Source organism: Rutidosis leptorrhynchoides, chromosome 7 (assembly GCF_046630445.1).
Source record: "Rutidosis leptorrhynchoides isolate AG116_Rl617_1_P2 chromosome 7, CSIRO_AGI_Rlap_v1, whole genome shotgun sequence".
Lineage (NCBI taxonomy): Eukaryota > Viridiplantae > Streptophyta > Magnoliopsida > Asterales > Asteraceae > Rutidosis > Rutidosis leptorrhynchoides.
The window spans coordinates 309588024-309660112 of NC_092339.1; the positions used below are offsets into that span (position 1 = coordinate 309588024).

The following is a 72089-nucleotide window of genomic DNA, read 5'->3' on the forward strand; positions in this document are numbered from 1 at the left end:
AAAAGTGCCAACGGACCGGACATATCGGTAAGGACTGCAAGGTCACCACCCTGAATGTGAAGGCGAACCACAATGGACCTAAAAAGTGCTACGAATGCGGAAAGACGGGCCATTTCAGAAATGCGTGCCCCAACAAAAGAAAAGACGGCGGACCACCGCGTGGTAGAGCTTTCAACGTTAATGCAAGGGATGCACGCGAGAATCCCGACTTGGTGACAGGTATATTCACTATCAACAATATTTTAGCTTCTGTCCCATTTGATACTGGTACCGATAGAAGTTATGTATGTAGACACTTTTGCGATAAGATTAATTGGTCGTTAGTCCCTTTAAAAGAGAGTATGCTTGTCGAGGTCGCCAATGGAAAACTTGAGAAAGTTGACCATATTAGTCGAGGAGCTATTATCTACATAGCTGGTGCAGATTTCGAAATTGATTTGATACCCATCAAATTGAGAAGTTTTGACGTGATCGTCGGTATGGATTGGTTGACCAAGATAAGGGCCGACATTATCTGTGGAGATAAAGCTCTTCGTATACCACAAGGAGATGGTGAGCCACTGATCATTTACGGAGAGAGATGTACCTCGAAGCTGAACCTCATTAGTTGCGTGAAAGTGCAAAAGATCATGAAGAAGGGACGTCTTGCTGTCCTAGCACATGTGAAAACGGTAGAAACTAAGGTTAAGAGTGTGAACGACGTTCGAATTGTGAACGAATTTTCCAATGTCTTCCCTGAAGAATTGCCTAGATTACCGCCGCCGAGAGCAGTAGAGTTTCAGATCGATTTAGTACCAGGATCTGCACCTGTAGCTCGCGCACCTTATCAACTCGCACCTTCCGAGATGCAAGAATAACAGAGCCAACTACAAGAGCTATTAGATCGAGGATTTATCCAACCAAGTTTCTCGCCTTGGGGCGCATCTGTGTTGTTTGTGAAGAAGAAGGATGGATCCTTCCGTATGTGTATCGACTACCGCGAACTCAACAAATTGACGATCAAAAATCGGTATCCTCTTCCTCGAATTGACGATCTTTTTGACCAACTACAAGGATCGAGCGTTTACTCGAAGATCGATTTGCGATCCGGTTATCATCAGTTGAGGGTAAAAGAAAGTGATGTAATGAAGACTGCATTCAGAACTCGTTATGGTCATTATGAGTTTCTCGTGATGCTATTCGGTTTAACCAATGTACCTGCCGTGTTCATGGACCTCATGAATCGTGTCTGCAAGCCGTACTTGGATAAGTTCATTATCGTTGATGTGCAGCGGGGTGTATACAAAATAGTATTATTTTTAGTGCGAAATACTATTAAATACGATACAATTTTACACAAGATATTTATTTATTTAGAGAATGGATATACTTAAACCTTGCTACAACACTTATAGGCAGTGTACCTAATCGTAAAGTAGTGTAGTTTTTAGTAAGTCCGGTTCGTTCCACAGGGAAATCTTTAAACAAAGCTTAACGCTATATTAGTTTACTTTTATAAAAATACAAATATATATATATAAGTAATATTATTATTATAAAGGGGGGTTTTTACCGTTTAATGACCGGTTTGTCGATTTTAAAACTTTAGTCGCAGTTAAAACCTAATGTAAAATATTAAATAAATAAAAGACTTAATTTAAAGCGTAAAATAAATAACGATAATGAAATTGCAATAAAAGTGCGATAAAATAAAATTGCAATAATTAAAAAGTACGATAATTAAAGGTGCGATTAAATAACAATAAATAAAAGAGCGATAATTAGAAGTGCAATTAAATATAAAATAAAGGAAATTAAATATGAAATAAAAGAATTATGCTTATTTAAACTTCCGTAATCATGATGTTTGACGTGTTGATTTTAGTTTTATGCCCATGGGTTAATTGTCCTTTGCCCTGGATTATTTAATATGTCCGTCTGGTTTTTGTCCATAACAGTCCATCAGTCATAAATATAAAATGCGAGTGTCCTCGTCAAATTATCCTTATACCCGAAGTTAAATATTCCAACTAATTGGGGATTCGAATTGTAACAAGGTTTTAATACTTTGTTTAATGAATACACCAGGTTATCGACTGCGTGTAAACCAAGGTTTTACTACTTTGTTAACAATTACACCAATTACCCTTGAATGTAATTCACCCCTGTTTCAACAAGTTTATTAACTATTAATCCATTTTCGTGTCCGGTTAAATGAACGATTATTCGTACATATAAATACCCCGCCCATCGTGTCCGATTGAGTGTATATGGTAATTTATCGGGACGCCCAATTGTAAATCTTTATATTAACATTAACAAACTATCATTTAGTTAAACAAATATAAAGCCCATTAATAGCCCATAGTCTAATTTCCACAAGTGTCGTTCTTTTGTCCAAACCCCAATTATGGTACAAAGCCCAATTACCCAATTTTAGTAATTAGCCCAACATCATGATTACTTCGTTTTAAATAAGCATAATAATAACTTAGCTACGAGACATTAATGTAAAAAGGTTGAACATAACTTACAATGATTAAAAATAGCGTAGCGTTACACAGACAGAATTTCGACTTACACCCTTACAATATTCGCTAACATACCCTTATTATTAGAATTATAATTAAAATTAAAATATAAATTATAAATATATATATATATTTTACGTATGAGGAGAAGAAGAAAAAGATGATGAAAATGATCAGATTTCGGTTTGCTTTATAGGGAGTTTCAAAACTGGGGTCTCCGCGACTCGCGGCCATTTTGGCCTTCAAACTCCGCGAGTCACGGAGTTTGTTTTTACAGCTCACCCCTTTGGAGTCTTTCTCTGCCGACGGTTTTTATTTATAAATATAATATATATATAATTAATATAATTAATTATATATTATATTATATTTATATACATAGTTAACTTGTAATTTTTAGTCCGTTGCGTCGAGCGTTAAGAGTTGACTCTGGTCCCGGTTCCGGATTTTCGAACGTCCTTGCGTACAATTTTATATTTTGTACTTTGCGTTTTGAATCTTGTACTCTTGTAATTTTGAGACGTTTCTTATCAATAATTGGAACCTCTTTGATTGTCTTTTGTTCTTTTGAGCTTTTTGGTCGTTTGCTTCTTCAATTCGTCGAATCTGTCTTTTGTCTTCACCTTTTATTATTTAAACGAATATCACTTGTAAATAGAACAATTGCAACTAAAAGCTTGTCTTTCTTGAGGAATAATGCTATGAAATATATGTTCGTTTTTAGCATTATCAAATATTTCCACACTTGAGCGTTGCTTGTCCTCAAGCAATATCGTCTTAAAATACAAAAATAACTTCTTTATTCTTCACACTTTGTACATCAGTGATTTTCTATATGACGGTATAAACAATGGTAGTAACGATATGGTTTAAAGTCCCACATGACTATAAAAATTTAGATCCATTAAGGAAATTGGATCTTTATGAAAACATTTGATCTTTTGAAAATTAAATCTAGTTTTTACCCTAGATAAGTTTTCCGGAATAACCCTTTACCGGTGTTTGCAAAATATTTTAGTGGGTTTGGTGGGTTTCAGATTTGAAAATTTTAGCTCAAAACTTATGGTTTTGTGTCACCCACTTGCTAACCTTGTATTTGGAAAGCAACACGTCCAGTTTACTTGTCCCGTATATTACCTTTCGGTAAACTACCGTCCGGTTGTAAAGGAAAGCGTTGAACAAGCAACTGTTAAGGCAATGTCCCCTGACATGCTTTTAATTATGGTCTATAACGTGTCGGACGCAATTACTATCCTTGGTAGGAGCAATAGTAAAGCTCACCCTTATGATTTTTCGGTATGGCACAAGGTCCTGTCTTTGACCACTATGCAACCACCGTTCTTACAGTTGACACCCGATTTAGTTCAGGTGACCTAATGAATTCCAGGTGAATTCCTAGGATTTTACGTTCAATGGTAATGAACGCATTGAAAATGGGTTTCAGAAAACAAATCGGTTTGTATTTTTGATCAAAATATTTTCTCGTTCAAGCTCGAGTTTAGATATCATCGAATTCCATGAGTTTGAATTCTCAATCTTTAAGGTCAATCTCAAGGATTGAGTAATATCAGACTTAAAAGCTGATTTTTAATCTTTAAGGAGATTATCCTTTCTGGGGATCTGATTCATTAGTCTTATCAAGCTAATTTGCACGGTGCCCCCCCATTGTACGAGATAAATCCTTCTCATGGTTAGGATAAATCTGACCACTTGGCGACCCTGTTTAATGCTGAGGTCCATGGATTTCCTGCTGATTTTAGTGATGACTTTTCTAGATTTTTCGTCAACCTACAGCTGGTCTGGACGACAACTTCATGACCTAAATCAAGAAGCGCGTTTCTTTTTCGGAAGACTTTACTTCCTTTTAATGATGGAATTGATTCATCGTGTAGATCCATCTCTTCTTTTCTTTCATCGGGTAAAACAGGTTAGTTTAGTCCAAAGCAAAAGTATTTTCAGTTATTTGTTACACATATATGTGACATATGTTTAAGATAACTTGGTAAATTTTCCCACACTTGGCTTTTATTTTCCTTTTTATCGTCCTCTATTCCATTTTAAATGAATTTTAACATTTTGGTTTGTTTCTCAATTTATGTCCTTTTTGAGGTAACAATAATTTCGGTGTTAAAACCTAGTTTTATCGTTCATAAATATGTATAAACATGATTTTTAGTTCATTTAATTGAAAATTTTGAAAAATTTTACTAGAATTGGGTAGTCAGTATATAAGACCAGGGCTGTTCTTTATTATCAGAGAGCACTAGATTCTAATACAACTACTGCTTTACTAGTATTTTTAATGGTAACCAAGTGTATAAAGTAAAAAATTTTAAAATCCGAAAGAATTTAACCCCTTCCCACACTTAAGATCTTGCAATGCCCTCATTTGCAAGAAATCAGTAACAATTTAAATTATTGAGGGTGATTTGTGTGAAAATGATTAAATTTTTACCAAAGTTTCCAAATATATTGGCGTTTGTTTGCTGAATGATAAATGGTGCACATCATTTGTTCATTCCGTCTTGTTGTTATTTCACATATATTTTGCATCTTGTCGTCAAAATTAGTTGCTTTTGCTGAACTTAATGCCAGTCTTTGAAAATGCGTTGTTTTACCCTGTTGTGTACATAAGATAAACTGCAAACATATATACATATTTTTGAAGTTTGGTATATTACCCCACATTCAAAAATTATTAAAATCTAAGAATAAAAGTTAGATAATTATAAAAATGATTACAATATTAACAAAAGTATTAAACATATCAATAATTACAAATTACAAAATAAATAAAACTAAGTATACTAGGGATGATACTGGTACCAATAGGGGTTCCAGGCATAACCATAGGTGCTATAGAATGCTTCGGCAGGGTCATACGTAGGATACGGTGGCTGCATCTCTATAGACCAGGGAGGGAAGATGGGTTTCGGTGTAGGAATATAGTTTCTACCTATATGTTGGCAATGAGCTATGATTTGGTTCTGATGAACTTGCCAATCTTCAAATGCTCTCTGTCTAGCATTTTCGTATTCCTGAGAAGCTATAAACCTTTGCATTTCTTGCATCTCATTCCCCCCTCCTACATTACCTTGCTGTTGGTTTCTCTCCACCTGTGGATGTCTACCATGGTATCGTACTGCGGCGTTATTTCGCCTCTTCAAAACTTTCGCACCATGGTATACATTTAAACCTATAGTATCGCGGGGTTCTGGTTCTTCTACTAATAATCCCCCCCGACTTATATCCACACCGAGATATTCACCAATCAAAGTAATAAAAATACCACCTCCTATTATGCTATGCGGTCGCATCCCCCGAACCATAGCTGATAAATAATAACCCACACAATACGGTATACTTACAGCGCTTTGTGGGTCTCGAATACACATATGGTAAAACAAATCCTGTTCATTTACTTTTTCCTTGTTCTTACCCCTTTGTGTAATCGAATTAGCTAAAAACCTATGTATCACTCTTAATTCGGCTCTATCTATATCCAAATAAGAGTAATTTCCCCCTTTGAAACGGTGATGGCTTGTCATTTGACTCCACACACCGTGTGTATCAAAATTTTCATCTATCTTTCTACCGTTTAGTATCAATCCTCTACAATCGGCAGACGCTAACTCCTCAGGCGTATATATACGTAAAGCCTGAGCCATGTCCAGTAAAGACATGTGGCGCATCGAACCGCCTAACAAAAATCTAATAAAAGAACGATCGGTTAAACTAGCTACCCGATCATTCAACTCTATACTACATAACAATTCTTCACACCATACTTTATATACAGGTCTACGCATGGTGAATAAACGTACCCAGTCATTAAAAGAAGAATTACCATACCTCTGTACAAGTAATTCCCTAATTGGCCCGGCCAATTCCACAGCTTCTAAGGGTCCCCATTCTATGACCCTCGGTACCTCAACAACCTTAGAATGAAGAGTATGCAAACCCCTTTGATATTTTGGATAATCTCTCCAAAGTCTGTCAAATCTCAGGTTCGGGTGCAACTCTTCCAAGTGCATATCGGAAAAGGTCATGACTGGATGAGGTATATCCTGCTTGTAGTAGTTATCCACCTCCTGTTGTTCCACATTCTCAGCAGGAGCATTACGGGCTTGGGATGAAGATTGACCCCTTTCAGTCTGCAAAACACATCAAACACAAATTTTGTGCATACAAATATGCATTAGTGTCAGCAAAATCATCATTCAAAATAATTACAATGACATTATCAATTTATATCAAACTTAAGCTTATTTTCATATTTTCATCAAATCTACACTTTTTTAAATAAGCATATACGAAAATGTTCGCCAAGTTCATAATCATTCAACTCAAATAACATGTCAAAATAATCATTACTAGCAATTAAACAAGTCTCAAATGGCATTATCTTTCAAAAATCAAGTTCATGAATTTTTAGACTTGAAAAAGTCCACTTTAATTCTTAAAATCATGTTTAGGCTCAAAGTTTGGATCATTTAACTACCTAGACATGTTACACTACTCAATTTAGCAACAATTCATGACAAAAATCGGCCATAACCTGTTTATATCAAAAAGCCCCAAATTTGCTCAAGAACACAAACCCTAGATTATTCAAAATTTGAAGTTTAAGGCTTCTAATCATGTTAAACAGCATCAATCTAGGTTATACAAGCATAATACATAAACAATTTAAGCCTAATTACACTAAAAATCATCAAAATCAAATTGGAAAAAAAATGACTCAAGAACACTAAATTTCAGATTAAATGGTGTTTAGGTGTAGAAATTTACCGTTTTTCTTGAGTAATTCCTAGATAGCATCCTTCTCAACATGATTTTAGTAAAAGATTTGGTGATTAACGGTTAAAAATTGTGATTTTGGGGGTGTTTTTGGGTGTTTTTTCGAGCAGTTTTTCGCTGTGTTTTTGAGTTTTGGGGAGTGAAACTGAAACTGATCGTTCAGCTCTTTTTATTTTTTTTCTGATTTTCGACCCCTCCGCGACTCGCGGTGAATTACACTTCAAACTCCGCGAGTCGCGGAGTTTGATATATATATATATATATATATATATATATATTTTTTATAATCATTAACTTATAAAACAATTAAGTTCTTAATTTTAAAATTTTGTTTCCCTTGTTATTTAGGACGAGGTCGTTTCGGATCGATGTCCTAGTCCGTCCTTCGACAAAATTTTAAAATTTGTCTTTTTGTAGCGATTGTTTTAAAAGCTAAGATTTTTGGGGTTTTTTAATGTTTTTGGCATACTTTAATTCAATGAGATTAAAAATAATAATAATAAAAGTTCTCGTCCCTCTCTCGGGTAAAGCAATTTCGGTTCAAAGACCTAGTCTTCAACTTACGACGAATTTTAAAAATCATATTTTTAACTTAATGAGATAAAGTAAATTTTTGTTTTTAAATTCACACAACTTAAATATAAAATTCAAAATTAAAAATTAAAAATTCACACCAAACTTAATTTAAAAATTCATATTATAAATTCACACCAAACTTATATTAATTTTTCAAATATTTACAATTTTAAATATATTGTTTTTACAAAGTTTATAATATTAATTTAAGATTTAAATATTAATTTTAAAAACATGGTAAAAATAAAATTAAAAATCTTTTTGTCTTTTTATCCCACTTTAATCAATCAAATATTATCAAAAATATGCGCCCCTCTTTTCGGTAAAGTAATTTCGGTTCCAAGACCTAATTTAACTCATGGCGAATTTTTGAAATATTTTGGGTTGATTGATTAAAGATATTTATACCTTAAGAATAAACGTTAAATTTCGCAGTGATGTAATAAATTTTTGAATGATATCAATAATTTCGGTCGCCAAACCTAATTTTATTCAATACCAATTTAATACTTTTTAGCGAACAAATTAGCGTTTATTATCAAAAGGTTAAAAATAAAAATAAAAATAAAAATAAAAACTGTACAGACATACCTGTGAAATAGATTTCTTAGTTATATGATCTATCCCATTCATAAGATAGTCGGTTTAATTGGTTTTCCATGGCTACATAGGCGTAACCTCGAGCATTCAGTGTCTTTTCTTCTAAACATATGAACGGTCCGTCTCTGCATAAAGTAACAAATTCGGTATTTGAATAGGTTTGATTATTTGAACATTTACCTCCATGTGACCATTTTCCGCATTTGTGACATCTTTCTAGGTGTCGTGCTCTTCTTTTCGCTGCGGATTTTGATTTTCCTTTACCAAATTGTAACTTATTATCTTCGCATCTGGATTCTTTTCTAACTCCGTCCATTCTTTCTCTTATTACTGATACTAATTCGCTCGGTAGTATGTCATTATTACGTTTAGTGATCAAAGCGTGTAGCATTAGACCATGGTTTAGTTCACAGGCAGTCTTCATTTTGTAAAAACCTAAAAAAAATAAAAATTCAGAATGGGGGGAGAAGACTAGTTCTTTAGGGTCTGCTAGGGAAAGACCATTCGGGTTCCATTTTCGAGAACTACACGAAAACAGACAATCTAACTCTAACAGAAATACATATTATCCTTTAAAGACTTGATTCTCCCCACACTTAGTTAGCTGTGGTGTCGAAATTGTGATTAACTTCGTTGTCGACTTCCATCGGACCATGTATGTAATGTTTAACTCTGTGACCATTAACTTTAAATTCAATCCCATTTGAATTTATCAATTCTATCGTTCCGTATGGGAAAACTCTTTTGACTATGAATGGTCCAGACCATCTTGATTTCAATTTTCCAGGAAATAGCTTGAATCGTGAATTGAAAAGAAGAACTCTGTCTCCTTCTTTAAATTCTTTTGAACTTCTGATTCTTTTATCATGCCATTTCTTCGTTCTTTCTTTATAGATTAACGAATTTTCGTATGCTTCATGTCTTAATTCTTCTAATTCGTTTAGTTGACTTAATCGTAGACGTCCGGCTTCATGTAAATCAAGATTACATGTCTTCAAAGCCCAAAATGCTTTGTGTTCAATTTCTACTGGAAGATGACATGCTTTTCCATAAACAAGTCTAAAAGGTGTGGTTCCAATTGGAGTTTTGTAGGCTGTTCTAAAAGCCCAGAGTGCATCCTCCAATTTAATGGACCATTCCTTCGGATTTGATCCTACGGTTTTCTCTAGAATACGTTTTAAAGCTCGGTTGGTATTTTCAACTTGTCCACTTGTTTGTGGATGATATGCGGTGGAGATTTTATGAGTTACTCCATATCTTTTAAGAACTTTCTCAAGTTGATTATTACAGAAATGAGTACCCCGATCACTTATTAAAGCTTTCGGTGTTCCAAACCTTGCAAAAAGACGTTTTAAAAAGTTGACTACAACTCGTGCATCGTTAGTTGGGAGAGCTTGTGCTTCCGCCCATTTAGATACATAATCAATGGCTACGAGTATATATAGATTATTATGAGATTTTGGAAATGGACCCATAAAGTCAATACCCTAAATGTCAAATACTTCACATACTTGGATGATATTTTGTGGCATTTCATCACGTTGATTTATTTTTTCGGCCCTTTGACATGCATCACAGGATTTGCAAAGAAGGTGTGCGTCTTTGTAAATTGTAGGCCAATAGAATCCAGCTTCATAAACTTTTCTTGCTGTTAGTTGAGGCCCATAATGCCCTCCTGTTGGTCCTGTGTGACAATGGTTTAAAATTTTACTAGCTTCATCTCCAAATACACATCGGCGTATTATTCCATCGGGACAACTTTTAAACAGATGTGGATCTTCCCAGAAATAGTGTTTTATATCACTGAAGAATTTCTTTCGTCTTTGGTACGATAATCCTTTTTCAAGGAATCCACAAACTAAGTAGTTTGCATAGTCTGCAAACCATGGGATTTCTTTATAATCTATCTTCAATAGATATTCATCAGGAAAGTTGTCTTGTATGGCCGATTCATTTAGAACTTCTAATTCGGGATTTTCAAGACGAGAAAGATGATCAGCGGCGAGATTTTCTGCTCCTCTTTTATCTCGGATTTCAATATCAAACTCTTGTAAGAGTAAGATCCAACGGATTAATCTTGGTTTAGCATCTTGTTTTGAAAATAGGTATCTAAGAGCAGAATGGTCGGTATAGACCACCGTTTTTGCTAGAACGAGATATGATCGAAATTTGTCAAAAGCAAAGACAATAGCAAAGAGTTCTTTTTCAGTAGTTGTATAGTTCGTTTGTGCTCCTTGTAATGTCTTACTAGCATAATATATAGGTTGAAATCGTTTTTCAATCCTTTGTCCTAAAACGGCTCCCATTGCAAAATCACTTGCATCGCACATTAGTTCAAATGGTAGATTCCAATTTGGTGTTATCATGATCGGAGCATTAGTGAGTTTCTCTTTAAGAATATTAAAAGATTTGATACACTCATCTGAAAAGATGAATGGAGCATCCTTTTCTAGGAGTTTATTCATAGGAGTGGCAATTTTAGAAAAATCTTTTATGAAACGTCGGTAAAAACCGGCATGCCCTAGAAAACTCCTAACTCCTCTAACATTGGTGGGATGTGGAAGTTTAGCAATTACATCTACTTTAGCTCTATCCACTTCAATTCCTTCTTTTGAAATTTTATGTCCAAGAACGATGCCTTCTTTAACCATGAAATGGCATTTCTCCCAATTAAGTACTAGATTTGATTTTTCGCATCTAATTAGCATTCGTTCCAGATTAACTAGACATGATTTAAATGTATCACCGAAGACTGAAAAGTCATCCATGAATACTTCCATGCATTCTTCTATCATGTCGTGAAAAATCGCCATCATACACCTTTGAAAGGTTGCAGGGGCGTTACAAAGTCCAAATGGCATGCGTTTGTAAGCAAAAGTACCATAAGGGCACGTGAATGTGGTTTTCTCTTGATCTTCGGGTGCTATTGGAATTTGAAAATATCCGGAAAATCCATCTAGAAAACAATAGTAACTATTTCCGGCTAATCTTTCCAACATTTGATCTATGAAAGGTAAGGGAAAGTGATCTTTTCTGGTGGCGTCATTTAATTTTCTATAATCAATACATACACGCCATCCTGTTACAGTCCTAGTAGGAATAAACTCATTTTTCTCATTTGTGATGACAGTCATGCCACCCTTCTTAGGCACGCATTGAACTGGGCTTACCCATGGACTATCAGAGATTGGATAAATTAAACCTGCATCTAGCAGTTTAATAATCTCTTTCTTAACTACATCTTGCATATTAGGATTTAGTCTTCGTTGGCGTTGCACATACGTTTTATGACCTTCTTCCATAAGGATTTTATGTGTGCAATACGAAGGACTTATTCCTTTAATATCATGAATCTTCCATGCAATGGCTGGTTTATGAGCTTTCAACACAGAAATGAGTTGTGATTTCTCATTTTCAGTAAGAGAAGACGATATTATTACAGGTAATTCAGATTCACCATGTAAATAAGCGTATTCCAAATGGTTTGGAAGTGGCTTTAACTCTAATTTCGGAGGTTCTTCTATCAATGATTTGTATCGATATCTGTCTTCTTCTTTTAGCATTTGAATTTCTTCTGTTGTTGGTTCATATCCATTAGCTATAAGTGTAGCTAACATTTCAGCTTCATCAATTGGTTCATTACCTTCTCCTAAAGAACATTCTCCTGTTCCTTGTAATTCTGGAAATTCTTCTAATAATTCTACATGTGCATCTATAGTTTGAATATAATAACATGTATCATCTGCAGATTGTGGTTGTTGCATTGCTCTATCAACTGAAAAGGTAACACTCTCATCCTCTATACTTAGGGTCAGTTTCTTACCGAACACGTCTATCATTGCTTTAGCCGTGTTTAAGAATGGTCTTCCTAATATGAGAGGAACTTGAGAATCTTCTTCCATGTCCAAAACAACAAAATCTACTGGAAATACTAAAGTACCAACTTTAACTAGCATGTTCTCCATTATCCCTCTAGGATATTTTATTGATCGATCGGCTAGTTGTATGCTTATTCTGGTTGGTTTCAATTCTCCAAGGTCTAGTTTAGCGTATAGTAAATACGGCATTAGATTTATACTAGCACCTAAGTCTGCCAATGCTTCTATTGAACTAAGACTACCCAGAAAACATGGAATTGTGAAACTTCCTGGATCAGATAATTTTTCTGGTATCTTATTCAACAGCACTGCTGAACAATTAGCATTCATAGTAACAGCCGAGAGTTCTTCCATTTTCTTTCTATTTGAAATTAGATCTTTCAAGAATTTAGCATATCTAGGCATTCCTGAAATCACATCAATGAAAGGAAGATTTACATTTATCTGTTTAAACATATCCAAGAATTTGGATTGCTCAGCTTCAAGTTTCTCTTTCTTCATTTTACTTGGGTAAGGAAGTGGTGGTTGATACGGTTTAACATAAGGTTTAGCCTTAACTGTGTTATCTTCATTAACCTTTTCAACTACCTGTTCTTTTTCCTTATCTTGATCAGGTTGTGGTTCTTGTGGAGTAGGAATGGCTTCATCAGAAGTTACAGGTATTTCAGGTGGTTTAAGTGTTGTACCACTTCTTGTGGTAATGGCTTTAGCTGTTTCATTCCGGGGGTTAGCATTTGTATCACTAGGTAGACTTCCCGGTTTTCTTTCACCTATTAACCTTGCTAGGTTACTCACTTCTTGTTCCAAATTTTGAATAGAAGCTTGTTGATTTCTAAATGCTTGAGCATTTTGTTCATTGGTTTGTTTCTGAGATGTGAAAAACTGCGTTTGAGTTTCAACTAGCTTCGTCATCATATCTTCTAAATTTGGCTTTTTATCATCGGTTTGTTGTGGTGGTTTGTTTTGAAAATTTGGTCTTTGCTGATTATAAGTATTATTGGATACTTGTTGATTGCTAGGACCATGTTGGTTGTTATATGGAATATTTCTGTTATAATTCTGGTTTTGATTGTAAATCGGTCTTGGCGGTTGATAATTATTCTGATAATTATTTCCAGGCCTTTGGTTTATGTATGAAATATTCTCTCTTTATTCCATTGTTAATTCAATACTGAGACAATCTTTTGTCAAATGTGGTCCTCCACACTGCTCACAACTAATTCGTATTGAGTGAATATCTTTAGTCATCTTTTCCATTCGTCTCTCCACAGCATCTATCTTTGCAGAAATGGAATCTAAGTCATGGCTAGAATCGGCTCTAGCTGCTTTAGATGATCTAACGATGTCTTTTTCTTGGTGCCACTCATGTGAGTGGGAAGCAGTATTATCAATAATTTTGTAAGCATCAGTTTCGGTTTTCTTCATAATAGAACCACCAGCTGCTATATCTATGTCTTTCCTTGTAGTGATGTCGCATCCTTGGTAGAATATTTGTACTATTTGACAGGTGCCTAAACCATGTTGCGGACATCCTCTTAACAACTTTCCATATCTAGTCCACGCCTCATATAGAGTTTCATTTGGTTTCTGTGTGAACGTAACAATTTCTGCTTGAAGTCTTACGGCTTTAGATGCAGGAAAGAATTGTTTAAGAAATTTGTCAACTAAAACGTCCCATGTATCGATCGCCCCTTCAGGTAACGATTCCAACCAATCTTTGGCTTCTCCCTTTAAAGTCCAGGGAAATAACATGAGATATATCTGTTCATCCTCCACTTCTCGGATTTTAAATAGTGTGCAGATCCTATTAAAGGGACGTAAATGTTCATTTGGATCTTCCTTCGGCGCACCACTAAATTGGCATTGATTAGTCACCATGTGTAGAATTTGTCCTTTGATTTCATAATCTGGCGCATTAATGTCTGGATGAGTAATTGCGTGACCTTGGCCAGTGCGATTAGCTCTCATTCGGTCTTCCATACTTAAAGGTTCCAGATTCTCCATAATTGAATTTGTTGAATCGGTATCACTAGATGATTCTGATTTAATGGTTCGTTCCTCAACAATCTCTGTTTGAATAATTGGTGGCTCCGGAGGAAAGTTTAATGGTTCAGGATCTACGAACCGTTCCTGAATATTTTCCGGATTCTCAATTGTGAGGTCGGGTTCAAAAAATGGATTATCGGAAATTTGAACTGAAGTACTTGGTCTACTGGATGACGATTCTAAAGAAAAATCAACGGCGGTTATATTTGCTAAATGTCTTGATCTAGTTACAGGTGGTGAACGTACAAAAGGTGGTGAACGTCTTGCTCGGTGCATTCACTGAATATCCTATTAGTTTTTAAAAGGAAAGAAAAATTATAATAAGTTATCCAACCAATAGACTTTTCTGATTTTGCCCACGTTTCGAATAGCCAAAAGATGCAGCAGAGGGGCAGGATTCGTTTGGTCTCAATATAATTGAGGACTGTTTGGCTCCAATAACCCGGTCCACGTACAAATCCAACTATTACTACGAACCAGAAAATTTTGATGTCTATTAATTTAACCACTTAAAATAAATTTTCGTAATTTTAAGAAATTTAGATAAGAAGTAGAATAAAAATCTATGTCCTAAAACTAGAAAAGCGAGAAATAAGAAAGAAAAAGAGTTCGTCGAAAAAAAATTGAAAAAGAAAAATGGTTGAAAAATAAAAGGTGACGGAAAAATAAAAGAAACTTATAAAAACTTAAAAATACTTGACTAACCTAACCTTATTACTACAACTAACTTAAAATTATAATCGCAAATTGAAATTACTAATTGGAATGATAATTGATACATAGGTAAAAGTCGTCTAAAAATATTAAAGCTTACAGGAAAAACTAAATCCCAAATGGAAATAACTTAAAAAGAAACTAAAACTTAAAAAGGCGTCGCAAAATTCTAGAGTACATAAATCTTAGTCTAAAGAAAAAGCACTTAAGGGGTTTTACGGCAAAGCCTAAAAATCTAGGAGTAAAAATGACTATGGCAAAAACTAAGTTTAAAATTAAATATGAGCTAAAAATACAAATATTATGCTACAACGATTAAAAAGAGACAAAATATATAAATATACAAAAAGTTGTAAAAATTACAATTTTTATAAAAATATTATTTTTATATTATTTAATTTTTTAAAACTATTAATTTTATAATTTAATTAAACTAATTTAACTAAAATATATAAATTAAATAAAAAGTAAAAGTAATTATAATAATAATAATTAGTTAGGGTTATAATAATAATAATTAATAATTAACCGTAATTAATGCTGAATTAGCGCTTCTGTCGGTGTGTCAGGTTATCTCCGCGATTTGCGGTATTTAATGCTTCAAACCCCGCGAGTCGCGGGGTTCAGAATTTCATATCTAAAACAGTTTAAAATTTACGCGTTTTTTTTTTTTTAATTTTCTGGTTTAATAAAAGTATTTATATAATAAAAACTTATATCTAAAAACTAAAATAGAAATATTTTATAATTTTATAAAAATCTTAAAACTAGAATTATATATATATATATATATATATATATATATATATATATATATATATATATATATATATATATATATATATATATATATATATATATATATATATATATATATTTATTATTAGCGTTGCGCTTCCGGCTTTTAAGAGAGTTCCCCGGCAGCGGCGCCAAAAATACTTGATGTGCAGCGGGGTGTATACAAAATAGTATTATTTTTAGTGCGAAATACTATTAAATACGATACAATTTTACACAAGATATTTATTTATTTAGGGAATGGATATACTTAAACCTTGCTACAACACTTATAGGCAGTGTACCTAATCGTAAAGTAGTGTAGTTTTTAGTAAGTCCGGTTCGTTCCACAGGGAAATCTTTAAACAAAGCTTAACGCTATATTAGTTTACTTTTATAAAAATACAAATATATATATATATATAAGTAATATTATTATTATAAAGGGGGGTTTTTACCGTTTAATGACCGGTTTGTCGATTTTAAAACTTTAGTCGCAGTTAAAACCTAATGTAAAATATTAAATAAATAAAAGACTTAATTTAAAGCGTAAAATAAATAACGATAATGAAATTGCAATAAAAGTGCGATAAAATAAAATTGCAATAATTAAAAAGTACGATAATTAAAGGTGCGATTAAATAACAATAAATAAAAGAGCGATAATTAGAAGTGCAATTAAATATAAAATAAAGGAAATTAAATATGAAATAAAAGAATTATGCTTATTTAAACTTCCGTAATCATGATGTTTGACGTGTTGATTTTAGTTTTATGCCCATGGGTTAATTGTCCTTTGTCCTGGATTATTTAATATGTCCGTCTGGTTTTTGTCCATAACAGTCCATCAGTCATAAATATAAAGTGCGAGTGTCCTCGTCAAATTATCCTTATACCCGAAGTCAAATATTCCAACTAATTGGGGATTCGAATTGTAACAAGGTTTTAATACTTTGTTTAATGAATACACCAGGTTATCGACTGCGTGTAAACCAAGGTTTTACTACTTTGTTAACAATTACACCAATTACCCTTGAATGTAATTCACCCATGTTTCAACAAGTTTATTAACTATTAATCCATTTCCGTGTCCGGTTAAATGAACGATTATTCGTACATATAAATACCCCGCCCATCGTGTCCGATTGAGTGTATATGGTAATTTATAGGGACGCCCAATTGTAAATCTTTATATTAACATTAACAAACTATCATTTAGTTAAACAAATATAAAGCCCATTAATAGCCCATAGTCTAATTTTCACAAGTGTCGTTCTTTTGTCCAAACCCCAATTATGGTACAAAGCCCAATTACCCAATTTTAGTAATTAGCCCAACATCATGATTACTTCGTTTTAAATAAGCATAATAATAACTTAGCTACGAGACATTAATGTAAAAAGGTTGAACATAACTTACAATGATTAAAAATAGCGTAGCGTTACACGGACAGAATTTCGACTTACACCCTTACAATATTCGCTAACATACCCTTATTATTAGAATTATAATTAAAATTAAAATATAAATTATAAATATATATATATATATTTTACGTATGAGGAGAAGAAGAAAAAGATGATGAAAATGATCAGATTTCGGTTTGCTTTATAGGGAGTTTCAAAACTGGGGTCTCCGCGACTCGCGGCCATTTTGGCCTTCAAACTCCGCGAGTCGCGGAGTTTGTTTTTACAGCTCACCCCTTTGGAGTCTTTCTCTGCCGACGGTTTTTATTTATAAATATAATATATATATAATTAATATAATTAATTATATATTATATTATATTTATATACATAGTTAACTTGTAATTTTTAGTCCGTTGCGTCGAGCGTTAAGAGTTGACTCTGGTCCCGGTTCCGGATTTTCGAACGTCCTTGCGTACAATTTTATATTTTGTACTTTGCGTTTTGAATCTTGTACTCTTGTAATTTTGAGACGTTTCTTATCAATAATTGGAACCTCTTTGATTGTCTTTTGTTCTTTTGAGCTTTTTGGTCGTTTGCGTCTTCAATTCGTCGAATCTGTCTTTTGTCTTCACCTTTTATTATTTAAACGAATATCACTTGTAAATAGAACAATTGCAACTAAAAGCTTGTCTTTCTTGAGGAATAATGCTATGAAATATATGTTCGTTTTTAGCATTATCAATCGTCTTCATAGATGATATCCTCATCTACTCCAAAAGCGAAGAAGAACATGAACAACACCTTCGACTAGTGCTCGAACTCTTGAGACAAGAATAACTTTACGCCAAATTCTCCAAGTGTGAATTTTGGTTGAAGGAAGTCCAATTTCTGGGTCATGTTGTGAGCGACCAGGGTATCAAAGTTGACCCCGCCAAGATTGAAGCTATCAGCAAGTGGGAAACCCCCACTACTCCGATGCATATCCGCCAATTTCTAGGTCTCGCCGGTTACTATCGAAGGTTTATTGAAGGTTTCTCTCTGATTGCGCGTCCTTTGACCGCGCTGACTCACAAAGGGAAGAAGTTCATTTGGGAACCCGCACACGAATCAGCATTTCAAACCTTGAAGAAGAAGTTGACCACCGCACCTATCTTATCTCTTCCTGAAGGCAGTGACAATTTAGTCGTTTATTGCGATGCTTCAAAAAGTGGTTTTGGTTGTGTACTGATGCAACGCACAAAGGTTATCGCTTATGCCTCCCGACAATTGAAGATTCACGAGCGGAACTACACTACTCACGATCTTGAACTTGGAGCCGTTGTCTTTGCGCTCAAATTGTGGAGACACTATTTGTATGGAACTAAGAGCACTATCATCACCGACCACAAAAGCCTCCAGCACATCTTTGATCAGAAGCAACTGAACATGAGACAGCGTCGATGGATCGAGACATTGAATGACTACGATTGTGAACTTCGCTATCATCCTGGCAAGGCCAATGTTGTAGCTGACGCTTTAAGCCGAAAGGAGAGGACGTCACCTCTTCGTGTTCGGGCACTGAACATCACCATACATTCGAATCTCAACAGCCAGATCAGATTAGCCCAAGATGAGGCTCTCAAAGAGGAGAATATATCTCACGAACATTTGAACATTCTTGTCTCTCGATTCGAGGTTAGGGAAACTGGACTCCGATGTTATGCCGGAAGAATTTGGGTACCTTGTTATGGAGATCTACGGAACCTTATACTAGATGAAGCCCACAAATCGAGATATTCGATTCATCCTGGATTGGGTAAAATGTACCATGATCTTAAAGAACAGTATTGGTGGATGAATGTTAAGAAGGACGTTGCTACTTATGTTGGTAAGTGTTTGACTTGCTCAAAAGTTAAGGCCGAGCATCAGAGGCCCTCTGGGTTACTTCAACAACCGGAAATCCCGCAATGGAAGTGGGAAAGGATAACAATGGATTTCATCACCAAGCTACCAAAGACGGTGGGCGGATACGATACCATCTGGGTTATCGTTGACCGTCTTACCAAATATGCACACTTCCTAGCCATGAAGGAAATGGATACGATGGAGAGACTCGCTCAACTATACATCAAAGAGGTTGTATCTCGTCATGGTGTACCTTTATCGATCATCTCAGATCGCGATCCCCGTTTTGCTTCTAGATTCTGGCGTTCTTTACAAGAAGCCATGGGAACCCGTCTCGAAATGAGTACTGCTTATCACCCACAGACCGACGGGCAAAGTGAACGAACGATTCAGACCTTGGAAGACATGTTGCGTGCATGTGTCATTGATTTCAAAAAGGCCTGGGAAAGGCATTTGCCACTAGCCGAATTTTCTTACAACAACAGTTATCACTCGAGTATTAATTTCGCACCTTTTGAAGCATTGTATGGCCGCAAGTGCCGATCTCCTATTTATTGGGCCGAGGTAGGCGAAAAGCAAATCACCGGACCCGAGGTAGTCCATGAAACAACGGATAAGATTGCTCAGATTCAAGCGAGACTTAAGACCGCCCGCGATCGTCAAAAGAGTTATCCCGATCTTAAACGTAAAGACTTTGAATTTAACGTCGGTGACCGTGTGATGTTGAAGGTTACACCTTGGAAAGGTGTGATTCGTTTTAGAAAGCGCAAAAAGTTGAACCCGCGATATATTGGTCCTTTTGAAATCTTGGAACTTGTTGGACCCGTTGCATACCGTTTGTATCTTCCAACACAATTGAGCTCAGTTCATCCTACCTTCCACGTGTCAAACTTGAAGAAGTGTCTTGCTGCACCGGAACTTGTCATACCATTGGAGGAACTTACTATTGACGACAAACTCCACTTCGTGGAAGAGCCTGTTGAAATTATGGACCATGAGGTCAAGACTTTGAAACGCAACAAGATTCCGATCGTCCGAGTACGATAAAATGCCAAACGAGGACCTGAGTTTACCTGGGAACGAGAGGATCAAATGATGCAGAAGTATCCTTACCTTTTCCCGACTCCTCCTTCTACCTCAGCTTAAAATTTTGGGACGAAATTTTCTTTAACAGGTGGGTAATGTAACGACCCTGGATTTTCCAACATTTACTTATTAATATTTATTATTAATGCTTGTGATTTAATGAATGTATTGTTTACATACATTTACTTGTTACCATACTTGACTTTAAATGCCCGAAACATCTTTGTGACACACGAAACTTTCACGAATAATATTTTAAATATTATTTACATTCATGATTAATTTTATTAATCATTTTAATTAACTAAGACTACTAGTTAATTACTTGGGCTTTAATGTATTATTTGTTACATACTTGGTCTTTTATTAATGAACTCATGATTAATGGACTTAAGAGCCCACCCTACTCACTTAATGGATTAATTAGCCCATTACTCTCATGTAAGTATTACATTTAGATGAAACTAGATAGATTAACTTAGTAAAGAATCTAGTTACTTGTTACTTGCACATCTTTCCCATGAAAACACTCCTTGTAACCAACTTTTGAGCCATAAACATGCAAGAACCTTGTGGACACTTTCCTTCCTCTTGATCCCCTTTGGAGCCGTTGGTTTTGGATGCTACAAGGGAGGGTTCAAACTTTTTTTTTTTTTTTTACTTACTCTCTTGCATTCTCTCATTTCTTTTCACACACTTCAAACTTGCATCTCATTTTCTCTCCTTTTTCTCTCAAGACTTGTGAGTAACAAAGTTTATTTCTCTCTTCTTTTCCCTTGTTTAAAACCGTGACATACATACATAATCATCATCATCTTTTATTCTTTGTTGTTGTTTAATTACTTGTAGTTGTCAGTTGTTGTTGTTTACTTACTTGTTGTTAAGAATCAAACTTGTTAGTTTATTCTTCATACCATCTTGTTATTCAAGAACATATAAGAAACTAAGGAGAATCAAGTTTATGTTTTGATTCTTCCATAATACTTGTTAAAAGATTAAAGTTCATGTGTTGTAAAAATCATTACTTGAATTCATGTTGTAAACTTAAAGTTTACATTCTTAAAGATCAAGACTTTGGCTTGAATCTTTAAAGTATGAACAACCATGACTTGTTTACTTGTAGATGTAATTTATTTCTTCATTTTGTTCATGTTTAATTTCGTGATTATGGTTTCAATGGTCAAGTATTACAAGTTAATCTTGAACTCATACTTTCATGAACTAAAGTTAACTTTAAAAGTTCAAGAACATGAAAGTATAATTTTCTAGTTATAACTTCAAATACTTATGAAAGATCTAAGTTCTATAGCTTATGGTCTACTTATTTTGTCATAAACAAAAGCTTGAAAGCTTACAAATACTTTACAAGATGAAAATCTAAGTTTTATAGCTTATGGTTTCATTAAAGTAAATATTCAAGTGTTATTACTTAGGATTTAACTTAATAACTTTAGATCTAGACTTTTGGGTCTTGGATCTTCAAGATCTAACTAAGAACTATGTTCTACAACTTAAGATCTTGATTAGTTAGTTTACTTTCAAGTTTGTAGTTCAATATTACTTTTATAGTTCATGTATGTGTCGGATCTAAGATTTTGATGTAACTTTGGTTTATCAAGCTACTTGCAACACTTAAATGAGTAGTGCTACATGTCTTAGACTTACACAAGTGTTATGATGGTCAAACATTGGTTAATATGATGCAAACACATCAACAAGTTGTACACTTGAAGCTATATGCATCAAGGATGAGAACCGTGATAAGCATCGAGCACCAAGAACCCACCAGAACCTACTATTTACTGTTTTCTGGAACAGACCCGAATACCTGGGCTACTGTAAAGTTGATTTTCAGTTACCTCTGTTCGAGTAGATAATTTTTCATTTAATACTCGTCTTAATCCGAGTTACGGTTTAGGATTTATGGCCTTCCGAGTGTCACTATGTCCTTTTAACGTTGTGCTGAAAATTCTGACCTACTCGGACTTAATCCATCACCACGGTCAAACGAATACGAGTTTGCTTCTGGAATTTTTACCACAACTAAAGGACTCATATACGGAGCCATGGCCACTGGTCTCACCTTATTTTAGTAGGTATAGAGGCCGTGGTGACTGATCGAAGTCAGCCTTTGTTTTAAACTCTTTTCTAGAATGAAACTTACTTTACACCTTTTGTTTGATGATGAATGATGATGACCTTTAAGACCTAATTTACATAATTTTAAACCTTTTGGGATGATTTAATGACTTAGTAATATTTGACTTAGGTTGAGAACTTTTCGGACCTACATACTTTGCTTACTTCCTAACTCAACTTTACTACTACTTTACACTGTGAGTTATAGCATCCCTTTTTACTTTAACTATTTTGAGAACTAAGAATACATGTGCATTTTATGTTTTACATACTAGGCACGAGTACTTAAACTTTATATATATGTGGGTTATACAACAGCATAAACATTCCCTTTAGCTCGGTAACGTTTAGTCATTGGTTTTTGAACCGGTGAACGCGAATCTTAGATATGGATCGATAGGGTTTGACATCCCCACTCAGGCTAGTAGTGCTAGCATTTAACGGGTGTTTAATACTTCGTATACATACGCACTTGCCAAGTGTACTTTCAGGGGGTTATAAACGTTAAGTTAGTTACCAAGTGCCCACGGTTAAACATATACTTTATCATACTATTTTGAAACGCTCTTTGTAGCACTGAAATCTCGTGGCCTACCTTACATTACTGTTATACTTAAACTATAGCTCACCAACCTTTGTGTTGACATTTTTAAGAATGTTTTTCTCAGGTGCTTAAGGTTGCTAGCTTCCGCTGTTATACTAGTCTTGCTGTAGAAACCCGCTGCTTTAGTGATGTCACTGCATGAACGTTTATCTTGCATTCATAAACATTATCACTTTTGAAACTATGATTTGTAACGACCTAAGGGTCACGCACTATTATCTTTGCTTCTATTCATAGAAGCATACTTTTGATGTAAAACATTCGACGTTAGTTATGACATCACCTTTTATCATGAATGAAAACTTGTTTTGAAAAAGCATATAGTGTTTGACCTTGTAATGATCTTGCTGTTGATGATTCGTACACGATGGTTTTGTACGGGGCATCACAGATTCGACGAATTGAAGACGCAAATGACCAAAACGCTAAAAAGTACAAAGTAAAATCCAAGAGGTTCAATTTATTGATGAGAAACATCTAAAAATTACAAGAGTACAAGACGCGAAATGCAAAGTACAAGATATTAAATAGTACGCAAGGACGTTCGAAAATTCGGAACCGGGACATGAACCAACTATCAACGCGCGACGCAACGGAGCTAAAATTACAAGTCAACAATGCACAAGAATATAATATAATATATAATTAATTATATAAAATTATATATATTATATTATATATTAAATAAATACGCGCAGCCCACGTTTAAAACTCAATGTGAGCTGGAACAGCTGGCCATGCGATCGCATGTCCAGAAGGCACAAAAGTCATGCACTCGCATGGTTCACTGTAGCTGGCCACATCTATAAATTGAAGCGTTTTTCGGACGAGTTATACACATATATCCATCAATTATCATCACTCTCTCATTATATTTATATTTTAATTATAATTTTAATTTAAGTTTAATAATAATAAGGTTATGGTAGCGAATGTTGTAAGTTTGTAAGTCGAAATTCTGTCCGTGTAACACTACGCGATTAATACTCATTGTAAGTTATGTTCAACCTTTTTAAATTAATGTCTCGTAGCTAAGTTATTATTATGCTTATTTAAGCCGAAGTAATCATAATGTTGGGCTAAATATTAAGATTGGGTAATTAGGTTTTGAACCATAATTGGGGTTTGGACAAAAGAACGACACTTGTGGAAATTAGATTATGGGCTAATAATGGGCTTTATATTAAGTAAACGATACCTTGTTAATTTAATATAAAGGTTACAATTTGACGTATCTATAAATAACCACATACGCTTAATCGGGTACGGTGGGCGGGATATTTATAAATACAAATTATTGTTCATTTGACCGGACACGGGGATAGATTAATAGTTAATGGACTCATTAAAACATGGGTGGATTACATTCAAGGGTAATTGGTATAATTGTTAACAAAGTAGTAAAACCTTGGATTACACGCAGTCGATAACCTGGTGTATTCATTAAACAAAGTATTAAGACCTTGTTACAGTTCGAATCCCCAATTAGTTGGAATATTTGACTTCGGGTATAAGGATAATTTGAAGAAGATTCTCGCACTTTATATTTATGACTGATGGACTATTATGGACAAAACCGTATGGACATATCGAATAATCCAGGACAAAGGACAATTAACCCATGGTAATAAATTAAAATCAACACGTCGAACATCATGACTACGCAAGTTTAAATAAGCATAATTCCTGTATTTTATATCTTATCGCACTTTTAATTGGTACTTTTTAATTATCGCAATTTTATTTATTGTCATTTTATTTATCGCACTTTAAATTATCGCACTTTTATTATCGTTATTTACTTTACGCTTTAAATTAAGTCAATTGTATATTTAATATTTTACATTAGGTTTTAATTGCGACTTAACACATAAAATTGACAAATCGGTCATTAAACGGTAAAACCCCCTTTTTATAATAATAATACTACTTATATATATATATATATATATATATATATATATATATATATATATATATATATATATATATATATATATATATATATATATATATATATATATATATATATATATAGTTTTTAAAAAATATAGCGTTAAACTTGGCTAGCTCCCTGCGGAACGAACCGAACTTACTAAAAACTACACTACTTTACGACTAGGTACACTGCCTATAGTGTTGTAGCAAGGTTTAGGTATATCCACTCTATAAATAAATAAATAACTTGTGTAAAATTGTATCATATTTAATAGTATTTGTAGTAAAAATATAACTATTTCATATACACCTCGCATAACATAAGTGTCTATGGCTCAAGTCTAACATGAATATGTGAATTATTTGCTCGATCTTGTTATTTTGAGTAATTAGCATGAACTTGAAAATGGGTGTGTTTAATCTTGAGTTTTGGTTGATTAAATGTTGTTGTTATGTTAAAGTTCATGTACTAAATGTGTTACTAGCATCATTAGCTACATTTTGGTATGTAGGTTGACTTGAAAAAGCCTCATTAACATGATTAAGGATTTTATGATTTTTGGTTAGGGTTTGGTAGCCTTAAATGTAAATTTTGATGCATTAAATGCTTTGTAATGTTGTTTGTAAGTATTTAGTAGTATTGTATGCAAAATTACCTACGAAACGGCGTATTATATGCGTGTGTTAAGTTTCCAAATCATTAATTGCATTTATGAGCTTGAAACATCAAATGGTGAGCATTAAATGATCATTCAACGAGAATTCGGTTATTGTAAATGATGAATTTGATTGATGAAATGTGTTTAGTTGTATTCCTCGTTAAATTACCTTTCCAACAATATAAGATACATGTTTTGAATGTTTACGGTTCATAAGTTATGTTTGTTTGAAGTTTGATTCGTGCATTAAGTGTTCAAACTACCCAAATTGTTGATCAGACACCCTGAGTGCCGCTCAAGGCCCCTGGAGTGCCTCTCAAGGCCCCTACATGCCTATTTGAGCTCTGGTTGGAGCTCGGCTCCGATTCCTGCTGACCAAAATCACTTTGCGTTCTCACATTTAATTCTAACTATGCTACGCACCTCCGATTAACATGAAACTTGGCCAACATGCTTATATATGACTTCTTATCATGGAACAAAAGTCGAAAACCCAACCGACCCCATTGACTTTGACTTTTACCAAGTTTGACTTTTAGTCAAACTTAACCAAATGCTTATGCAATCGTTCTAACTTGCTTTTATACTTATATCTTGCATGAAACTTGACAATTTGACTCACATGCTATATTAATCGAGTCGTAACGAGCCATAGGACTAATTAAACAACTTTGACCGACTTCATACTTTACCGATATTGATAAAACCTATTGTTTAGGTCGAGACTAGCATTCATTCTTGCACACGTTTACATTGTGAAATACATTTATATTTGTGCACTCAAGGTGAGATCATAGTCCCACTTTTACTCTTTTATACTTATACTTGGGATGAGAAAACATAAACTTTTCGTTTTACAAATTGAACACAGGTAGGATAACAAACATTCCACGAACGAGTTAGAACAAAAATTCTCAATTCAATTATCATTAGTTACACTTGTAGGGTGTAAGCAAGAACTTATGTTGTAAGGCCATACGGGTTTGACTAACCCTCATTCGGACGGTTCGCTACCATTAGCGGATGAAATATATTTTCAGTTATAGTGTAGTTCTAACACTATGATGCAAAGGTAATTATTCAGTTAAGCCTTGATAATTGGGTGCTCGACAAACAACAACATTTTTGGAATACCAACGATTTGGATAATCGACTTATACTAAATCTTGTGGTTCAATACAATATACTTAATAAACCTATGATTTCACCAACGTTTTCGTTGACAGATTTTCTATGTTTTTCTCAGGTCCTTGAATGCTAAGTGATACATGTTTCCGCACACTATTTTGATACTTGCTTAGATGTCGAGTATACATGCATACATGGAGCGTCTTTTGACTTTACCTTAAATTGTGTCGCATAGGTTTCATTTGTACTTTAAACGTTGTAACGTAACTAGTTGTTAAACTACTTTTGTAAACCTTGAAACATCCTTACATTTGAAATGAATGCGACATATTTTGGTCAAACTTTATTTAAAGACTTATGACCACGTTATGGGACCTAAGTTGACGGCGCCGTCAATGACGATTTTGTCGGGTCGTCACATTAATGATCTCTTGCTAACATAGTTTTATCACGAGATACTATACATACTCCTATTTGTTTCTTTTTGAAAGGCAATAAATTTTATTAAAACATAAATATGAATACAACGAAGAATCCTAGTTAAGGATTACATACAAAAGAGACCCGGAAGGGTTTGCAAAGTGAGCAAACCCGAACACGAATGAAAACACGAATAATTTACAAACTAAGATACACTTTAGGATTGTTTATCCAATCTATCCAATCAAATTTTTACTTCGACTTTGCACTATGGGAGATCCACTCGAAAGATTTCGCTTGAATCTCGTTTAACGCCACCAATATTTCAAATTTTATCACGAAAAATCTTGTTGTTCCTATTCTTCTAAATATAATAAGCGGTTACACATTCTACCGCTTGCCAAACCAACTTTCCATACCTTGTCGATTGAGTCGGACCTTTACCACGAAGAATTTCATTACAACTTAGGTTTAAATTGCCAAGCCCCCACCAACTAAAGATACGATTCCATAATTCCATGGCGTGTTTACAAAAGACTAACTTATGATCAATTGTTACCAAGATATCATCACAAATAGGGCATCTAGTACTATGTAGGTAGATATCTATTTGAGAGACTAAGACGTGTTCGGGTTTGCTCACTGTGGGGTATCAATTGTTTCTAAGCTATCATCACATACTCCTATTTGTTATAGTCGATGTTTTAATTTATTGTCTACTATTTAAATTTTAAGTGATCTAAATTGAGTGTAATAATTTTATCTGGACAATAGATTTGAGATGGAAATGGTAGTTTTATTAGTTTATTACATAGTACCACACTATTTGTACTTATCTATTTATATAGGGATTTGTATTGTATTTGTATAAAATTCACTATTCTTGTACTCGTAACGTACCTATTTAGTACATAGCTTCAATTAATTTGGTATATGATGAAACTGATTTATAACTAGAAGTGTAAGTTGTAGATATAATTTTAGTTTTTTTTAACTATTTAACATAAGCTAGGGTTGTTTGGCTTAACAATTTAAAGGTGATTATTTGATTATTACGTTTTTAAATTGTAAATAATTAAATAATACTTAGTAGTGTTTGGTAAATTCAATTTTAAAATCAATTAATTACAATTTGAGAGACTAAGATGTGAAAATGAAAAAGCAAGTCACCCCTTACTGCAGCAAAACGTGATTATTAGATTATATGATTCTTTCCTTTTCCGCTTATTTTTCTTCCTAATTGTTTGTTAATTTTTCAAATAAAGATGTACCAAACACTCACAAAACTGTTGATTAGATTATCGTGTTATCAAACATCATAATAAAATCCAAACACTGTTAATGTATAACAAGTTTTGCTACAACTGATTATTTATTTACGATTATCTAAAACGCATAACCAGTTTTCAAAATGCAAAGCCAAACGCATATTTGTACTCCCTCCGTCCCTATTTAATTATCTCCATAAAAAAATATACAGTTTAAGAAAATATCATAAAAGTACCGTACTTTATGTCTTTTCAATTTTACCCTTACCTTTTATTTCACCTTTAATCATATCGATATATTAAATGCATAATAGAACTTAATTTTCTTATACTTTTTTATTTATGAAAGTGGACAATTAATTTGAGACATTCTAAATGGAATACTAGATGATAAATTAGAGACCGTATGAGTATCATATTAGACTATTCTTTTTTTTTGAACGGCGATTAACCTTGCATGTGATGTCACAGACAGATTGTGTACTTTTTTGCCAAAAAGTGAAATATGTTTATGACTTGTCAATGTCGGTTTCTGATCTCCATTAACCCAAAGTGTCAGATTTTTGAGTCAGATTATTATAGGGTCCACCAGAATTTTCATTTTCTTATTTTCTTTTGAATTAATTTAGTAAATAAATACATTAAATAAAATAAAATACATATTAAATATAAAAAAATAAATTTAGTTTACATGTGCTTACAATTGATATTTCCGAGCATACCCCTAAAACAATGTCCCTCCTCGTGTGCATTATATAATTGTGAAACATCATGTGCATTGGGAGATCTCATGTATTCAAGTTTGTATAAAGTGATGACACACATACATAAGTAATCTAAACATAGTATTGATGATGACTCGCTCATTTGTAAATATCCGTCCTCACATATAGGGAGTGATTCCATATGCCAATTGGCGTATAGCTAAGGTACATTTTTGTAAAGTAGTAAAAGTTTACCTACCAATAGTATCATAACGTTCCGTAAAATAACTAATATATTTAAGAATATATTTACTAGAGAGAATAGTTATACATTGCGCTATTCGGAGGAATAATTGTATTCGCATATTAAAACGCCATTTGAAGGATACTTTGGCATCTCACAAATATACTCATCCCACAATCATTGCGCGGCGACCTCACGGTTATATTTTAGGTAACATTTCTACCTCAATTTTTTTTTTATTTTAGGTAATCTATGTTTATTTTGACGTTTAAAGGGTTGTTTTATCAAATGTTAATAAAAATGAGGAGTATCGTTACTTTTAAGTTAGAACTCGGTTAATAAAATTGACGATACCCCACTTTTATAAGTAAATTATATGGATGCGTGATCATTGGCACTTACCTGAGGATATGGAAGACCCCGTGAATGATGATTCTTACGCACTGGATATTTACTTAGATTTCGTTACGTTGTATTATGATCGTAGAAGATTAACGGCACACGTATGTGCCAATTGTCAATCTTGCATATATTAGTTATCATTAGGTAAGTATCAATGATTAGACTTTCATATGATTTACTTAAAAATAAAAAAATAAACCTCATATTATATTATTATTATTATTTGACATAAAAGGACAAACAAATATACATAATTATATATAATAGGTATTAGTATACTTCCTAATTTCTTATGTCATAAGATCCTAATTTATTTTTAAAATTTTCTTTAACTAATTTCAATTTTACGAAGCTTAGTTTACTAAAATACTTTTTCAAGATCATTTCTCGATTTGTGAGTGTCATCCTTCAATGTTAATCTTCTCTATATCGTTCCAATTTTATAGGATGTCACCAAATGTATTTTTTCAAAATCTGTTTAATATATCGTGTACAAAATAACGCTACAAACTGAATTTTATGAAGAAAAAAAAATTGAAACTCCATAAGCTTCTAAAAATTATGTTTATAAACACGCCCAAAGATACTGTTTTTCCAACTTTTTTGATCGAGTCAAATAACTTGAGTGTAATGTAGAGTGAGAAGACTTCTAACACTTCAGTCGGGAAATCGTGAATAATTCTATATGAGTTGATTTCGAAAATGGTGGTCAAAGCTATTAATGTGTGATTAAAATGATGATGTCCATAGTGAAGTATTTATAGGTGGAATTTCAGGATGTCGCCCACCTTTACTGTTTCCTTGTAAGTGGGGTGCAAAATTCAGGAGTCGGGATGACCAAGTCTTTCTTATTAACAAACTTGACGGAACTACACCTCCGTTGCGAGTGTACCAAAATGTTATTAGAAGCATCAATAATGATAACAATGGTGATCATACACATATGAAATTATCGTGGAAGGTCTAACTGATTTTTTGAATGTTTACTTCTGAGAAGGTATGTCATTATTTATCATATTTGTTTTGATACCATAGTCGAAATATATACTCCGCATATATTTTCCATTGTTATATGTAGTTTTGTTTTATATAGATTAAGTCGAGAAACATTTTTAAAAAAATAATTTGTATGGTTGTACGATGTGTGTCTAAAGATAAAATGATTATTTTCGATGATTTAAGTAGTATTATTACACACACAAATAGTTTCACTCATATACATACTGGTTATCATTTGTATGATTGTAATGTGTTTGTGAACATAAAATGATTATTTTTGATGATCGAAGTAGTATTACACGTACACATAATTTCACTCATATACACATTGGTTATCCATCTATATTTATGGTACCAAAGCATAATGGTATTGGTTTTCGTTATTGGTTTGTGTTTATTTGATTCAGTTTGGTAGTTTTCATTTTTTTCGATTTAATTTAGACTAGTTTTTTATATCTTGTTGATCTTAAATTCTGTTCTTCATATAATTGTTTCTCGTTAGTGGCGAGTTCAAGGATAATGGTGGTGGGGGGGGGGGGGGGGGGGGGGTCCTTGGACTCCACTATCGTAGAAATTTCTTTTATAAACTATCATTTAGATGTATATGACATCACTAAAATTAAAGACAACCTTATTTTTTAAAATTAACGATGTTTTTAAAAGAAAATGCCTATTCTTTAGAGTTTTTTTTTTTTTTTTTTTTTTTTTTTACAAATTATAACTTTTGTATAGAACCTCATAAATTTTTTATCGTAGAATCGCCACTGTTTCTCGCCACAAGATTATATTTTAGCGATAGTAGATCATAACAGTATCCAACAGTTTTATAATTACTGTTCACTTAAAGGCTTAGACAAAGTATTTTGATTGGAGAGACGGCCAATAGCAACTATTGATGGTTACCACGACTTACACATTCCGATTTTTGCAGAAAACCACATTGACCACCACCTAACGGATGAAAAAAAATAAAACAAAAGGTGGTGGTACACATAGAAGTGGTTCGATAAACTTACGGCTGTTTGGTGGTGTTCAACGGGGGCAGAAAGGAAGAGAAATAAAGAGTGAGTACAACCGGAGTTGGGTGGTAATGTGGTGGCTGAGTTAAGTTTTGGGTTTCATGGTGATTGAACTTAAGATTTGTGAATGGGATAACAATTGGAGGTTATGGTAGGCGGTATCATGGTGAACGGCGGTGGCCGATGGTGAATGGTGGCGGCAAATGCTGGTAGCTTACGACATCGACCAGTTTGAAAAGGGATGACTGGGGGGAGGTGTTTGAGAGTGTTTTAGATCTAGGGTTTAATCGGATGAAGAGGAAATAAGAAAATAAGGTTTCTTTTAGATTATTAGGTTATAAAAACGAAGGTGTGGACATTTATTCATTCTAATTAATTTAGTCAAATATAAAATAAACTAGATATATTATATCTAAATTATTATGATATTATATTATTATTAATTATAAACATACAAACTTATCTCTACATTAAATTATAAATATTAATAAATATTGAATTTGTGGTAGAAAATTATTTTATATTATTACTTTTCAAAGAAAGAGATATAGTTATGAAATAGTTAGTGACATTGTGTTTCTAAAATTATTTCGAGTTTAACGATGGTGTCGGAAAAATTTAACTCGTTGCGAGCGAGAAGATATGACCCGTTGAATATTTGGGTGGAGTTTATTTAAGATTTTTTATGAAAATAGTTATTTAACACTTTACCACCTCCCCCCCCCAACCCATTTGGGGGGGTCGATTTGAATGTTTGAAAAAAGTGTGAGGGTCTTTGTTGGTGTAGTGAAATTTAATTAGAATAAAAACAAAACAAAAAAAAGTGAAAAGACGAAAGTGCTCCTAGTTACTATTCACGGTTTTTGTCTATTAGATAATATGTAAATAATTATTTGAGTACATATTATTTTTATTATATCTAACTTCATTTATTTTTTGTAATAAGAATATATATATATATATATATATATATATATATATATATATATATATATATATATATATATATATATATATATATATATATATATATATAGGGTGAGGATCCAGAGAGAACCAGAGGTGGTAGAGAACCGAGAGAACCAACAGCTCGACCTTCATCTATGTGCAACTCGGCCTTCAATCTGCGTGCAGATTGAGTCAATCTGCGTGCAGCTCGATCAAGCTGGGTGCAGATTGAGTAAATCTACGTGCAGATTGAGTCAATCTGCGTGCAGATTGAGTCAATCTACATGCAGATTGAGCTTATTTTGGGTGCAGACACACTCTGTTCTTCGTAAGAAAATTGAATCTCTCAAAATCAAACCTACAACAAAAATTAAAAACGCAGATTTATTAGGTTTCATCACGTAAATCTATGTGCAAAGTTTCAGATTCTAACTCCTAGATTTGAGCTCGAATTCGTAAGTCAAAGATTTGGGGGAAAAAAGTCAACAATTTCTTCATAGCTCAAATTCATAATCTATATGATGTTTCAGCTTAAATTGACGATTGACGAGCATTAGATGCAACATTTTAAGCAACTTTCATGTTGGAATCATATCTAAAACGCCTTTGATTGATGTTACGAATTCATGTTCATCGTTCACAAGTGATGGCTCACTGGGTTCTCTGCTATGTAGAGTTCTTCCAGGATCTTTTCAATATATATATATATATATATATATATATATATATATATATATATATATATATATATATATATATTGAAGTATCTACATGTGCTGACGTCTATAATGCTCTATGATTCATTTATTGTATAATATGCGTGCGTGTTGCGTAAGTCAATAGATATCTGATATACGTAATTCACTACTAAAAAAATGTTTCATTTTTGACGCTATCAATATTTTTGTTGAATTTGATATGTTTTTGACACTTATAAGTGTCACAATATTTTTGACACTTAGAAGCGTCAAAAATTAAAACTCAGTGACACTTAAACTTATTAAAAAGTTACGTAGTAATAATTAATAAACACTCAAAATTTTGGATAGTGTATTTTTCATGCTTCAAAATTTTTGACATCATATAATTTTTGACATCATATATTTTCACGTTTGTAGCTTATAGTCACAGTTTCCGACGCAAGAAACTCTTTCAAAAAGTGTTAAAACTACAATATTAGTTGTGCTGTATCAAAATTATTCGCTATTGTAATCCTGACAATTCCGCAGCAAAGCGTTAGGACTCTAGTTACAACCGATCACCAATATAATAATGAAAAAGCACACACGAGTTACCCAATATTAAGGAAACATGTAGGAAAGTCCAGTTGGAAATTAATGGAGTACGGATAAGCCAACCAGAAATGAGTCGTTGTCTACAAACTTTATCATTTGAAAAATGTGACATGTTATTATTATCGTCGACCTAAATCACGTATGCATCAGTGTAATCCCTTTCACGTCTCATTATGTATGTGAACAATATTATTTTGAATTGGTCCAAATAATGTTAATAGATTACAACATCATTTTTTTTAAAGATATGAAATCACTTTAGGAAATTTAAAATGAAGTAAAGATGAATATTCAGTGACGGATCTAAGATTGGTAGCTACTATTGTCACCAATTAAAACTCCAAAAAAACTTCTACTAGATTTCTTATTTCAATGATATCACTCAAAAAAATGTACACTATACAGTAATGTCACCAGTTATAAATCCAAAAACTTTTCTACTACATTGCATTGCAGTGGTGTCCACTAGACCTAAAGTAGATATACTACTATGAATATTACATTATGCACACAAAGCCATCGGCTTCCTTGCTTGAGGAAGAGTTTACAGATGATCAATATATATATATATATATATATATATATATATATATATATATATATATATATATATATATATATATAAAACGTGTGTTATATACTGACGTGTCATCTTCTTATTAATAACTACCACATGTCACAATATTAAATTAATCTCCATTTATTTGTTAACTAATATACATAGATTTAGGAAATCATTATCACTATAAATATTATTTTACAAAGTATTTAATACGGAGTATATTACAGTTTAAGTTAGGTATATATATATATATATATATATATATATATATATATATATATATATATATATATATATATATATATATATATATATATATATATATATATATATATATATATATATATATAGTGGTAGGATCAAGAGGGAAGTAACCAATCGGGGGGAAATGGGGGGAAGCAAATACTTTTTTTTTTTGTTTTTTGAAAAAACTTTGTTCACGAACATTATAGATGGGATGAAAATATGAACATTTAATAAAGACACTTTGTGATAAATGTTTTTATTTTGGCGGGAAAACGCTCGAAGAAGTAATATATAACAATTATCGTGTTTTTTCGAGCGTATGTTGAGGTTTTGGCTATTAGGGTTTTGGTATTAGGGTTTATAGGGTTTAGATATTAGGGTTTAGAAATTTAGAGTTTAGAGTTTAGATTTAGGATTTAGATTTAGGATTTAGATTGAGTTTTTAACACGAACGGTTTAGGGTTTAGGGTTTGGTGTTTTGGGTTTATGGAATAAACCCAAAACACCAAACCCTAAACCCTAAACCCTAAACTCTAAATCGGGCTAAATTTTACTTCACAAAACATGAAGAAAAAAAACGTTCACATTCTTCACGAACAATATTATCTTGAATGTTATTTTTGTCGATCATTTTTTCGCCTAAATAATAACATTCATCACGAAGTGTCTTTTCTAAATGTTCACATTTTCATGTGATCTTAATGCCGGAAAACAAAATTCCAAAAAATGAAAAAAAATAAATTTTTGCTTCCCTCCGCTTCCCCCCGATTGGTTACTTCCCCATTGATCATGCCCATATATATATATATATATATATATATATATATATATATATATATATATATATATATATATATATATATATATATATATTAAACGAAATACTTTAATGATATGTTTTAGGTATTAAGTGAATGTAAATATTAAAGTCATTTAGTTTATTACCCCGTGGAACCACGGATTCCGACTTAGAAACTTGTCGTTGATTTTAAAAAACATAAATTTTGCTCAAAGTTGAATATTAATATATATATTTTTATTAATAATAATGATTATTAATAATAATAAATGTCTTTTAAATTTTTTTTAGAAAAATAAAATTACAATTTAGGAGGGATTACTATTTTCTTTTATAAAAGATTTTGTATTATTTTTTTAATTAAATTAATATATAATTATGACATCATCATCATAAAAAGTAAAGGGTAATTTAGCTTAATGATGATGTTATCATTTTAGAGGTTTATTATATATATATATATATATATATATATATATATATATATATATATATATATATATATATATATATATATATATATATATATATATATATATATATATATATATATATATATATATGACAGGTTCAAATACAAACCACAAAAAAACGAGAACTGCGAGAACCTTTTAAATAAATGATTTATATGCATTTATATTCAACAAATTGAATATAACTGTTATCTAATGTTCATATCATTGCAAAACAAATGTTCACAGCCGCAAATCACATGTTCACTTGCGAATTCTATGAAGATGTTCGTGTGTTTACAAACACATCTGCACATGTGAACGAGAAATTATATACTTGATTATATTGTTAAATTATATATATATATATATATATATATATATATATATATATATATATATATATACTATTTTTACCTGTGTGGGCTGTTTTCTATGAAAATACTCTTTAAATGGGCTCTTTTAGATTAGTTGGGCTATCATTTTGCTTAGTTTGGCTTATTTTAACTTGTTGTTGAAACCTAGCTGGCCCAGACACCGAATCTTGGAGCATCCTTTGAACTACTGTGCGCGACACCATACTCCCGACCATCACTTTTGTCAGTAAAGTCATGATCGGCCATCCCTCTGGTGACATGAAAGCATGTCCGATATGTCTTGCCTCTTCTATACATTACCTCACCCCATCTTTCTATCACTTTTGCCCTAAATCATCTTTCCAGATATTGTTCACGTTCGGTTTATTCTCCACAGGTAACGATATTTTATCTGGCTATTTATTATTGGAAATTGAATGCTATTTTTTGCCTAATTGTTTTGGTGTTATTGTAGCCTTCAAGTGTGTGATGGAATTACTGTTCATCAGTGTGCATGGTGCGTTTTTATAAAATGTTAGATCGATTTATGTTATTCATTCATTATTGTTGCGTTTGGTCAAATTGAATGCTATTTTTTGCCTAAATTTTTAGCTGTTATTGTAGCGTTAGTGTTCGTCGTTGTTAAAGGTGCATTATTCTAAATTTTTTGAAATTTTAATTATTTATGTTATTCGTTCGTTAGTGCTGGCTATGGTGTTTTTTACAGTGCTATGTGGTGCGGTGTGTTAATTTGCTGCTTCATCACTATAGTGTTCAACTTTTTTTTTTTTTTTGGCATTTTTTGGTTTTTTTGGGCGATACACATTGTTTTGTTACTTGTTCTAATGAAGCGGTCGAGAAAAAGAAAAAAAAAGATGATGATGATGTTGTACATGTAGTCAATGATCCTCTGCCGAGTGGTATTGGTGTTTCCAAAACACGGGATGTTTCACCGAAACAAGCTGCGAGGAGGGCTTATCTGCGAAAATCTAATGTTCATGCGTCTGCAGTGACAGGATATGATCATGCCTATGTTACCTATGTAAATGGTTATTTATTTTAAAAAATCTATGTTTCCGAATGTTGTTTTCATGATTGAATTTCCTCAGCTGTTGTTAAGTATAGTCCCCCTGTGCAATTATCTGGTTAATCCAGTAAGCAGCCAATTATACCGATTTATACTTTGTATGCGGTCTTTGATTCTTCAGGTATGCATTGTCTTTTTCAGAGTATATTTAGGTGTTTGGAACTTTTTTAACATGTTAGTGTTAATACTTTTCTTAAATGTTGTATTCAGTGTCTTTACCTAATTTTTTTACATTAATAAATGTAAACAAATCCTGATGATTCCTTTTCAAAGTGGATTTGATTGTTTGGAAGTATTTTCAAAACTTGGATGAGCACAGATACAACATGTAGGTGTTTTGTTTAGATTAGCAAAAATTATGTATGTGTAGAATTGTTAAGTGTTTTTGTTTATCTTGCTTTACATTGTTGTATTTAGTAGCTATGTTTTTACTACCTTGTGTGTGGTTACCTAGTGACTAGTATTTATTATATATTGTGTGCCTGTAACTGATTTTATTTAAGTTTTCTGTTTGGAAATAGATTTAGCGCTATCAAAATATTTGAGAAAAAAAAAACAAACCTAAGAAATAAATGGAATTCCTACGTGTTTTGTTTAATCTGATGCTTGCATTTGTTTTAATTTTAGTTTTTTTACTTTGTTATTATTGTCTCTGGTGCATAGATCTTTATATAAAGCAACATTTGTTTAAAGAGGGGCAGATTAGTTACGGTTGTATCCGTTTATTAATTTTTTTAGCTTTGCCTTGCTAGTAACCTGTTAAGCTGATGAATATTTTTTTCCACAGCTATCTCACCTTTGTATTGTGACTTGGATGACTCCACGTGCGTATGTGCACAGTGTGGGACCCTATTTTGGAGTGGTCAACGCCTGAAGGGCTACTTTAAAGATAAAAAACTGCATTACCATCGTTGTTGTGAGAATGGCCGTGTGTATTTGCCGAGCTATGAAGATCCTCCTACGGTGTTTAAATAACTACTAGAGCGCCCTGGTTTCATTGAGAACATACGTGCTTACAACCAGATGTTTAGCAGGACTTCCTTTGGTGCCCGCGTTGACGACAACATAAATGATGGCCGCTCACCATACGTGTTCAAAGTGTCTGGCCAGATTTACCATTGGATTGGTGCTTTATGTCCTCCGGAGGGAACTCATCCAAGATTTTTACAGCTTTATATATACAATAATGATAACGAAGTTGAAAACAGAATGACCCACTTTGGCGGGCAGGCATCTGATCGGCTTTGCCAAGCAGTTGTCGTTCAGCTCATACAGCTCCTTGATTCGCATAACGAGCTGGTTAAGTTGTTTCGTACTGCTAGAGACAAATTTTCTAGTGAGGAGGTACCAACCTTCAAAGTACGGTTGTTCAGCTTGGCCGGTTCAAAGCAGCATGCTCTTCCTACCTCCGATGCAGTTGGGGCTATTGGCTTTGACTGTGGTCCACAAACTATTTCTGATTATGATGTAATAATTGAACCAAGGTCTGACAGACCGAGGAGAGTTAACAAACTTTACCCATTGTACATGTCTTTGCAGTACCCGTTAATGTTTTTCTTTGGCGTGCAAGGTTTCCATCCCAACTTGATGCTACGTGATATCCCTGGTTCACAAGGTGGCCGGGTGAAAAAAATGTCGATGAACATGTACAATAGCTATTAGATTCACAATAGTCTTAATGTTTACAGCCTCATGCTACGGGCTGGGCGCCTATTCCAACAGTATGTTGTGACAGTTTATTGCAGTATAGAACTTGATCGGATGGATTATATTAGAAGGAAGCAGAAAGATATACGTATAGCCATTATATGTATAGCCATTATCTAGATGCGTTGGCCATTATATGATCAGATGTCAGCAGCATAACTATTCTTCCTGCTTCGTTCACTGGTGGGCCCCGTTATATGTATAGCCATTATCTAGATGCGTTGGCCATTTTTTGGGTTTTTGGAAACCCCTAGTTTTTATCACTTTCACCTGTAATTCCAAGTGGCCTAAAATAACTCGGTATTTACGAACTTTCCCACACCTTACACCTTCAAATCGAGCTGACATTGTCGCTCGTGTATTCTATTTGAAAGTTAAAGAGTTTGTCGTCTTCTTGAAAGAACAGAAACCTCTAGGTGATTTTAGAGGAGCTACTACTCGATTGTTTTATTTTATTTTTTGTTTTTGTTACTTTATATCATCTATATTATACAGAATCATAACCGTCGTTTGCTTTTATTTTTTCAGTACTCTATACGATTGAATTTCAAAAAAGAGGTCTGCCGCATGGCCATACATTGTTGTGGCTACATTCTACAACTTCAACTCCAATTACTGAACGTCTAGACGATTACATAAGCGCCGAACTTCCTGATCCCAGAACTGACCCAGCTGGTTATGCAGTTATCTCAGTTACTATGATGCACGGGCCATGTGGGGCAGAAAAGCCTTGCACACCATGTAAGAAAGCTTTTGCTTCTCAGACGGTAGATGAGATACAAAATTTCATAGATGCTCGATTCATTTTCCCGCACGAAGCTTGCTGGCGCATTTTTAACTTCCCGATTCATCACCGTAAACTAGCTGTTCAGATGCTCGTTGTTCATTTAGAAAACATGCATCTAATTAAGTTTCATGAACAGCAAGGAGTCACTTCAATTGTTGAAAACAATCTGACAAAAAAAACTACTCTGACTGAGTGGCTACATTATAACGCGTTTTTTTCTCTCGTAAATCAACTCATCTATTTGGAATTCCCATCCGAATTTGTTTGGTGCCATGCAAAAAAGTGTTGGAAACAGAGAGCAAACATGAAGATACCTTCTATTGGAAGAATATCCTACATACATCCTGCGTATGGAGAGGCTTTCTTTCTCAGAATGGTACTGTGCAATCAGAAGGGTTGCCAGAGTTTTGAAGATATCAAAACTGTTAATAAAGTTCTTCATAGTACATATCGACCGGCTTGTGAAGTTGCTGGTTTGCTAGGTGACGATAAAGAATGGACAACGGCACTAGAAGAAGCATCTACTTATGCAACAGCTTCGCTCCTTTTTTGCTCATATTTTAGTATACTATCTGGTCAGTAATCCAGTTGAACTTTGGGAGAAGCATTGGAAATTGATGTCCGACGAGTAACCACCGAATTAAATATGCCGATGCTACACATAAATGATGAAGACCTGCATAATTATGTTCTGTTTGAGGTCGAGGTTCTTTTAAATCAATGTTCCAAGTCAATTTCTGATTACGCAGCCCCCGTTACCATGTGACCTGCTTGTCGATCTAAAAAACAGGTTAATCATGGAGGAAAAAAACTACAACCGCGAATCTCTTGACTCCGAACGATTAGAACTAGAATGAAAGATAAAATCAGAACAGAAACAAGTGTATGAACTGGTAACAAATGCTTCATTTTCTAACCAGCCTGAGTTGGTTTTTATGTATGGACATGGCGGCACAGGCAAAACATTCTTATGGAAATCGATTATCACAGCATTGAGAGCAAGAGGGAAGATTGTATTGGCCGTGGCATCATCCGGTATCACTTCTCTGCTACTGCCATCGGGAAGAACCGCTCATTCGCGGTTCAAACTTCCTCTGGACCTGACCGATGAATCAATGTGTAATATAAAGAAAAATATTCAGATGGCGAAACTAATCGAGAGTACAAATCTAACTCTTTGGGATGAGGCACCAATGAACGAAAAACGCTGCTTCGACCCTCTGGATAGGAACCTAAGAGACATTCTAGACAACGACGACGTACCTTTTGGGGGCAAGTCTTTAATTCTCGGGGCGATTTCAAACAAAAGTTAGCGGTAAAGAAAAATGGAAGTAAATCTGACATATTAGCTACTTGCATCACAACTTCGTATCTGTGGCGAGGCTTCAAAGTGTTTGTTCTAACACAAAATATGAGGTTGCTCCAGCCAGGTCTGTCGGCATCTGAAAAGGCAAGAAATGAGGAATTTTTAAGGTGGCTATTAAGTGTGGTAAATGGTCATCTAGGAACGCCTGATTTGGAGGACCCATATAATAGCCGTTGGGTGTGTATTTCGGATAGCTATTGCATTCCCGACAATGAAAATGGTCTACAAAATCTCATTTCTTCTATATACCCCCATGAATCGTTGCAAAATCCAACTGCCGCTAAACTCCAACAGAAAGCAATTGTCTGTCCAAAAAATGATGTCGTAGATGCTATAAACAAGATTATCATCGATATGGTTGATGACCCGGTAACAAATACAACGGTTATGACACTGCAACACTGCATGGAAATGACGGTGGTGAGTCAGAACTGCTATATCTAACGTAATACCTAATCACGCTCAACTATCCTGGCCTCCTACCACACGTCCTAGATTTAAAAGTGGGGGTACCAGCCATTCTGCTGTGTTATATAAATGTTTCTTGTGGACTCTGTAATGGTACAAGGATGATTATTACTCAACTGCCAAGTATATCGGTCGAGGCTGAAATAATCACGGGCACGCGCGTTGGTGAGAAAGTCTTTAATGATACGCATACTCGTTTAGCTCGTGTTGCGCATCAAACTTACACCATGTATGCACAGCCCTTGCGCTTTGGCACTCCAGGCGCAAGTAAATGTGCGCTAGGTATGTCTAACGCGCTCTAAGAGGATGACGTGTCCTGCACTTGCCACGACCTCTGCAAAGTGACAGACAGCCATTACAAAAGTAATAGTACTATTCCCTGGTCCCCTCTCCCAAGCGTTCAGGCAGTACAGACAAGAAAGCAACATGGAACACGTGGCTCCAATAAACAAACGGCAATGTGGCTATAAATAACGAACTCAAATCACAATGCAAAGGGATTCCACTTTTGGGGATTTACACACATACTATTTTCGGTATTAAGGTACGAACTAGGTGCGCTATATATATAGCGCGATTATACCAGCGCTACCGTACTTACAGCATTTCACTAGATGTTCTTGATATACAGCTAGCGTACTCTGAGCATTAACTCTATAACCCCGGGCGAGCCATCGTTAACCGAACTCCCCGTCGATGGTGGGTCTGTGTTTAACCACCCCTGCTGAGATCCTCATCTTGCAAGGGGTTATTCACGGTACTCCGGACCGGAGAGTTAAACTCAATTGGCCCTTAAATCCCCCTTCTTTGATGTCAAGCATGGACCGAACCCGACCCAATTATTCTATGCTTGATCATTTGGCGCCATCTGTGGGACACACAAGTTAAAAGGTTTTGATTTGATCCTTTCTCTGTATGTCCACTACTCACTTATTTTTTCTATACAGACACCTGTTATGACAGAATAAGTGCATTCAATGGCCAACTGCCAACAACAGCTAGGAAGTAAGCGCAAAGCTGGCACTGGCGAAAGCTTGGAAGCGACAGAGATATCTTTCCCCGCTGTCCAGGCATTCAACACTTCCTGCGTGTAACACCCTAATTTTTTTTAATCACTGCGGAAGTACATCTAGTTACTAAAATAACCCTGGTTAATACTTACAAACCATAGTTAACAAATCAACTTAGTTAACATTATCACAATATTCCAAAACATCGTTGTTACGTGAAAACATCATTAAAATAGAAAACATCAGAGTTAATCACATGGTCAAACATGTCTTCAAATCCGTCCGCAACACCCATCCTAAACAGCAGTACCTTAACCTGTAAGGGGTGGAAATGTGGGGGAATCAGTACAACTACTAAGTGAATGGATACTATCTAACAGATCAAGCATAAAAAACTGAACATGCAAAGGCCACAGATATGCTAACGTCCTGAACTAGCATACAATAACAACTGACAATATGAGGATCAGCGGCTTGTACAAGCACACGACCTAGCTGATCAAACTACAGTCTACCGATAGTCCGCTTTACTGATTCCACTGCATAACCGTCTGAACGCAACGCATGCGTCCTTCTATGCTATACTGAACAATCAGTAACATCATGACCCGACCAGGCTACCACGGTCGACATCACATCAACCTTACCTTGCCGCCTCAGTGGGTTCCCAACCTTGCCACCTCGGTTGGTGTCCAACTAACAGTGCGCACATAATATCACAGATATTCAGTCATGCAATCGTCCTAACTAGCATGGAAATATCTAACTACACATGGTAATCATACAAGGCATAAACATAATAATAAAGAGTCTGAACAAGTAGCGTGTCAGCTACTTAATACTCTATCTGGAGATAGATCCACTCACCGAATACCTGCAACTAGCTCAGATAATCTATCACTGAGCGGCTTCCTTATCCTTATCACCTGAACATAAGGAAAATCAAGTTAGTTTCTGTCTATTAACACAAAACAGCACAGTACAGTAAATCAGTCACAAAAAGTGTCACTAAAAGTCCACCTAACACTTATGCATTTTTAGAATTTACATCCTGATTATCATAAGTCACGCAGACATCATAACGGCTAGGAAACAGCTAAATTAAACAACAACTACTGATCTGATCTGCATCCGTACGGTTGCACATGCATCCGTACGGTTGCAAGTCCATCCGTATGGTTGCATCATCCATCCGTACAGTTGTACACTTCTGTCAGGTTTCACAAACACCATTGCATCCGTACGATTGCACATGCACCCGTACGGTTGCACCATGTACCCGTACGGTTGCAAGCTGCAACCGTACGATTGTGTTCTTCATGCAGCAGCAGCAGAAACTGACGGGTTTCGCACCAAAATCACCCAAATTTCAATCTTGAACCTGTTTTTGACCTGAAAACCACTTATAACTTGTACATAAAACATTTAGAAGTATAAACCCACAAGTTTTGAGCCAAAATAACATCAAATTAAGCATTAAGACACCAAAATCACTTTTATAAAAAAACCTAGCTTTAATCTCAATTAAAACACTGGTTTGGACATAAAATCGAACAGATCTTACCTTGATAGACTCACAATGACACAAGGAAATCGATTTTAAACACAATTCAAGCTCCAAATCAAGATCTAGAGATTAGGGTTTTCAAGTAGTGAGAGTTAAGGTACGGAGTAATTAGAAGTTTCAAGAAAAAGATAGAAATGAGCTGTAACGAGCTTATATATGTGAGTTAAATAACATACCCCATCACATACGGGTATTTACCATTTATCTGATAACTTTCGTACTTAATTTGACTTCCCTAACGGAGTACAAATTAAATAAACAAACCTGTTCTGTGACCCTTGTCACAAACTGGTCTTAACCAAATAATAAAATAACACCAAACATATTATTAAAATAAAAGTATAATTAACCACACCATTATGCCTAAGTGAAAAATAGTCATCTTACGTCGAGGCCCGATCTAAGGATGTTACAAATCCACCCCTCTTAAAGAGATTATGTCCTCGGAATCTGGTCTTGGTCAAACAGACATGGATAACGAGCCTTCATCAGCTCTTCGGTCTCCCACGTAAGGTTCGATCCTAAACTCTGCTTCCACTCAACAAGCACCATGTGGATCTCCTTCTTTCTCAACTTTGTCACCTTTCTATCAACAATCTTAAAGTTCTTCAACTAACTTTTGATTTAAGTCAACCCTCAAATCGCTTAATGGAACCAGTTGCATCTCATCATCGACCTTACACTTCCTAAGGTAACACACGTTGAAAGTGTTATGTATCCCTGCTAACTCTGCTGAAAGCTCTAATACAACCATCTGATTATTAACCCTCTGAATAATCTTGAACGGCCCAACGTATCTTGGAGCTAATTTTCCCCGCTTACCAAACTTGATAACACCCTTCCATGTAGAAACTTTCAAGTAAACACGATCACCCACCTCAAAATTTACTGGACGTCTACGTGGATCGGCATACATTTTCTGTCTGTCACGTGCCGCTTTCAACTTTTCACGTGCTATCGCTACCTTGTCTGATGTTATCTGAACTAATTCTGGACCTGCAAACTATTTCTCACCGGATTCTAACCAACAAGTCGGCGTTCTACATTTGCGAGCATATAACATCTCATAAGGCAGCATACCAATACTCGAATGATAAGTATTGTTGTAAGCGAACTCGATCAGCGGTAGATGTATATCCCACGGACCACCGTACTCTAACATGCAGGGACCTAAGCATATCCTATAGTGTCTGTATTGTACGTTCACTCTGACCATCGGTCTGTGGATGATACGATGTACTCAAATTTACCCTCGTTCCCAAACTTTTCTATAAACTGTTCCAGAAGTTAGACACAAATCTAGAATCCCTGTCAGATATGATAGACAATGGAACCCCATGTCGACTAACTATTTCTTACAAATACAACTCTGCCAAAGTACTCAAAGAAGCTGTCTCTTTTGTTGCTAAGAAGTGTGCACTCTTCGTCAGTCGATCAACAATTACCCATATCATATCATTACCTCTCTGAGATCTAGGTAATTTAGTTACAAAATCCATCGTAATATGATCCCATTTCCATTCTGGAATTTTCAACTGTTGTAACGAACCATAAGGATTCTGGTGTTCAGCTTTAACTTGAGAACAAATATGACATCTTTCTACTAATTGAGCAACATCTTTCTTCATCGTTGGCCACCAATACATCGGCTTTAGATCATCATACATCTTGGTAGTACCAGGATGGATAGTCAACCTCGATTTGTGTGCTTCATTTAAGATCAATTTTCTTAAATCTCCAAGCATAGGTACCCAAATTCGGTTCTTAAACGTCTTAAGACTACGGGAATCGTCAGTCAATTGGTCATTAATTTTGGTCATCAGTTTAGTCTTTAAGTTCTCCTCCAATAAAGCTTGGGATTAAACTTGTCTTATCTATTCAATAAGGTCTGAAACTATTTCGGTTCTCATAAATTTCAAGGTCTCTACGGTCTTTTTATGACTTAAAGCATCGGCAACAACATTTGCTTTACCCGGGTGATACTTTATTTCACAATCGTAGTCTTTTATAAGCTCAATCCACCGTCTCCGTCGCATATTCAGTTCTTTCTATGTGAAAATATACTGGAGGCTCTTATGATCTGTACATATTACACACTTTGTACCGTATAAGTAGTGTCTCCATAATTTCAATGCAAATACCACAGCAGCCATATCTAAATCATGAACTGGATAATTACGTTCGTATGTCTTTAACTGAAAAGAAGTGTACGCGATAACTTTATCACTCTACATCAGTACACACCCCAGCCCGATAATTGACGCATCACAATAAACCACGAAGTTGTCTGAACCCTCTGGTAATGCTAACACTGGAGCTTGACACAATAACTGTTTGAGCGTCTGAAAAGCATGTTCCTGTTGGTCACTCAATCGAAAACTTACGTCTTTTCTGGTCAATTTGGTTAACGGACCCGCTATTTAGAAAATCTTTCATAAATCGGCGATAATAACCCGCAAGACCCAAGAAACTCTTAACTTCTGTCAGCATCTTCGGCGAATTCCAACCTATTACCGCTTCTAGTTTCGATGGATCCACTTTAATACCTGCCTCATAGATAACATGACCCAGAAATTGTACCTCTCGAAGCCAAAACTCACACTTCGAGAACTTAGCGTATAACTGCTCTTTCTTTAACAACTCTAACACCAATCGAAGATTTGTCGCATGATCAGCCTCTGACTTTGAATAAACTAATATATCATCGATAAACACAATCACAAACTGATCTAAATGCGGTTTACAAACTCTCTTCATCAGATCCATGAAAACTGCTGGAGCATTCGTCAACCAAATGGCATAACCTAGAACTCGTAATGCCCATATCTCGTTCTGAACTCTGTCTTCGGTATATCTGATTCTGCAACCCGAACCTGATGATACCCGAATCTAAGATCTATTTTTGAAAAATACGACGCACCCTGAAGCTGGTCAAATAGATCATCAATTCTAGGTAAAGGATACTTGTTCTTAACAGTCCTCTTATTCAATTCTCGATAATCTATACACATTCTCAGAGTACCATCTTTCTTCTTTACAAACAACACCGGCGCACCCCATGGCGAGGAACTCGGTCTTATAAACCCCCTGTCTAACAGTTCATGTATCTGAGACATCATCTCTCTAATTTCAGAAGGTGCTAACTTATAAGGAGCCTTAGCTACTAGAGTTGTTCCCGGAACCAACTCAATCTTATACTCAAACTTCTCTTACCGACAGAAACTCCGGTAACTCATCAGGAAACACCTCAGGAAATTTCAAAACCACTAGAATATCAGTAACCGATCTCTTCTCTATCTTAGCATCAATAACATAAGCCATAAAAGATTCACACCCCTTAGAAAGTTACTTCTTTGCCTTCATCATAGAAATCAACGGAAAACTAAACCCACTTCGTTCCCCTCGGGCTACAATATGAGTTCCGTCGGTCAAACGGAAGGTCACAATCTTCTTATCACACTTAATGTGGGCCTTATGTAGGCTCATCCAGTTCATCCCTAACACTACATCAAAACTTGGGATAGGCAACACTAAACAGGACATAGCAAGTGGTCTACCATCAATTTCTATACTAGCTCCAGACACATACGTTGTGACTGGAACCGTCTTACCATCAGCTACCTCTACTCTAACAGGCTCAGGTAGCACAGTATCAGGTAACTCTAACTTAGTACAGAAATCTATAGACATAAACGTCCTATTTGAACCTGAATCAAACAATACTCTAGCAGGTATTGAGTTGATAAGAACATACCAGTTATGACGTCATCATTATTAGTTGCGACCTCAACTGTCATCTGAAAGGCCCTGGCTTCCGCACTCAGCGGGTTCTTTCTCTTTTGTCCACTTGAGGCTGCGGAACCCCCGACAGATGCTGAACGCACCCCTGACCCTGCCCCAGAACTTGCGCCCTTTGACGCTAGACAACTAGCTGAACGGTGACCCGGCTGGTAACAACTCCAACACACATTCTCCCTGAAGGAACACCCCTGAGATTCATGATCTACCATACCACATCTCAAAAATCTTCTCGTTGCCTCAGAACATTGCCCACTGTGAGAAGACTTACAACCTTTACACCATTCTCTCTTTCCTGAACCAGACGCTGTGCTTGTTGATTACCTTTACCCTTCGGTCTAAACCCAAATGGTTTCTTAGACTTAGAACCTGACTGAGACTGACTGGTAGCCTGACTACAATGCGGTACAACATTCCCTATATTCATGCCCCTTGCTGCTCTAACATCACTTTCTACCATCTTTGCCATCAAAAAAGCCTGAGATAACATCGGTGCTGACCTCACAAACGTCCTGTATTCTGGCAAGATCATATTCACAAAATGCTGGATTCTTGATTGTTCATCAGGCACCCATTGTTGCACAAACCTTAACTTGTACATGTACTTCTCAATCATCTCATCAATTGACATCTGCGGCGTCATCTGCATTTCAAGAAATTCCATCTTAATTCTATTCATATCAAACACATTGCAGTAATGCTCACATACTTTACTATAAAACTGCTCCCAAGTGATCATTCGAACTTGTTCTAGAGGAACACTTGCTATCACAGAATCCCACCACACCATAGCTCTGTCTTTCAACAACCTACTCGTATAAGTTACCTTCAATTCTGGCTTACACTGACATGCCTCGAATGCCTTTTCAATTTCCCTTAGCCAGTTGAGAGTTGTGGTTGGGTCAGAACTTCCTGAGTAGGGAGAAGGTCCACAATCCCTGAATTGTTTAAAGGTGCATCTTTTTGGTGGCTGGTATTGTTGTTGAAATTGCTTTTGCGGAAATGGTTATTGGTATATGGGCGGCTGACTTGGTTCATCATTATGGGATTTTGATATTGGTAGTTAAACTGTGGTGGCATAACATGTTGAGGGAATTGGTTCTGTAATGGGTATTTGTGACAACCCGGAAATTTCTAATTAAATTTAAACTTTATCTTTATATTATTCCGACACGATAAGCAAAGTTTGTTAAGTTAAATCTCAAGAATTTTAAACTGTGTTCATACATTCATTTAACCTCGACCAAATTCCGATGATTCACGAACCATTATATAAATGTAACTTGTGAATGTTAATAAAATATTAAATGAATAATACTTTACAGGAACGTATTTGTTCTAATATTTTTATCTAGGGAATTATAAGATAATATCAAATGATTGAATTATCAAGATTCATTATGTTATGACTTACTTGTCTCTGTTGAGAGGTCCACTTTGATTTAGGAAACCTCTCCTTTTTAACGATATTCGGAATTATTGATAAAGTGTCAATTAACGGGAAACTAGACAAGGGTTAGTGGAGTTCCTGTTCGATGTCCTATATATGCGTTAGCTATTTAACTTCCATATTACTTAATGTGAAAGTAAAGTTATGGGATATAGATAACTTAGAAAAATAAATATCGACGTTTTACCTTAAAATGATTTCGTACGTTCATTTAACCTTTGGACTTTATCTCACGCTTCATCAATATTTAGTAATTTAAAAACTTGAAACCTATTATATATAATTTTACTTTTCAAATATAATATAACGATTTCCATTATTAACAATATGAGTCTTAAATATATATATATATATATATATATATATATATATATATATATATACATATATATATATATATATATATATATATATACTTTACAATGTAACGAGATATAATAATAACGTAGTCATAAAACGTTTTGATTTAAAAAAATATTATTATATAACGAGACGATGATTTATAGAAGCAAATGACCAAAACACTCGAATGATTAAGATACATCTTGAGTGATATTATTTATTAATAATCTAAGTCTATATTTTTACAAGGGTACGAGTCACTAAACGTATAGTGCTAGTTTTCTAAGCATACGAAATAATGTTCGAGAAACTGGAACGAGGACATAAGTCGAGTGACAACGTACGAGTCATCGGAACAAAAATTACAAACTAACTATGCATGTAAATATTATATAATATGTAAATAATTATATAAATTAAATATATTATATATAAATTATAATAAAAACCTTCGGCAGAGTGCAAACAAAACATTAGAGTGCTGGACAGCTAGGCCATGCGATCGCATGGCCATTGCCCTCTAGACCCATGCGATCGCATGGCAAGAGGGAGGATGTCAGATGCTATAAAGCTCGCAGTTTTCTCTCGAATTCATTTCCAATTCATCTTCTGTCTCTCAATCTCTCTCGTATATATATATATATATATATATATATATATATATATAGATATATATTATTATTAATTATATTATTATTAGTGGTAGCATTATAATTATTACTAGTATTATTATTACATAAAATACTACGACAAAATTTTGCTCGCGTATTTTCAAAACGGGTATTCATATGGATTAGAGCTAAGGAAATTATGGGTTATAGCTATGGAGGTCATGGGTATTGTTCGGGGGTATGATCGTGAGGTCAATCTAGTGTTTATCATCTCCGTTACGTCTACGTACTTTCCTGCAATATTGAATCACAATATTGATATGTTAGCACTCATAACTTAACTTTTATATATTAATAGTGTATCCCTGACTAGTGCTCGAGTATATATGATTACGCATGCTTGTATGTTTAATTTCGTCATTAAATAGTTTATGATAGATCATGAATTTAATACATATGCTACTGAGATAAGGTATATGATATGCATGTCGTTGGAAAGCTGGCGAAAAATTAATAACTTTTCATTTAGAAAGCGTATGATTTCGATGAACGGTTTAAAAGATATAGTCAACTGAATTATTATTAATTTTAGTATTATTATTGTTAAAATAATTATTATTACCATCGTCGTTATTATCGTCGTTATTATTATTATCTAATAATAATTACTATTATTATTATCATTATCATTATTAGCATAAATTTTATCATTAAAAATTATTACTGATATTATTATTACTATCGTTATTATCATTAAGATTATTACTAACATTATTATTATTATTATTATTATTATTATTATTATTATTATTATTATTATTATTATTATTATTATTATTATTATTATTATTATTATTATTATTATTATTATTATTAATATTATTATTATTATTATTACTATAATTATTATTATTATTATCATTAATATTATTATAGTATTTATTATTATTATTATTACTATCATTATCATTAAAAATTAATATTAGTATCATCTAATTATTATAATTACTATTATTATCATTATTATGAATGCGATATAAAAGAGGACTAAAAGTTATTAAACAAATCGATTAGGAAATAATGAGTATAGGTATCATGTTGAAATTAAAAATATTGTAAAGTGTTGATTTAAATAAAAATATCGTTTTCATTATTTTTATCATCATTATTATTATTATTATTATTATTATTATTATTATTATTATTAAAAGTATCATTAATATTAAAACTATATTTCTTTTAATTATCATTTTTAATAGAAATATCATTGTTATTATAAAATATCATTATTATTATCATTTTAGTATTATTACTATTAAGAATTATCATTTTAAATAGAATTATTATTTTTATATATAAAATATTATTATTAAAATGTATTGTTATTATTAAAAATTATCATGATTAAAAATTATGATTAATATCATCAATTGTAAATAAAGATTGTTGTTATTATTATTATTATTATTATTATTATTATTATTATTATTATTATTATTAGTAGAATAATAATAATTATTATTATTATTACAAAATAATACAACTTTTACTCATTATTATAATTATCAATATTAAATATTATTTTATCAAATAAATAGGTGATACAAAGATAGTTTTACCACACGTACTATAATTACATTAATAATACATACTACAATATTTTTATGAACTTTATAAATTTTATTACTTAAGATATATAAAAGTATATTTTTATCATATATAAAATTTTAATGTAAATCTTTATTAATTAATGACTTGTTTTATTTACCATAATAAAATCTGATAAATATATTAAAATATATAAAACGACTATATTTAAGTTATATAATAAACACATATAGATTTTGGAAGTCATTTTTGGATTAGATGACTTTTGTTGACTTTTGCATGATAATCTCGAGCACTAGGACTGTGATACACTACGACTTGACCTAAATTAAGAGACAGATATTGACCAACATATAAATATATATACTTAATATAGGTTCGTGAATCCGAGGCCAACCTTGCACTTGTTCAGTGCCGTCATTTGCATTATTGCTACGAAATACAGTATGGTGAGTTTCATTTGCTCCCTTTTTAAATGCTTTTGCAATATATATTTTTGGGACTGAGAATACATGCGCTTTTATAAATGTTTGACCAAATAGACACAAGTAATTAAAACTACATTTTATGGTTGAATGATCGAAATCGAATATGCCCCTTTTAGTCTGGTAATCTAAGAATTAGGGAACTGGCCCCTAATTGACGCGAATCCTAAAGATAGATTTATTGGGCCCAACAAGCCCCATCTAAAGTACCGGATGCTTTAGTACTTCGAATTTATCATGTCAGAAGGGAGTCCCGGAATGATGGGGATATTCTATATGCATCTTGTTAAGGTCGATTACCAGGTGTTCACCATATGAATGATTTTTATCTCTATGTATGGGATGTATATTTATGAGAAATGGAAATGAAAATCTCGTGGTCTATTAAAATGATGGAAATGAATATTGATTATAAACTAATGAACTCACCAACCTTTTGATTGACACTTTAAAGCATGTTTATTCTCAGGATTGAAAGAAATCTTCTGCTGTGCATTTGCTCATTTTAAAGATATTACTTGGAGTCCTTCATGGCATATTTCAAAAGACGTTGCATTCAAGTCGTTGAGTTCAATAAAGATTATGATTAAGTAAATGACAGATTAGGTCATTTATAGTTAGATATTATGAAATGGTATGCATGCTTGTCAACTTTCGATGTAATGAAAGTTTGTCTTTTAAAACGAATGCATTATTTGTAAAATGTATCATATAGAGGTAATATACCTCGCAATGTAATCATTTGTTATTGTATTCGTCCTTATGGATTAGGACGAGTCGCCTCATGTGGTATCAGAGCGGTGGTCTTAGCGAACCAGGTCTTGCATTAGTGTGTCTAACTGATAGTTATTAAGATGCATTAGTGAAAGGATCCGTTCATATACATTATAAACGATTCACAATAGTTGATTACATCGCGAGGTATTTGACCTCTATATGATACGTTTTCAAACATTGCATTCGTTTTTAAAAGACAAACTTTCTTTACATCAAAAATTAACGGCATGCATACCATTTCATATTACATCCAACTATAATTGACTTAATATTAATCTTGATGAACTCAACGACTCGAATGCAACGTCTTTCAAAGTATGTCATGAATGACTCCAAGTAATATCCTTAAAATGAGCTAATGCACAGCGGAAGATTTCTTTAATACCTGAGAATAAACATGCTTTAAAGTGTCAACCAAAAGGTTGGTGAGTTCATTAGTTTATCATAATCAATCATTTCCGTAATAGTAATAGACCACAAGATTTCAGTTTACATAAATATCCGTACACTCGCAAGTGTATAAAACCGTTCTGCTTATGTTGAGGCCTCAGTAACCAACCTTAAAAATAATATAATAAGTCATCTTCGTAAAGATGGATACGTACACTCGCAAGTGTATAAATAATCCTCGAAGTACTAAACATCCGCCCACTAGTTCTTGTGTCTAGTGCAGCCTACAGGATGGGGGTGTTAAGCCCGATAGATCTATCTTTAGGATTCGCGCTTACATGCTCTTATAACATGTAACTAAATTACCTAGCACATCAATCCGCAGAATATCATTTTTGATCACTTGTCTCTATTTCGTAAAGCATTTATAAAAGCAGCGCATGTATTCTCAGCCCAAAAATATATATTGCAAAAGCAATTAAAAAGGGAGCAAATAAAACTCACAATACTGTATTTCGTAGCAATTATGTATATGACGGCACTGAACAAGTGCAGAGTTTGTCTCGGATTCACGAACGTATCAATATTGTGATTCAATATTGCAGGAAAGTACGTAGACGCAACGAAAATGATAAACGATAGGTTGACCTCACGAGCAATACCCTCGATCAATACCCATAACCTCCATAGCTATAACCCATAATTTCCTTAGCTCTATCCCGTTTGAAAACTTATTTTGAAATTGTCTGAATATAACTCCGTCGTAGTATTTTATGTATACTAATAATATCTTGAAATAAAACAAAGAAAATATATATGTAATTCGATTGAGAGAGTTTAGAGAAATATATTTTCAAGTTTCTATGAAATAATGAAACCTATTGAATTCTATTTATAATAGATTTTTGAATTATTAAAGTGAATTATTAAAGTATGAATTATTAAAGTGAATTATTAAAGTATGAATTATTAAAGTGAATTATTAAAGTATGAATTATTAAAGTGAATTATTAAAGTGAATTATTAAAGTATGAATTATTAAAGTATGAATTATTAAAGTGAATTATTAAAGTATGAATTATTAAAGTGAATTATTAAAGTATGAATTATTAAAGTGAATTATAAAGTGAATTATTAAAGTTAAAGTAAAGTAAAAGTAAAGTAAAGGTAAAGTTAAAGTATAGTAAAAGTATAAAACTATGTATGTATAATACGCGTATAAATATATTTAATATTAATTTAAATTGTTATATCATAAAACATTTTAGAAAAGTAGAATTATATATATTCATAATAGGTTTCAAGTTTTTAAATTACAGTCTGTTGGTGAAGCATGAGATAAAGTCCAAAGGTTTAATAAACGTATGAAATCATCTTAATGAAAAATGTCGAGTTACTTAACTTGTCGATATCTAACATCTAAGTTATTTACACTCCACGTTCTTATTTATAGATCACTTTACCATTTTCCGAATATTGTCAAAAAGAATAGATTTCTTAAATCACAGTGGACCTCATAACATTGGCCCGTAATCATATCATAATGTATCTGATAATTCAATCATTTGATATTATCTCTTAATTCTGTCGATAAATATATCGAAACAAATACGTTCGTGTAAAGTATCATATATCTAATACTTTGTTAATGTTTTCAGTTAATATTATATATTATATATACATATCTATATACACATAATTGTTCGTGAATCGCCGAACACGGTCAAAGGGTAATTGATTACATGAATGTAGTTCCAAACTTTTTGAGATTCAACATTACAAATTCTGCTTATCGTGTCAGAAACATATAAAGGTTAGGTTTAAATTTGGTCAGAAATTTCCGGGTCGTCACAGTACCTACCCGTTAAAGAAATTTAGTCCCGAAATTTGATCGAGGTCGTCATGGCTAACCATAAAAATGTTTTCATGACGGATATGTGTTGATAGATAGGATTTTATTACCATAGAGTAATATAGATAAAATGATCCGATTACTCGAAGTGTATGAGTGAAGTTATCACAAAATAGTGGAATGAGGAAAATAAGTTTCGTCATAATTTTTAACGTAGCCATGGTTGAATACCGGAATTCAAGGGATTAAAAAAAAAAAAAATCTTGGAATCTATAAGATATGTTTCTTCGAGATTTAAGGAAATTAGGATCTCTTTAATTAAATGCGATGATCTGTCCCGATTATTACGTCTGATATTTCCATTATATATTTTCCTTTTCCATTCCATTAGTTTTTACCACTTCTATACTCAATTCCAATTTCAAAAGATTGCGAAAATGCTTAATCCAGTTCTAATCCTTGTCCTTATCCTTACTATCGCAACAATCATTCTCCTTTTCCAACTTTCACTGGAGGAATCTATTTTCTTCTACTTCGCCCTTGGGGTTATAGTGTTTTTAATTCTCACGTGTCTTTATGTTGCGATAAACATTGATATACACGGTTTGTAATTTATGTGTTGTTATTGGACTTTATATTCTCCATTACATTTCGGAGTTTCATACTTTTGTTGTCTCTTCCCGGCTTTAAGTCAAGCGAATAATGGTCCAGAATTAGTAGGTATGAAGTTTTGGATGAACATAGTTAATGCTCTAAGAAGGAAATCGTAATGGTACGATCTTGATTTGGCAAATTACCAGAATATCCGAAAAGATAGAACTATCAAGAAGATATGTTCTTAATATGTTTGGAGATTTAGTAGAATGTAAGAGTCATGTAAATGGCACATGATGACGGTATGTTCTGTGAATCATCACGTTCCATTAGAAACTCAGCATGAATTACTGTAATATAATCACGTTGATCAAGTGTCATTATATTATACTAACTCATGCTTCAGTTCCCAACACTACTTCAAAACATTCATATTTGAATTTTTTTTTAGAATTTAGAAACCAACACAGTTTCTTTTATGTTGCATATATTATGGAGAGATAAATGATCTCAGATAAGAATAGTTGTGAAAATATCTCCAGAAATATGGAGAATATGTATAATGAGAGATACGAAGATATCTTATAATATTTAAGATAAGATGATGATGAAGAATAAGGTCCGCAAAGGTTTAGAGTCAGGAGCAAGGTATTCGTTAATGACTTCGTCAGAAACAGAATCATCAAGATTCTTTAAATACAGACTTTGGTCCTTGTATTTGTCCTTGGTCTCCTTCACTGTCTGTTCAATCCATTGTTCAGTACCAACTCTTCTCTTTTTCTGGGCTTTACCAACACATTATTCTTTGTCATCAAACTTTTGACTGTTAAAGTCGTTTACAGTTTCTGCTGCTTCATTAGCATTTCGAGAACTAATTCACAGTTTGAGATGTTTTTCAGAAACTTCACATTCGAAGTGTGTAAGTTTAGGAGATAGACGTTATATGTATATATAACTATTGAAGTAGAAACGCTGCGAGATTTCAAAATACTGATTACTGATTTTCAGTAATTGGTATGGCAATTCTTGTTGCAAGATGCGGATGAGTATGAGATGGAGTTTCAATGAATAAGTATAGTGACTTTTCGGAGAGGTTTAAGTCGAAGGTTAATGAAGTCGTTGATAAGTTTACTACTAATGTTTTGAGATATGAAAGGTTCTTCAGTGACGATGGTGAAAGGGCAGCGTATCTATCGAAGTTATAATAAAATTAGTTTTACTGAAAAGTCAAAGTTGACTTGTTGGAGCTGTGACAAAACTGGCTATTTTGAAAAGAATCGTAAGGTTGTTTTTGCTAATAAATGCTAAAGAATTCAACGCGGGTACGTGTTAAACTATGACTTTGGGTTCGAGAGTTTTTCAGGTACAAGACTTCGGGTAATGTGTGATTGGATCATCATCTCGATTGTTCCTTATTTGAAGTGTCTTTCAAAATTTTGAAGCGTTTTAAATGCAGCTTGTCATTGTCAATATCCAAAGGATAAATTTGTCATAAATCTCGATTGATTCTCGTATCCTTTTGAGTGTTACAATTAAAAGTGATGTTCTATCACAGTTTTGAAGTCAAAGTATAGCTTTGAAAAAATGTAAGGATCTAAGAGTGATGGTTTTGCTTATATCTCGAGTTGCATTCTGAGATTTCAAAAATCAGAATAGGTGATTGAATTTGAATGAGTATGGTTGTTTTGATTTCTTATAAAAGAAGGTATACTGTTGTGAAAATAGGGAGTATAGTTGATGATTTACTGAATTAGAATCGAAGAATGTAATATATTAATTGTGCATTTATATATCTCTCGAGTATTACCTACCCGTTAAAAAAAATGTCACAAATAATATTTTGAACAAGAATTTTTCATTACAGTCTTTATGAAAATATATGTATGTATATTTTCTTCAGATGTAATACAGATTTAATGAGTTAATATCATATTAAGCTCATTTGATTTTCGACTTGGATTAGTAAAGAATAATCTCTAAAACATTAGAGATTACATAATCTTCGCGGAGTATTTCGCTAATGTAATCAATACTTCAATGTTTATTCTTATAGATATTTCCTTAGTGAATTATGCTGATGCTCATAGAACTCTTGCTAACTTCACAAGATACGAATGTTGTTTTCCAGTAAGTTTCGAGTACATTGAAGATGAAAGTGTAAAATCAAACATGTTATTGAATGATACACTTGGTTTATTATGAAACCAAATTCATTTAATTGAATCAAAGATTGTAGTTACGTTGGTTAGGTTGTTAACGAAGGATGTACATCATAGCATATTAGTAATATGAATTTAACTGAGTAGTATCTACCCTTTTTCAATTCATATTCAATAGCTTAGTACGAAAGATTTTTATAGTTTCAGCATTCATATATATAAAATATATATATATAATTTCTTCAGAAGAATGAGTTAATACTTCATAACTCGTTGATACAAAATACTCGTTGATCAATGATGATGTCCACAGCGATTCTTGAACTGACGGAACTCGTGATGTTATAGGTGCTGCTAGTGTTGATGATGCTGACAGTACTGACGGTGATGGTGGTGCTGACGATATTGTTGATGCTGATGATACAGCCGGTAACTACTGGTGATGCTGCTGAAGCTTGTGGTATTGAGGCTTGCAATGTGGATGTTACTGGCGGTATTGGTTATGCTGCTGGTGCTGCTGATGGTGTTTGTAATCCTTGCATCATGTGTTCCAAAGCCACTACTCGGGCGCGAAGTTCTTTAATTTCTGCTAGTACACCGGGATGATTGGCGGTTGGAACGAGCGGATGAATAAGATTCGCAATATGGGATAGTATATAATCATGACGAGATACTCTAGCAATGAGTGAGAAAATGGTGTCTCGAACAGGTTCGCCGGTAAGTGCTTCAGGTTCATCGCCAAGAGGGCAATGTGGTGGATGGAAGGGATCACCTTCTTCTTGTCTCCAATGGTTGAGTTGATTACGGACCCATCCCTAATTCATACAAAATAGATGATGGGAAATTGGTTGATCCATTCCGGTGATGCTACTTTCGAAGCTCGGGTAGATATCCATATCGGAATAGCTGTCGGAATCTGAGGAATTCGAATTGGTTGAGGGATCCATCTCGTAGGATCAGGGAAAGAATTTTTGGTATGAAATAGATTGTAGAATTTAGATTTGGTATTCTTCAATTACATAATTTGCATATGTATATATAATACCAAAATTCTGTAAATTACGGAGAATCTTTGAAAAGATGTCAGTCAAAGTTCACAATAATAGATGTGCTAAGATAAGAATCCGTCTATACACTATTATGCAATAAATGCAGGAAAACGCTTCTAGACTTAAGATGATAAGCAGGTAATTTCCTAAGGATGATAAGTAGATGATTTCCGACTAGAATTGATAAGCAAACTTTTTGACATGCAGACACGGTCGAAGTCCAGACTCACTAATGCATCTTAACAACTATCAGTTAGACACACTTCAAGACCTGGTTCGCTAAGACCACCGCTCTGATACCAACTGAAAGGATCCGTTCATATACATTATAAACAATTCACAATAGTTGATTACATCGCGAGGTATTTGACCTCTATATGATACGTTTTCAAACATTGCATTCGTTTTTAAAAGACAAACTTTCTTTACATCAAAAATTGACTGCATGCATACCATTTCATATTACATCCAACTATAATTGACTTAATATTAATCTTGATGAACTCAACGACTCGAATGCAACGTCTTTCAAAGTATGTCATGAATGACTCCAAGTAATATCCTTAAAATGAGCTAATGCACAGCGGAAGATTTCTTTAATACCTGAGAATAAACATGCTTTAAAGTGTCAACCAAAAGGTTGGTGAGCTCATTAGTTTATCATAATCAATCATTTTCGTAATAGTAATAGACCACAAGATTTCAGTTTACATAAATATCCGTACACTCGCAAGTGTATAAAACCGTTCTGCTTATGTTGAGGCCTCAGTAACCAACCTTAACAATAATATAATAAGTCATCTTCGTAAAGATGGATACGTACACTCGCAAGCGTATAAATAATCCTCGAAGTACTAAACATCCGCCCACTAGTTCTTATGTCTAGTGCAGCCTACAGGATGGGGGTGTTAAGCCCGATAGATCTATCTTTAGGATTCGCGCTTACATGCTCTTATAACATGTGACTAAATTACCTAGCACATCAATCCGCAGAATATCATTTTTGATCACTTGTCTCTATTTCGTAAAGCATTTATAAAAGCAGCGCATGTATTCTCAGCCCAAAAATATATATTGCAAAAGCAATTAAAAAGGGAGCAAATAAAACTCACAATACTGTATTTCGTAGCAATTATGTATATGACGGCACTGAACAAGTGCAGAGTTTGTCTCAGATTCACGAACGTATCAATATTGTGATTCAATATTGCAGGAAAGTACGTAGACGCAACGAAAATGATAAACGGTAGGTTGACCTCATGAGCAATACCCTCGATCAATACCCATAACCTCCATAGCTATAACCCATAATTTCCTTAGCTCTATCCCGTTTGAAAACTTATTTTGAAATCGTCTGAATATAACTCCGTCGTAGTATTTTATGTATACTAATAATATCTTGAAATAATACAAAGAAAATATATATGTAATTCGATTGAGAGAGTTTAGAGAAATATATTTTTAAGTTTCTATGAAATAATGAAACCTATTGAATTCTATTTATAATAGATTTTTGAATTATTAAAGTGAATTATTAAAGTATGAATTATTAAAGTGAATTATTAAAGTATGAATTATTAAAGTGAATTATTAAAGTATGAATTATTAAAGTGAATTATTAAAGTGAATTATTAAAGTATGAATTATTAAAGTGAATTATTAAAGTATGAATTATTAAAGTGAATTATTAAAGTATGAATTATTAAAGTGAATTATTAAAGTATGAATTATTAAAGTGAATTATTAAAGTGAATTATTAAAGTATGAATTATTAAAGTGAATTATAAAGTGAATTATTAAAGTTAAAGTAAAGTAAAAGTAAAGTAAAGGTAAAGTTAAAGTATAGTAAAAGTATAAAACTATGTACGTATAATACGCGTATAAATATATTTAATATTAATTTAAATCGTTATATCATAAAACATTTTAGAAAAGTAGAATTATATATATTCATAATAGGTTTCAAGTTTTTAAATTACAGTCTGTTGGTGAAGCATGAGATAAAGTCCAAAGGTTTAATAAACGTATGAAATCATCTTAATGAAAAATGTCGAGTTACTTAACTTGTCGATATCTAACATCTAAGTTATTTACACTCCACGTTCTTATTTATAGATCACTTTACCATTTTCCGAATATTGTCAAAAAGAATAGATTTCTTAAATCACAGTGGACCTCATAACATTGGCCCGTAATCATATCATAATGTATCTGATAATTCAATCATTTGATATTATCTCTTAATTCTGTCAATAAATATATCGAAACAAATACGTTCATGTAAAGTATCATATATCTAATACTTTGTTAATGTTTTCAGTTAATATTATATATTATATATACATATCTATATACACATAATTGTTCGTGAATCGTCGAACACGGTCAAAGGGTAATTGATTACATAAATGTAGTTCTAAACTTTTTGAGATTCAACATTACAAATTCTGCTTATTGTGTCAGAAACATATAAAGGTTAGCTTTAAATTTGGTCGGAAATTTCTGGGTCGTCACAATTAGTGAGTCTAGACTTCGACCTTAGCTGCATGTTAAAAAGTTTTGCTTATCATTTCTTGTCGGAAATTACATGCTTATCATTCTTAGTCTAGACACATCTTACTGTATTGATTGCATAAATAATGTATAGAAAAAATTCATATCTTAGCATATCTGCTAATTCATATCTTAACGTATCTGTTACTATAAACTTTGCCTGACATATTTCAAAGATTCCTCCATAATTTATTGGATTTTGGTATTATATATACATATGTAATTTATGTATTAAAGAATACCAAATCTAAGTCTTATAATCTTCCTCATATCGAAAAATCATTTCCCTACTCTGTACGAGATGAATCCTGCAACCAGTTCCAGTTCCCCGGATTCCGACAGCTATTCCGATATGGAGTTTCACTCGAACTCCGAAAGCAGTGTGACCGGAATGGATCAACCAATTAGCCATCATCTATTCTGAATGAATTGGGGATGAGTTCGTAGTCTACTTAGTCATTGGAGACAAGAAGAAGGCGATCCCTTCCATCCACCACATTGCCCTCTTGGCAAAGAACCTGAAGCACTTACCGGCGAACCTGTCCGAAGCACCATTTTCTCTCTCATTTCCAGAGTATCTCATCACGATTATATACTATTTCAAATTCTAGATCTTATTCACCCGCTCGTCCGAACCACCGATCATTTCGGTGTAATAGAAGAAGTTAACGAGCTTCGTGCTAGAGTGGTGGCTTTAGAGAATATGATGCACAACTTTCAAGCATCACAAGCACCACAAGCACCACTAACAACATCCACATCGCAAGCCTCAATACAACGAACATCAGCAGCATCACCGGCATCAACATTATCTCCATCAGCAACACCAACGGTATCGTTACTACCGCCAACAACAACATCCGCATCCCACACCTCAACATCACAATCTGTACCTTGAACATCAACATCATACGCACCGTAAATACCAAGGAGTACCAACAACAACAAACGATGAAGTATTGATTCATAACTTCATCGAGGAAATATTCTGCAGAGAATATGTAGTTTCTAAAAGTTTTAGAGATTATTTATTCTAATCATAGCCGTAAACCAAGATGAATGGATGGATAGAGATGATACAGGGAAGAATAGAAACCCTGACAAGGATGATGCACGAATTACAAGCTAGACTTATTTACCAGCAGCATCAACAGTACCGCCAACATCACCGTCAGTATTACCAACACCAGCAACACCTGTAACACTACAAGCTTTATCAGTTACATAACCACCAATGATATCAACACCACAATCACCTAGGGATATAATAAAGAGTTATAAAGTATTAACTCATTATTTTCAAGAATTTATATAATATATATATGTATATAAATTTTAGAAACCATAATATATCTTTTCGTACTAAGCTATTACATGTGAATTTTAACTACTCGGTTAATTCATGTTACTAATATGCTATGATGTACATCTTTCATTAACAACTTAACCATCGTTAACTACAACCTCTGTTTCAACTCAATGAATTCCATTTCATAATAAACCAAGTGTATTATTCAAATGTTTGATTTTACACTTTCATCCTCGATGTACCCGAAACTTTCTACGAAAACATTATTCGTACCTTACAAGTTCACAAGAATCCCACGAACACCAACATCATTCACCGCGTAAATATCAATAAAAATGAATAATGAAGTATTGATTCATAATTTCATTTACGTTGAAGTGATAATCCACGAAGATTACGAAATTTCTAAAGTTTTAGATATTATTCATTTCTAGTTCCAGCTGAAAATCAAATGAGCTTAATATGATATCAACTCATTAAATCTGTATTACATTTGAAGAAAATATACATATTAATATTTTCATAAAAATTGTAATAAAATTCTCTCGTACAAAAGATTACTTGTGAAACTTTTAACGGGTAGGTAATACCCGAGAGATATATAGATTCACAATTAATATGCTATATTCTTAGATTTTGATTCAGCAAATCATCCATTATACTCCCTATTTTCACAATAATATGCATTCTTTTATAGAAATTAAAACAACCATACTCATTCAAATCCAATTACATATTCTGATTTTGAAATCTCAGAATTCAATTCGAGATATAACCGGTATTATCACTCTTAGATTCCTACATCTTTCAAAGCTATACTTTGACTTCGAAACTGTGCTAGAACATCACTTCTATTCATAGAACCCAGAAAAATATTTGTATCATTCAAAATCCTAGAACATCATATGTATATTAACGATTACAATCTGTGTTCAAACCCCTCGAAATTCCTGAAGACACTTCAAATATAAACAACTGAGAAGATGGTACAACTATACGTTATTAACGGAAAGAAGGATTACGCGTATAGCAATACACTTTGAAACTCTCGAAACTAAAGTCGTAGACTAACACATATCTGTGTCAGCTCCGTTGGCGTTTTTTAACAAAAAATAACTTTGCAATCCTTTTCCAAAGTAGTCAATTTTGTCACATCTCCAGTAAATCAACATCGACTTTTCATTCGAATAAGCCTAATTATAACTTTGATATATAAGTTTACTTTCGCCATCGTTACTGGGGAACCTTTTACATTCCACCATATTAACACTAAACGTATCAACAACTTCATTACCCTTTGACTTAATTCATTGAAAACCTATCATGTACTCATCTGCATCTTGTAACGGTAGTTGCCATACCAAAAAGCTTAAATCATTATTCTCGAATTTTGCAGCAATTCTACGCCAACAGTTATATATATACATATAACGTCTACCTCCTAGACTTACATACTGTGGATGTGAAGTTTCTGAAAAACACCCTAAACTGTGAACTAGTTTTCCGAATTTTGAAAAATATTGATGAAGCATAAAAAACTGTAAACGACCTTAACAGTCAAAAGTTGATGATAAAGAATAGTGTGTTGGCAAAGCTCAGAAAAAGAGAAGGTTTGGAACTGGAAAATGGATTGAGCAAACCATGAAGGAGGCTGTGGACAAATCACAAAGACTAAACCTAACTTCAATGAATCCAATTGATTCAATATTTGCTGAAGTCATTAACGAGTACCTTACTTCTGACTCTAAACCTTTTCGAACAAATCTTCTTCATCATTCATCGATATTAGAAATTCTAAGATAACATCATATCTTTCATTATAAATATCCTCGATATTTCTGAAGATATCTTCATAATTATTCTTATCTGAAATCAATTATCTCTTCGCGCTATCTGTATTACATCAGAAAGGAAACTGTTTTAGTTTCTAAATTCTGAAAAATTCGAATTTAAAACATGAATTTTTTGAAGTAATGTTGGGAACTGAAGCATGCGTTAGTATAATACAATAACACTTGATCAACGTGATTATATTACAGTAAGTCATGCTGAGTTTCTAATGAAACATGATGATTCACAGACTATAACGTCATCATGTGCCATGTTACACGACTCTTACATTCTACCTAATCTCCAAACATATTAAGAACATATCTTCTTAATAATTCTATTTTTCCGGATATTCTGGTAATTTGACAAATCAAGATCGTGCCGTTATAATTTCCTTCTTAAAACATTAACTATGTTCATTTGAAATCCATACCCATTAATTCTGGACAATTACTTACTGTATTTAAGGTCAAGAAGAGAAGACAAAAACATGAAGCTTCGAAGTATAAAGAGGAGTATAAATCACAGTAAATTGGAGAGAGTATTAACTGTGGATGTCAATGATTATAGAAAGACAGAAGCAGAGACATTGAAATATAAGAGAAAATATAAAACCCAGCAACAGCCCATAAATTACAAACCGTATATAGCGATGCATATAGCAACATAAAGACACGGGAGAACTAAAAACACTATAAAACCAAGAGTATAGTAGAAGTGAATAGATTCTTCTGGCGGCAGATGAAAAAGAAGAACGACAGATATGAAAGTTAGGAATATATCAAAATTTAGAACTGGATGGAGCATATTGACGAATGATTTTAAGTATGAATTGGGAAAGAAAGAATAAAAGGTGTGAGCTGTGGAAATAAGGAAACCAAGGGAGTGAATTTATAGTGAAATATCCGACAGAGCAATCAAGATAGATTATCGCATTTAACCAAAGAGGATTCTAATTTCCTTAATTACCAAAGATTCAAATCTTATTACAAAGATTTTCCCTAAATCCCTTGAACTACGAAAATCATCCATGACTACGTCACCGGTTAAAACTAATCTACATTTACTCATCTCACTCTTTTGTGATAACTTCACTCGTACTCTTCTGATGTGCAGCGGGGTGGTATATAAAATAGCTTATATTTTACGCAGAAAATACTATTAAATACGATACAATTTTACACAAGATATTTATTTATTTATAGAATGGATATACTTAAACCTTGCTACAACACTTATAGGCAGTGTACCTAATCGTACAGTAGTGTAGTTTTTAGTAAGTCCGGTTCGTTCCACAGGGAGATCTTTAAGCAAAGCTCAACGCTATATTAGTTTACTTTTATAAAAATACAAATATATATATAAGTGATATTATTATTATAAAGGGGGGGTTTTTACCGTTTAATGACCGGTTTGTCGATTTTAAATCTTTAGTCGCAGTTAAAACCTAATGTAAAATATAAAATAAATACAAGATTTAAATTAAAGCGTAAAGTAAATAACGATAATGAAATTGCGAATAATAAAAATGCGATAAAAATTAAATTGCGATAATTAAAAAGTACGATAATTAAAAGTGCGATAAAATGAAATAACAATAAATAAAAGTGCGATAATTAGAAGTGCAATTAAATATACAATAAAGGAAATAAAATATGATATAAAAGAATTATGCTTATTTAAACTTCCGTAATCATGATGTTTGACGTGTTGGTTTTAGTTTTATGCCCATGGGTTAATTGTCCTTTGTCCTGGATTATTCAATATGTCCGTCTGGTTTTTGTCCATAACAGTCCATCAGTCATAAATATAAATTGCAAGTGTCCTTGTCAAATTATTATTATACCCGAAGATAAATATTCCAACTAATTGGGGATTCGAATTGTAACAAGGTTTTAATACTTTGTTTAATGAATACACCAGGTTATCGACTGCGTGTAAACCAAGGTTTTACTACTTTGTTAACAATTACACCAATTACCCTTGAATGTAATTTCACCCCTGTTTTAATTATTCTAGTGGCTATTAATCCATTCCCGTGTCCGGTTAAATGAACGATTATTCGTACATATAAATACCCCGCCCATCGTGTCCGATCGAGTGTATATGGTAATTTATAGGGACGCCCAATTGTAAATCTTTATATTAACATTAACAAACTTTCATTTAGTTAAACAAATATAAAGCCCATTAATAGCCCATAGTCTAGTTTCCACAAGTGTCGTTCTTTTGTCCAAACCCCAATTATGGTACAAAGCCCAATTACCCAATTTTAGTAATTAGCCCAACATCATGATTACTTCGTTTTAAATAAGCATAATAATAACTTAGCTACGAGACATTAATATAAAAAGGTTGAACATAACTTACAATGATTAAAAATAGCGTAGCGTTACACGGACAGAATTTCGACTTACACCCTTACAACATTCGCTAACATACCCTTATTATTAGAATTATAATTAAAATTAAAATATAAATTATAAATATAAATATATATTACTCGTATATATTGAGAGAGAGATAAAAATATGTGTGATAATTTTGATCAGAATTCGGGTTGATTTATAGCCAGGAATGATTTTTGGGGCTCCGCGACTCGCGGCAAAAAGCCCTTCAAACTCCGCGAGTCGCGGAGAGGTATTTTCATTTCACACCCTTGCAGTTTCTGGCTGCCGACGGTTTTAATAATATATATATATAATATATATATAATTAATATAATTAATTATATATTATATTATATTTATATACATAGTTAACTTGTAATTTTTAGTCCGTTGCGTCGAGCGTTAAGAGTTGACTCTAGTCCCGGTTCTGGATTTTCGAACGTCCTCGCGTATAATTTAATATCTTGTACTTTGCGTTTTGAATCTTGTACTCTTGTGATTTCGAGACGTTTCTTATCAATAATTGGAACCTTTTTGATTGTCTTTTGTTCTTTTTAGCTTTTTGGTCGTTTGCGTCTTCAAATCGTCGAATCTGTCTTTTGTCTTCACCTTTTATTATTTAAACGAATATCACTTGTAAATAGAACAATTGCAACTAAAAGCTTGTCTTTCTTGAGGAATAATGCTATGAAATATATGTTCGTTTTTAGCATTATCAAATATTCCCACACTTGAGCGTTGCTTGTCCTCAAGCAATATCGTCTTGAAATACTAGAATCACTTCTTTATTCTTCACACTTTGTACATCAGTGATTTCTATACGGCGGTATAAACAATGGTAGTAACGATATGGTTTACAGTCCCACATGACTATAAAAATTTAGATCCATTAAGGAAATTGGATCTTTATTAAAACATTTGATCTTTTGAAAATTAAATCTAGTTTTTACCCTAGATAAGTTTTCCGGGATAACCCTTTACCGGTGTTTGCAAAATATTTGTGGGTTTGGTGGGTTTCAGATTTGAAAATTTTAGCTCAAAACTTGCGGTTTTGTGTCACCCACTTGCTAACCTTGTATTTGGAAAGCAACACGTCCAGTTTACTTGTTCCGTATATTACCTTTCGGCAAACTACCGTCCGGTTGTAAAGGAAAGCGTTGAACAAGCAACTGTTAAGGCAATGTCCCGTGACATGCTTTTGATTATGGTCTATAACTTGTCGGACGCAATTACTATCCTTGGTAGGAGCAATAGTAAAGCTCACCCTTATAATTTTTCGGTCTGGCACAAAGTCCTGTCTTTGACCATGTTATGCAACCACCGTTCTTACGGTTGACACCCGATTTGGTTCAGGTGACCTAATGAATTCCAGGTGAATTCCTAGGATTTTACGTTCAATGGTAATGAACGCATTGAAAATAGGGTTTTCAGAAAACAAATCGGTTTATAATTTTGATCAAAATATTTTCTCGTTTAAGCTCGAGTTTAGATATCATTGAATTCCATGAGTTTGTAATTCTCAATCTTTAAGGTCAATCTCAAGGATTGAGTAATATCAGGCTTAAAAGCTGATTTTTAATCTTTAAGGAGATTATCCTTTCTGGGGATCTGATTCATTAGTCTTATCAAGCTAATTTGCACGGTGCCCCCCCATTGTACGAGATAAATCCTTCTCATGGTTAGGATAAATCTGACCACTTGGCGACCCTGTTTAATGCTGAGGTCCGTGGATTTCCAGCTGATTTTAGTGATGACTTTTCTAGATTTTTCGTCAACCTACAGCTGGTCTGAACGACAACTTCATGACCTAAATCAAAAAGCGCGTGTCTTTTTCGGAAGACTTTACTTCCTTTTAATGATGGAATTGATTCATCGTGTAGATCCATCTCTTCTTTTCTTTCATCGGGTAAAACAGTTTAGTTTAGTCCAAAGCAAAAGTATTTTCAGTTATTTGTTACAAATATATGTGGCATATGTTTAAAATAACTTGGTAAATTTTCCCACACTTGGCTTTTTATTTTTCTTTTTATCGTCCTCTATTCCATTTTAAATGAATTTTAACATTTTAGTTTGTTTCTCAATTTATGTCCTTTCCGAGGTAACAATAATTTCGGTGTTAAAACCTAGTTTTATCGTTCATAAATATGTATAAACATGATTTTGAATTCATTTTTTTTTTAAAATTTTGAAAAATTTTACTAGAATTGGGTAGTCAGTATATAAGACTAGGGCTGTTCTTTTTTATCAGAGAGCACTAGATTCTAATACAACTACTGCTTTACTAGTATTTTTAATGGTAACCAAGTGTTTAATATAAAAATTTTAAAATCCGAAAGAATTTAACCCCTTCCCACACTTAAGATCTTGCAATGCCCTCATTTGCAAGAAATCAGTAACAATTTAAATTATTGAGGGTGATTTGTGTGAAAATGATTAAATTTTTACCAAAGTTTCCAAATATATTGGCGTTTGTTTGCTGAATGATAAATGGTGCACGTCATTTGTTCATTCCGTCTTGTTGTTTTTTCACATGTATTTTGCATCATTGTCGTCAAAATTACTTGCTTTTGCTGAACTTAATGCCAGTCTTTGAAAATGCGTTGTTTTACCCTGTTGTGTACATAAGATAAACTGCAAACATATATACATATTTTTGAAGTTTGGTTTATTACCCCACATTCAAAAATTATTAAAATCTAAGAATAAAAGTTAGATAATTATAAAAATGATTACAATATTAACAAAAATATTAAATACATCAATAATTACAAATTACATAATAATAAAAAAAAATAAGTAAACTAAGGATGATATTGGTACCAATAGGGGTTCCACGCATAACCATAAGTGCTATAGAATGCCTCGGCAGGGTCATACGTAGGATATGGTGGCTGCATCTCTATCGACCAAGGAGGGAAGACGGGCTTCGGTGTAGGAATATAGTTTCTACCTATGTGTTGGCAATGCGCTATGATCTGGTTCTGATGAACTTGCCAATCTTCAAATGCTCTCTGTCTAGCATTTTCGTATTCCTGAGAAGCTATAAACCTTTGCATTTCTTGCATCTGGTTCCCCCCTCCTACATTACCTTGTTCCTGGTTTCTCTCTACCTGTGGATGTCTACCATTGTATCGTACTGCGGCGTTATTTCGCCGCTTCAACACTTTCGCACCATGGTATACATTTAAACCTATAGTGTCGCGGGGTTCCGGCTCTTCTACTAATAATCCCCCCCGACTTATATCCACACCGAGATATTCACCAATCAAAGTAATAAAAATACCACCTCCTATTATGCTATGTGGACGCATCCCTCGAACCATAGCCGATAAATAATAACCCACACAATATGGTATACTTACAGCGCTGTGTGGGTCTCGAATACACATATGGTAAAACAAATCTTGTTCATTTACCTTTTCTTTGTTTTTACCCCTTTGTGTAATCGAGTTAGCTAAAAACCTATGTATTACTCTTAATTCGGCTCTATCTATATCCAAATAAGAGTAGTTTCCCCCTTTAAAACGGTGGTGGCTTGTCATTTGACTCCACACACCGTGTGTATCAAAATTCTCATCTATTTTCCTACCGTTTAGTATCAATCCTCTACAATCGGCAGACGCTAATTCCTCAGGCGTATATATACGTAAAGCCTGAGCCATGTCCAGTAAAGACATGTGGCGCATCGAACCGCCTAACAAAAATCTAATAAAAGAACGATCGGTTAAACTAGCTACCCGATCATTCAACTCTATACTACATAACAACTCTTCACACCATACTTTATATACAGGTCTGCGTATGGTGAATAAACATATCCAGTCATTAAAAGAAGAATTACCATACCTCTGTACCAGTAATTCCCTAATTGGCCCGGCCAATTCTACAGCTTCCAAGGGTCCCCATTCTATGACCCTTGGTACCTCAACAACCTTGGAATGAAGAGTATGCAAACCCCGTTGATATTTTGGATAATCTATCCAAAGTCTGTCAAATCGCAAGTTCGGGTGCAACTGTTCCAAGTGCATATCTGAAAAGGTCATGACTGGATGAGGTACATCCTGCTTGTAGTAGTTATCTACCTCCTGTTGTTCCAAGTTCTCAGCAGGAGCATGGCGGGCTTGGGATGAAGATTCACCCCTTTCAGTCTGCAAAACACATCAAACACAAATTTTGTGCATCCAAATATGCATTAGTGTCAGCAAAATCATCAATTAAAATAATTACAATGACATTATCAATTTATATCAAACTTAAGCTTATTTTCACATTTTTATCAAATCTACACTTTTTCAAATAAGCATATACGAAAATTTTCGCCAAGTTCATAAGCATTCAACTCAAATAACATGTCAAAATAATCATTACTAGCAAATAAACAAGTCTCAAATGGCATTATCTTTCAAAAATCAAGTTCATGAATTTTGGACTTGAAAAA

At 33.6% G+C, this 72089-nt stretch overlaps 1 protein-coding gene and 1 non-coding gene across 2 annotated transcripts; one reads left to right on the forward strand and one right to left on the reverse strand.

Moving 5' to 3' along the window:
• Nucleotides 1-30150: 30150 nt before the first annotated feature.
• LOC139860805 (U6 spliceosomal RNA) lies at nt 30151-30250 on the reverse strand. Its single transcript, XR_011763420.1, has one exon. It is a non-coding gene; the product is annotated as a U6 spliceosomal RNA (small nuclear RNA).
• A 6467-nt stretch (nt 30251-36717) lies between these two features.
• LOC139860146 (uncharacterized) lies at nt 36718-40626 on the forward strand. Its single transcript, XM_071848919.1, has 7 exons — nt 36718-36859; nt 36938-36979; nt 37314-37511; nt 38337-38512; nt 38573-39195; nt 39238-39359; nt 39785-40626. The coding sequence occupies exons 1-7, from the start codon at nt 36718-36720 to the stop codon at nt 40624-40626; spliced, it is 2145 nt and encodes a 714-aa protein (XP_071705020.1).
• The last annotated feature ends 31463 nt before the right edge of the window (nt 40627-72089 follow it).

Excerpts from the sequence above, each read along its gene's own strand:
- LOC139860146 (XM_071848919.1), top strand. The coding sequence starts at position 36,718 with ATGATCGGCCATCCCTCTGGTGACATGAAAGCATGTCCGATATGTCTT. Across the intron at positions 36,980-37,313 it reads ACTGTTCATCAGTGTGCATG|CGGTCGAGAAAAAGAAAAAA; the intron begins GTGCGTTTTTAT and ends GTTCTAATGAAG. Across the intron at positions 39,360-39,784 it reads TATACGTATAGCCATTATAT|TACTCTATACGATTGAATTT; the intron begins GTATAGCCATTA and ends TTATTTTTTCAG.